The 72,089-nt window shown below is 40.1% G+C and overlaps 3 protein-coding genes across 3 annotated transcripts; 2 read left to right on the plus strand and 1 right to left on the minus strand.

Annotated features, from left to right (window-relative positions):
* The first annotated feature begins 2,748 nt into the window (after positions 1-2,748).
* Positions 2,749-5,280, plus strand: LOC108978874 (V-type proton ATPase catalytic subunit A-like). The gene is made up of 4 exons (XM_018949380.1): positions 2,749-3,080; positions 3,141-3,838; positions 3,930-4,907; positions 4,975-5,280. Exons 1-4 carry the CDS (start codon positions 2,888-2,890, stop codon positions 5,065-5,067), a joined length of 1,962 nt encoding a protein of 653 aa, XP_018804925.1. The 5' UTR covers positions 2,749-2,887; the 3' UTR covers positions 5,068-5,280.
* A 1,690-nt stretch (positions 5,281-6,970) lies between these two features.
* Positions 6,971-11,028, minus strand: LOC108978891 (V-type proton ATPase catalytic subunit A). Its single transcript, XM_018949399.1, has 5 exons — positions 10,883-11,028; positions 9,715-9,811; positions 8,949-9,646; positions 7,898-8,875; positions 6,971-7,829 (listed from the first exon to the last, which is right to left on the minus strand). The coding sequence occupies exons 2-5, from the start codon at positions 9,788-9,790 to the stop codon at positions 7,737-7,739; spliced, it is 1,845 nt and encodes a 614-aa protein (XP_018804944.1). The 5' UTR covers positions 9,791-9,811; positions 10,883-11,028; the 3' UTR covers positions 6,971-7,736.
* Positions 11,029-13,123: 2,095 nt separating this feature from the next.
* On the plus strand, positions 13,124-14,088 carry LOC108978882 (high mobility group nucleosome-binding domain-containing protein 5). Its single transcript, XM_018949388.1, has one exon. It carries the CDS (start codon positions 13,168-13,170, stop codon positions 14,086-14,088), a length of 921 nt encoding a protein of 306 aa, XP_018804933.1. The 5' UTR covers positions 13,124-13,167.
* Positions 14,089-72,089: the final 58,001 nt, after the last annotated feature.

The raw sequence follows: 72,089 nt of genomic DNA on the forward strand, positions 1-72,089 counted from the left end.
TGGCAACTTTTTTATTGATGGTTTTCAGTTTGCAAAGTAATTTTGAAAGGCGAATGTTTACATAATATTAGATAAGTGCGGTGCTGCAGTGGCGAAACTTTATCTTAGCAGTTATGCAAACTCACTCAAATATCTCGTAAAGCCAAGCACACAAACACATGTGCACACACACACACATGCGCGTACATGTGTCGAAGAGTACGCAGGAAGTTATTCAATTTTCTAATTGCATCTATGCATGCAAGTGTATGTGTGTAGGTGTGTAAGTGTGGGCGAGCATTCGAGTATTTGTCGCTACTTTATCTGTGGCGGCTTCAGTGGGTTTTTATTTAAACTTGCTCTGCTTAAGCGTCTACCTAACTTTCGGACAAAGTTTTCATCACTGCATGAGAAGTCAAATTGGAGTGCTTTATTTTAAATAAATTCACTGCAAATTGCTGATAACGCAGCTGTAAACTTTTTCGTGCAGCAATATCAAATAGTAGCTGCATAATATATGTATGTATGTGTGTGTATACAAAAGACGAGAATTGATTAAATGAGCGGTCAATTTATATTTTATTTTCATCTGTATGGAGGATACATTCATACATATGTACATAAAGTACCGTTATGTAATAACAAAACAGTTTTTTAACTGTGTTTTCAACTCAATGTGGTTTTAAATATGCCGCTACGTTCAATAAGACGCTTTCTTATTCTTCATTGTCCTAGATACCGCTCCGGAGACACCCAGGTGGCTTGATGATTTTTCTTATGCTGGAATCTAGTACTACAGATAACCATATTTTGGGCCCCAGCGAAGTCGATCAGCCTCAACCCATTTGGGTATGTATACTCATGGAGGCTAAATTTACCGACCGTAGTGCCAAAGATACCTTCTTTGCCCACCTTGAACTTCGCTTTGACGCGGATTATGACTAGACGTTCATCCACCGGGGTGAATGACAGTACTCGACGATGGAGTCTCTCTTCCACCACGAATCCCACACCAAATTTGCTCTCCTTTATATGGCCACTATAGTAAATGCCCCAAGGGCCTACTCGCCTTAGTTCTTGTCCCATCCATCGGTGATTTCTGCTTTCACTCTAACGAGAACATCAAACAGCTGAGCAGCGGCACCTTCCCAATTAAGGGATCGTATATTCCAGGTACATACCCTTAAATCGTAATCCTTAACATATTTGTGAGGGTCGTCATCAAAAGGTGGTCTCTCATCCGAGGCTTTTTTCTTCTTTTCCTTGGTAGTGTTTTTTACGAATCGCGTCCCAAACCCAGCGCACAACTCTGCGGCGGAATGGTTCGCTTTCTCACTTTAGCTTGCCTTAAAAAAAGTGTTCTTTGGTTACCATAAGGATACTTGGTCTAAGACCGGAAGTCGTGGGCTGCTTGAGCCATATGTAAAAGAATCTTTTCTGGCCACTCCCAAGTGAATGGCGCTCGGAGAACTTTCCTCACTTGCGTGAACTTCTACACATGGCTCCATCTAAATACGACTCCAAGAACATAAAATCCGTTTCTCGTCAGAAAATGTCACATCTCAGAAAATCCATTGACTGTCTGGTGTGGGTTTGAGAATTGACACACCCTTGACTAGCCACATGCAGGCATGAAATTATGCTGGTTAACGCTTATAAGGTGGAACCTGGTTTATATAAAGGCCTCAGCGTTTTCTCTATAGTCAAAATATTTCTGATCAATCAACAGTATGAGGCATCTACTTTAAATTCTCCATTTGTCTTTAATACACTTATATGCATCTCTGTATATAAAAAGAATAAAGTTGAGGTAACAAAATTGAGTTAACAATCTTTCAGCACCTCATTCTCTTATCCATCAACAAGCTTGTGGCAATGCCGCGTTCACGTCACTCAATCTTCCTTCCAGTCGTCAGCATTGTTTCTTACTCCGCATCCGCTGAACAGACACAGCAGAGAAATTAAGTAATTCTCCTGCATGCTTGCTGATCGCGGGTCAGTAACAGTAATTTTCATTTCACTGTATACCAGGCTGCCACAGTGCAAACAGTACATTGACGGCGCCGTGAATGTCCTTCAGCAGTGCAGTGAGGCAGTCAACAGCATTGACCCTTCTTATGCTGGCCAACCGACCAAGCAGCAAAGCAAACAAGCCGTGCGCACCACGTGAAAGCGAGGGCAGGGACTGATTTGCGACTCGTTGGTTCGTTGGCGGCTGGATGTGGCAACTGTTGGCTCTGCCACTTTGTGGTTGTAATAAAGAGATGTTTATGCTTTTACCAGCTGGTTATAGCCTTTCTCATTAAACTTCAGTGTTTTCTTAACCCAGCCATTGCAGTTTCGAGTTCATATTAAGTGAGGGAAAGATTATATTAAAAAGAAATCATTAAGTTTAATAATCCACAAGCGAAAACGTGTGGATAAAAATAAATAAAACTGGAAAATAATTCCCCCACGAGTATTCCATATGCCTGGCATGCTGGGTATATTCGACGTGCCTGCACCATGCTTGCATGCTCTAAATTTACGGCTGCCAAAGTAATATTTAAAAATCCGTAAATGTAAATTAAATTCCTTTTTAATCAACTCCGTTGTCAATACAAGTTTGCTCGAAGTTCCGGCGGCGCATATGATTTCATTAAGTGTGAGTGTACTGGTTTTATAGTGTCCGTCAGGCATATCTTAAGTTATATCCAATATATAGTCTGATGTCTGTAAACACTATATAATTTCTCCCCACAGTCTCATCGTATCAGATATTCATTGGTGTTGGCAAAGCTGGCAAACAATTCAAATTGGAAAAGTGACACATTGAAATTGAAATGTAATTTAAAATATAAAAGACGTGTTTGCATGAAAATTTTGTCCAAAAATTTATTGAAAATTACGATACCGAAGGTAATTCAAAATGTCGTCTGAATGGTGCACATGCTATAATACGAAACCACAAGAGAAATCATGTGGCTGTATAGACGTCGACGAAAAAGAATGCGTTTGTCTTCCGCCCTCGAAAGAGAAACTGGCTTCCTTTGTGGAAGTCACGAAGCGCAAAGAGATTGACGAAAGCAAGTACGGGCGTGTTTTTGGGGTTTCTGGTCCAGGTAAACTATAATATATCATTGCATATAACTGTTAATTTGAATTTGCTTTGCATGTCATAGTGGTCACTGCTGAAAATATGTCAGGCTCCGCTATGTATGAATTGGTGCGTGTTGGATATTTTGAACTCGTCGGCGAAATTATACGTCTGGAAGGTGAAATGGCGACAGTTCAAGTCTATGAGGAGACTTCCGGTGTTACAGTCGGTGATCCGGTTTTAAAGACCGGTAAGCCGCTCTCTGTAGAATTGGGTCCAGGTATAATGGGTGGCATTTTCGATGGAATTCAGCGTCCGCTGCGCATTATAAACGAACTCACCAGTTCTATTTATATACCGAAGGGTGTAAATGTTACAAGCTTGTCACGCGATATAAGTTGGGAATTTCGCCCTGGCAAGGTATCAATTGGTTCACATTTGACTGGCGGTGACATTTTTGGATACGTACAAGAGAACACATTGGTAAATCATAAGATTTTAATGAATCCTCGTGCAAAAGGTACTGTTAAATATATAGCGCCACCGGGTCAATACACAGTCGACGAGGTGGTACTGGAGACCGAGTTTGATAATGTTGTTACCAAACATACCATGTTGCAAGTGTGGCCAGTGCGTCAGCCGCGCCCAGTTAATGAAAAATTGCCGGGAAATCATCCATTGCTGACTGGACAACGGATATTGGATTCACTTTTTCCATGCGTTTTGGGTGGCACAACTGCAATACCAGGTGCATTCGGTTGTGGCAAGACAGTTATTTCACAGGTAATGCTTTATTGTTTTATTAAGAGAAATAATATTAGTAATCATTTGCGAGGCCGATACAGTAAAATTTTACCAACTTGTAAATTTCTAGTCTTTGTCGAAATATTCCAACTCTGATGTCATTATCTACGTCGGTTGCGGTGAACGTGGTAACGAAATGTCTGAAGTATTGCGTGATTTCCCCGAATTGTCCGTTGAAATTGACGGTGTCACCGAGTCTATCATGAAGCGCACCGCTCTGGTTGCGAACACCTCCAACATGCCGGTCGCTGCTCGTGAAGCTTCCATTTACACTGGTATCACACTCTCCGAATACTTCCGTGACATGGGCTATAACGTGTCAATGATGGCTGATTCCACCTCCCGTTGGGCCGAAGCTCTTCGTGAAATTTCAGGTCGTTTGGCAGAAATGCCTGCCGACTCTGGTTACCCCGCCTACTTGGGTGCACGTCTAGCCTCCTTCTACGAGCGTGCTGGACGCGTCAAATGTTTGGGTAATCCTGAACGTGAAGGTTCCGTCTCCATTGTCGGTGCTGTATCGCCACCTGGTGGTGATTTCTCAGACCCTGTTACCTCCGCGACACTCAGTATTGTGCAAGTATTTTGGGGATTAGATAAAAAGTTAGCGCAACGAAAGCATTTCCCATCAGTAAACTGGCTAATATCGTATTCAAAATATATGCGTGCGTTGGACGAATATTATGAAGAGCACTTTCCGGAATTCGTGCCTCTACGTTTAAAAGTTAAAGAAATTCTACAAGAAGAAGAAGACTTATCAGAAATCGTACAGCTTGTGGGTAAAGCTTCATTGGCCGAGACCGATAAAGTAACTTTGGAAGTGGCCAAGTTGATTAAAGACGATTTTCTGCAGCAGAACTCGTATTCGACATATGACCGCTATTGCCCATTCTACAAGACGGTTGGCATGCTGAATAACATAATTACGTTCTACGATCTCTCGCGTAACGCTATAGAAAGTACAATTTCGGATGAAAATCGAGTTACATGGAATGAGATACGTCAGGAAATGGGAAATATACTGTACGAATTATCATCCATGAAATTTAAGGTGAGTATGCATGTTTGACATACTTTTTGTAGATAAATTAAGACAATGCATTTAAATGGTATGTTAGGATGCACATAAAGATGGAGAACGAAGAATCATGCGTGACTACAAAAAACTTAACGACGATATGCAAGCGGCTTTTAGTCGAATGTTGGAATGAATTAATTTGGTAAAACTGTTTTGTTTGATCTCAAATAATACTAATGATACCGTTATTAATATTTTTATACTCGAATTCAACTTATTGCATAACACTAATGATACCGTTATAAATATTTTTATACCATTGCATAACACATACACCGAAATAGAAAACTTAAGCATTTTCGTTTGCTGAACTTGTAACCGAATAACGGATTTTTGTTTTCATTTTAACTCACAGTTTTAGATTTAATTTTTTATATCAATAATAAACGGTTTAAATTAAAGTTCTTAGTTTCAAATATTTTCAATCAATTACCGTTACGAAATAGCACACGCTAAGAATGAGACTGAGAATGAAGCTAATATAAAAGAAGCACGAGTGAATTAAGTCGGGGGTTTTGAAATAATGACACGCCTTTTTCGAAATTCTCTACAGATATTACATTTACTTTTGTATGCTAAACACATTTCAATGAACCGTTAAACTAAGTGTAGAATTTGAATTCGACATTCAGTTTTGCTCGCCGAAATGATATTTCTGTTGCCTCTGAAGAATTATTTTACGGTATTTCCTAACAAAGCAGTAAAATGAAGTACAAATTATTTCGTCTGGTGAAATGTGTTTACAAATTTTACATGCCAGCAAAATTGAAAAACAAACAAAAAAAAAAAAAAACGATTACCCGCAATAAACTGCTTGCAAGTTTTTAATAGCCACCTGTCTACATACATATATAAATGTCGAGTGTGTATGCACGTGAACACACAACCCTTTACCTAATTCTAGTATTGCTACAATGTTCCATTAAATTCCCCAGTGCAAACTATCTTGTCAAAAAATAAGCTTAGACTTTTCACTCTTATCCACTTATTATCCCATTAAGCGCCATGGTTACAATATGTCCTGCAGTTATTGCTTTAGTCCGCATTTCTGGCGCTGGTACTGGCGCTCAGCACCTCGTCAAGTCACTTTACGGTTTTATTTCACCCAACCGTGGCCAGAAGTGGAGCCTTCGCAAGTTTATTACGCTATCAAAATCAAGCACACAACTGGCCACATACTGTGCTTTTCGCCACACATGTGTGTGTAGATTTTCATGTTGAAATGAAATTTTCTTTGTTGACGCGCACATTTTATTTTTATTGTGGACATTTTATGCGGACGGTCGGTCGGTTTCATGTTGAAATTTGAATATGTGTGTATGTGTGCCCTTCGTGTACGTATAGCGTTGGCGACGTGTCATGTTTAGCAAAGTGGAACGCCACGAGCACTCACTTCACCTGCTGTGCTGCGCTGCGTTTATGGCGGTGGCAGTTGAGGGTACTGAAATTTATTGGTGGCCCACAAAGTGGTGAGTTTAAATGTTTTTAATATTTTAGCACTTTCGAGTCATAAATTTTGAAGTTTCCGCACTCACGTTTCGAAAGTACATGTATTTTCGTTGGCTATTAACTTTAACCTTTCACATGGTCTAATGAACGTTAGGGAAGTATAGAAAGTATGTATGGCAGAGTTTGCGAAAATGCAACAAATTTCAGCCAAATTAAGTGTTCTCTAACCTGCTAGCGGAAAGGAGAAAAAAAGTAAGATTTAAGAAAGCATGCTAACAATTCTTACACAATATGGCTAGATCTGTGATAAACTTCAGTTTTAAATTTCTCCAGCTAATCTGCTACTATCGCATTGTATGCAACAATCAATTATAATTAATTACAGTTAACTATTTAAAAATGTGTTTTGGACTCTCCACACAAACAAGTAGAAAATTATTGGAATATTTTGAGTTTGTGTATTCACCAAATGGCGCTACTTTCTCAGCTTTCCATTTATCGAGTGCCTGAGAGCACGGCATCCGTTCGTTCTGCTGAATTTTCGATTAATATTTACTAATAGACAATAAAACTAACAGCAGCAGGAGTTTGTATGTTTACAGTGAAATGTAGCTTGAGGCTGCACATTTTATTTCAGAATGCACTTTTCACAATACATTTTCAATAAGGTAATTATTTACATTACATTCAACAAATGAAGGTCAGCTGTAGCAGCGAAAACAATACATTTAGATTTTGACAAACAAGAATTTCAATTATACAATAATACTACTGGTATGCATTTTTAAATAAGTATATATGTATGTATATGTAAGCTGACGTAAAAACCGCACTTCTGACTTGTATTTTGTAGATTGAATGCGCACTTTGCGGATAGCAAATATCCGCTCTACAGTATGTATATATATAGTGTGTGTGTATGTAAACAGTAAATGCGCACGGTTGACATTCCAAAAGATACAAATGTTAACAATAATATTGGAAGTACATTTTGGGACTTTTTTTTTTTTTTTTTTTTACTTTGTTGCCTGCAATAAACATTTATTATTTTCAATAGAAACACCGAAAGGCCGGAATGTTTTCATTTTAACATTTTCACAGAAAAACAGTGTAATTAATTAAAGTAAACGGCTGATTTAAATACGTTTGTTGGAAACATTTAAGTGGAATGCATAATTTTGTCTTTTATAAAGGAATAGTTGTGTGTCCCTTTTGGTTCTGTTTCGTTACTGATTAGGATGACGCGTTTACACGATTTTCGTTTAATTAATCTACATAACAATATTAAAGGCTCCTTGTCTTTTAGAACAATTTAAAATTAAAGCAAACTTGTGTAGAACTCGCTTATAAAGCTTAATCTTCTAAGTTTCTGAAAGCCTGTTGTAGATCTTCGTGCAGTTGCTCGAAATCACCCTTGATCTTGGCTTCACCATCCTTCACGGGATCCTGTGGTGCAACAAATTAAAGAAATCAAATAAAAATTACCAGTTATATTGGCAGTTCTTTTAGCTAACCTTGAATTTCATGGACGAGAGCTGGTACATGATGTTGCCCATGGCTTCGCGGATAACATTCCATGTGATCTTGTTCTCGGATTGCGCTGTCGATTCCACGGAGTGGCGTGCCAAGTCGTAGAAGGAAATTATGTTCTTCAACATACCCACGGTCTTGTAGAAGGGGCAGAAACGATCGTACGATGAGTAGGAGTTCTGTTGCAAGAAATCGTCTTTCAACAATTTCGCCACCTCAAGTGTGATCTTGTCTGTTTCGGCCAATGAAGCTTTACCGACCAACTGTACAATTTCAGACAGATCTTCTTCTTCTTGTAGAATTTCCTTAACCTTAGTACGCAATGGCACGAATTCAGCAAAGTTCTTTTCATAGAAATCATCCAGAGCACGCATGTATTTCGAGTAGGAAATCAACCAATTGATCGAAGGGAAATGTTTACGTTGAGCCAATTTCTTATCCAAACCCCAGAACACTTGTACGATACCCAAAGTGGCGGATGTGACGGGATCTGAGAAATCGCCACCAGGTGGCGATACAGCACCGACAATGGAGACGGAGCCTTCACGTTCAGGATTACCCAAGCATTTGACGCGTCCAGCACGTTCGTAGAAGGAGGCTAGACGTGCACCCAAGTAGGCGGGGTAACCAGAGTCGGCAGGCATTTCAGCCAAACGACCTGAAATTTCACGAAGCGCTTCGGCCCAACGGGAGGTGGAATCAGCCATCATAGATACGTTGTAACCCATATCGCGGAAGTATTCGGAGAGTGTGATACCAGTGTAAATGGAAGCTTCACGAGCAGCGACAGGCATGTTAGAGGTGTTAGCAACCAGAGCGGTACGCTTCATGATAGACTCGGTGACACCGTCAATTTCAACGGACAATTCGGGGAAATCACGCAATACTTCAGACATTTCGTTACCACGTTCACCGCAACCGACGTAGATAATGACATCAGAGTTGGAGTACTTGGACAAAGCCTGCGAAGCAAGAAACCGAAAACATAACGTTAATTTTATTTTATTTTTATTTTTGTGGTCTTCTTGTAATTACCTGTGAGATGACAGTTTTGCCACAACCGAAAGCTCCGGGAATGGCGGTGGTACCCCCTTGTACACAAGGGAACAGTGAGTCCAATACACGCTGGCCAGTCAACAATGGGTGGTTGGCGGGCAATTTTTCAGTTACTGGACGGGGTTGACGTACAGGCCACACTTGCAACATAGTGTGTTTGGTGATTTCACCGTCGAACTCGGTTTCCAAAACGACATCATCAACTTTGTAGTTACCAGTAGGAGCAATGTAACGAACGGTACCCTTTGTGCGTGGATTTACAATCATCTTGTGTTTAACCAATGTGTTTTCGTGCACCAAACCGTAAAGATCACCTCCGGTGATGTGTGAACCAACTTTTACGTTGAGTGGATTGAATTCCCAAGCTTGGGTACGGGACAAACTGGGTACATTCACACCCTTGGGAATGTAAATGGATTCGGTCAACTCGTTAATGTCCTTAAGTGGACGCTGGATACCGTCAAAAATGCTACCCATAATACCTGGACCCAATTCGACGGACAGAGGTTTGCCTGTACGCAACACGGGATCACCAACAGTTACGCCAGAGGTTTCCTCGTATACCTGAATGGTGGCCATGTCACCTTCCAGACGAATGATCTCACCCACCAATTCGTAGTAACCTACACGCACCAACTCGTACATAGCAGAGCCAGACATACGCTCGGCTGTGACGACTGTGAGATTTAAAGAATATATTCAGTAGTTCATAAGAAAAATAAATTGAACTTGACCTAAAACTTACCAGGGCCAGATACGGCGAAAACGCGGCCATATTTGCTCTCGTTATCCTCATCATCGAAGCGCTTCAAATTCGACATTTTGGTTTTTTAGATGTTCAACTGGAAAATTAACAAAAACAGAAAATGTTGATTAATACTAAACTTACCTCGTTGACTTATTTTAACGAGGTTTAGCAATGCAAATAAAGAGTTTAGTCAGCTGACGGCTATTATTCAAATTAGACATTAGCAACTTTCTCTTATCAGTTCTGATTAGAATTCACATGGTCTGCCAATAATCCATCTAATTGGAATACCTTCTAACATTTCTGATATTTCCGCCAAATCTTAATTTAAAAATAATTTTTATGTGTTTTCTGTACCACTTAAAAGCCAGGATTTTTGTCGTGATGACTTAAAATACTCGCACTATTAAACAGATAAAAGCTTCGTGTTCACGTGACCTGCTGATCACCAGCGATGTATTTAGGCGAGCTTGGCGATCGTGTTCATGTGAGAATTTTATTTATTATTGCTCATCAAGAAAATATTAAATATTATATTTTAAGTGGTAAACTTCTATTAATGTTATATCTTCAGCGAACGAAATAACCTTTTAACCGAAAATAATTAATAAGTACAGTGAGTAGAATGAAGACACAACTTCGCTTTCGAAGTTCGAAACTTTGACAGTTGCATTTGACGTTGATCACAAGACTATTGTCATCTGAATGTGTCAGCTGACGACTGATTAACAACGATCGGTGAAAAAACTACGCAGGCAACCATTTTGAATGCTTAACTTTTTAACACCTAAAATTTTGGGTCTACTTGCAGTTTTAATACAGTTTGCATATTTACTAAATTCACTAGCTAACTCAGTTACAAAGCCATAACACACCTATTCAAAGTAGTTTATTAGTACTGATCACAAGACAATCGAGGTCAGCTGACAACCTCAATTAATTGGGTCTCATGTTTTCGCCGACTTTCAGTGCAACAATTTTTGTTTTTGTTTGTTTCAATAAATTCAATGCACTTTTATAACACTATATATTCAAATTATATGTTGGCAGAGTTCAATTAAATAATGACAATTTTACTATTTAGCGCTATAAACTACCCTACGCCGTTATTTATTATCTAATCAGAAAGCTGTATTGTCTGGTCTGCCATTATCGCAATAATTACCGTTCTGGTTAGAGTGTTCCACAAACAATTGCGCTAATTGGATTTTAATTCAAATAAAATTCTGTCACAGCACGGTGGTGCGGTTAACTCACTTTGTTATTTTTTGATAGAAATGAATACACGAACGTTGCGCTTCTCCAGCAGAACAAGACCAACTGTGATAATTAACGACGTCGCTAGCAAATCTGTTTCGAAATTCGAATTTCGATATCGAATTGATCGTCACATTGAGCAATCGAAAAGCTTTCGCTCAGCGCACTTCGATATTGCGCTCGCTCTTTCGCACTCGTTTGTTGTAGTGTTGCCAGCAGTGAGTATTTTTTTCGTAAACTCTTTACAGAGTTGCTTTTAAACATAAACTGCTCTTTTACTATAGAAGAATTTAGTTTCATATGAAAGAAAAAGTTTGTATAATCTAAATTATTTTGCTTCAGAACATTGATTTTTGTAAAAAAAATATAATTTTTTCATATAGATAATATAAATTGCTGAAATATATTCCTTATTATTCTATAGAGCAGAATTTCAAGCACTTATTTTGCTATATAAAAGGTACTTCTGATTTACATTACTTACAGCCAATGTGTTTTGTATTATTTGGCTAACGAAGATTCTATAATTTTAAAATTACTGAGATAGCTAAAACCATCAGCTTAAAGAGCATAATTGCTGTTTAGGGACAGAATTAATATATTTTATTCAACATCTAAAAATTTCCCATTTTAAGTAAATATATTTATTTTTGTTGTAAAACTCCCAATTACGTAATCTATAATCATGCTGTAATATCCAAACCTTCATTTCATGCGAAAGTAACTTTACTTAATATTCATAAAAGCCCGCAATGTTCGATATGCATGTGCTTTGGTGTGTGAGCCAGTTATCTCGAAAATCAAAGCTCTCGCTATACTCTCTTTCGAATTAAGTCTTATGAAATAGCGTTACCATGTTATTTAATTAAAAGTTCTATTTTTTATTAATTTTAAAATAAAGTTAAAATTTTTTTAAGTTTTAATAAAGTCATTTAGTTCGTTGATAAGATAGTAATTCTCTCATAATACATATGTACAGGGTGCCCCAAAGCTAACTCAAGATTCCTAATAACCTAAGTTTGTAGGGAAGTTTTAAGATTAGTTTACTTTTATTATCTCTTTTTTGGAGTTTTCAGAAAGAGACAAAAAGCCGTGGCCAACGCGCAAAGGGCCATAAATATTTCGCAGAACCTTTCTCTCGAAAACTCGTAACGTCGACTCATCAGATGTTGTCATCCCATGCCTCATCACCATATAGCAGAATGGGAGTAATGTAGAATTTGGTTTTAGTTCGTCGCGAGAGGACTTTACGTCCCAATTGCTCGCTTCACTTCGTCTACTTAATGGAGGAATCCGGAATGAATGAAATTCCTCCATACCTTCAAATAGCTACCACACAGCTAGATCCATGACCGCATATAGATCTGCATCCGTACAGGTATGGTACACCAGACGGTTTTATGTTCTCAATCCTTTCGTAAAGCATGGGGATTGGAAATCATTTTTCACTTATACTAGGCATAGTTCCAAAAATGGATAAAGTAGGCACAGTCAAATAAACCTTACATTCCTTTTTCATTACTTTCAGATTAAGGGTTTAGGTTTCATGCCTATAAGTTACAAGTTTCACAGTGTTTTCGAAATGTCTATGATTTTTACAAATTTGTCTAGATATGAGAATGTCCGAAAGTGCTAGGGTCATCTTTTTTACACTGGTATAAGATTTCATAACTCCGTCGCTTAGCTCCAATAACCTTTGAAAAAATTCAACAAATTTGAATGAAAGTAAAACAGAATATGTGCTCTATTGCCCCTCCCCACTGGTCGCTCATTCATTTATGTGGTAATTTCCTTGTGAAATTCGACAAAGAAATAATCGCAAGAAATCATTGAAGTGCGTCACAATTTCGGTGTCTCAAAAGCAGTGCGAGCGACCACAGCCACCGCAGTCAGTAACTTCACGGCCAATTGGGCTTTTCAATTAGCAAAGTGGCAAGTAGTCGGTGCTTGGACTTCGTAATGCCACCAGCAGTTACGATTTTCGGTCACGCATTAGAGACAAGAGTGGTCGCTGCTAAATTACTGGGCGACAGAGATAAAAAGGCCCAACACAGTGCAAAAGTGCGCACATTACGGTTTCAAAGCGTTACTGCAGTCGTTGGCGGAGACGGATTCACTTAGATATTATACGAAAAGGACCAACACAAGGCTAACCAACTGCAGGCCTGGTGTGAATGGAGAGTAGCAGCAATTATGGCCTTGCGAAGCAAAATGCATTCGCCATGGGTGTGGACTAGTGTGAGAATTGGCAGCATATTTGTGGTATTCGGCTGCCTTTTGGTGCTTGTTGAGAGTGCTTACGCGCCGACTGCATCGGGGATACAGTCGGATGATGCAGTTGCAATTACTGCTAGTTTACAGCCGAGCTATGATGATCTGTTAGTAGCTGGCTCTGAGAAGCATGAGCACGAAGATGAGAAAAAGGAAGAGGAGGAAGAAGCTGAAGAGGAAGAGGTGAAGGAGGAGTCATGGGAGGAAAAATCCGAAGAGGAGAAGCACAGCGAAAAGAAGAAGAAGAAAGGTGAAAAGGGGAAAAAGGGACATAAGGAGGAGGAACATCATGAGAAGGGTGAAAAGGGACATCACGACAAGGAAGGCAAAAAAGGCGAAAAAGAAGAAGAGCATGGGCATGAGAAGAAGCACAAAAAGGATGAAGGCCATCACAAGAAACATAAGAAGGGCAAGAAGAGCGAGAAAGGGCACGAATTCGAAGATCATGGCTCGTATAAGAAGGGACACTCGATTAAGGGCAAGCATCATGTGCACAAGTTAAATGAAGATAAAAAGGAAAAGAAATACTATGACGAACACCACGATGAAGGTGAGGAGGAGAAACACGGTGGTTTTGAGGAGGTGAAGAAGCACGAGAAGGGTGGCCATCATAAAAAAGGTGGTCACAAGAAGAGCGCATATGAAGATGAATACGGAAAGAAGGGTCACAGTAAGAAGGGTCACAAGGAAAAGGGCCACAAGGGACACAAGAAGAAGAAAGAAGAGAAAAAGAAGTGGGGCGAAGAGCAAGAGGGCGGCAAAAAGAAAGGTAGCGAGGAGAAAAAGAAGTGGAAAAATTCGAAGAAGAAGGAGAGCAGCAGCAGTGACCACGGACACGATTAGTAAACCACGATAAAAATTAGTAACAGCAAAAGTAGTATTGTAGTTAGTAATGGCGGCGGTACTGCATTAGTTTTCAATTTTTTTTGTAGCCTTTCGGTGTTGGCAAGTGAAAATATTGTATTTTGATAGCTTTCCTTATAAAAACCTAGTATTGTAATAAATAACTGTACATATATATGTATGTACATATGTATAATGAAATGAAAGATGATAAATTAAATTTCGTTTTTAATGGGAACTTGTTTGGTATGAATGACGGTCTTTGTCGAAGGGAATGACCGGATGTAAAACCTGGTCCGTTCGAGACCCAACTGCTGTTACATAGTTATTGCGTTTAACTGTTGTCTATGAAAAAAGGACAGTAAATCTCGGAGTGTGTGGGTGTGTTGTTTATAACTCAAGCTTTCCGACTGCAAAAGAGCTAATTTTGAGTGACCGCATTCCTCTCAATATCCTCTATATTAACTATTGTCTTATTGGAAGCAAAGCATTTTTATATCAAAAAGTTATTCAGGAAATAAGCTGAACGTTAGCTATCATGACGGTTTTTTTTTCATCCGACCCAAAACTCTGCACTTCTCACAATTATTTTGAATGACTCACTAGAATCGCCGGCTCTTTGCTATTCAAAATGTAGAGGGCACTACACAAATCACTGTTGTTTGCAGAATTTACGCCTTCATGACACAAGGCAATTTGCAGCATGCCAGCATGCACATACGTATGGAGACAATAGAGCCGCCTGGTGAAGGCCACCGCAAGGACAAGGTATAAGCCTCACCTTGCGGGCCCCCACACACATCAGCAGTCACCAGCAGTGGCTCAGCCAGTTGGCTCTTGCGTTAATTTGTTAAAAGTTCTCCTAAGTCATGGCAGTGGCGTCCTTTGCTGGTCAGGTGTTGCTATTGTTGTTGTAATTATTGTTTGCTAAGCTGTTAAAACAAATGAAGAATTTCCGGTGCTATGTGATTTAGCCGCTTCTGCCACTGCCGCTGCTGCGGTTGCCGGTCCGGTCAGTGCAGCAGTGCAGCATTGCGGCCCTTACATATTGGCTAAGCCATGGCCATGGTCACTCACTGCTACGGCGTTCGCCTTTGTAAAGGTGTAGAAATACCTAAATGAAATTTCCGTGTTCATTGTTCGCCCAACGGAAGTGCATAACTTATGCTTTATATACATGCCACAAGCACTGCTGCACGTAAGCGTTTGTTATTGTTGTTATTATTTAAGTAGTAGTAGTGGTAGCACTGCCGTTGTCGTTGCTATTCTAACAGAGCACTGGCCGGCAACATCAACCCACTGTCACACACACACACACACATCCAACACACATTGTTCAACGAAATCTATTGTTGCTACATGCCACAGCTTCCAAAGTTGGATCGTGCATCGGCTGCCTATACATATACCTGGCGCATTTGGGGGCTGTTATTATGGCTTCCCAGCAGGCGAAACAAGAGCCCACTAATTTGGGCGCACCCCCCACCACAACAGCCGCACCACACATCGGCTGCACGTACATTTAAATGCTTATGAGGAGGCACAATGGCGCTGGGGGGAGGGCACGAGATTGGGGTACGCGGCTTAATATGTTCTACAAGGGTATTTGTTTTCGTATATTTGGTATGCCAGTTAAGCTGCTGCTGCTTCTTCGGCATCGTTCACCGCAGGAACTATGCGATGATGTATCGCTGCTGTCCATTTCGGTCCATTGGGGCATGTGTATATGTGTGTGTGTGTCGGCTGCTTTAATGGTGGTCATAATTCTGTTACTGTTGCATCATAAGCCATGATGCTTGCAAGTGCATGAATAGTTATCTGTGCTTATGTGTACTTCATCTCGTCGGAAGCGGCCAGTTGTTGTGGCATGTAATGCAATGTGAAGGCGTAATATCCACCTACCCGCTCACATGGCCAACAGTTGGTCGGTTTAAAGGATTTTCACTGCTTCTGCAAATGGACTTCATTCTTTTGTGTATTAGTGGCAGTTATGGCCGTTGTGTTTAGTGCAAACTGCAAGTGCTTTTACTTAGTTTCAATGCTGGCCAATTCGAGTGAATTTCTCTCTTTTCTGCTGTAGATATACATACGAGGGCGGATTTGTGAGTTTGTGCTTTGAAGTTAATTTTGAGAAAATACTGGCGTTGTCAACTTCAGCCGTAATACGTGAGAGCAGAGAGCGCTCAAGCGAAAGAATCAAAGTAAGGTTCTCGAGAATTAATTTTGCGCTTTTCGGGAGAACAAATTGTAAAATATTGAGATATCTTGATGAAACTTGTTATGCGAGAGTATAAAATGTTCGGTGACACCCGAACTTAGCCCTTCCTTACTTATTTGTGATAGACGTAATCGAGTTGACAGGTAATGGAGGACCGTCATGGCTAAGTTTTTGGAACTTGTAGAACCTTACATTTAATAAAAAATAGCGAGACGAAACACCAGTGAGACACAAGTTCACGGCCTACCTTAGATAGATAGATAGATAGTTAATAATGCGTTATTGCATTGCGACCAAGGATCTGTTATGCCCTCTCTTATATCACATGTGTATGGTCACCAAGGTCCAGCATCCTGAATAGTTCCAGTAGCCTGTTAGGCACTATTGAGGTTATATAATCCCCGTCCACTTAGATGGAACCTAGAGTCTTAAGCCTGCTTCTGTAAATTGCTGGACAATCCTGAATCAAGTGTACTGAGGTTGTTTTGTTAGACAAGTGTTTCCTGAGTCTGCAGTGCCCTTTGTAAATCGCGTCTAGAAGACGGAATTTGTCACGAGGGTGGTTGATTATATTCTCTAACCTTGGTAGGTTGTACCCTCCTAGATGCTGCTTGGCATGGCGAATTCTTGCTGCGTGCTGCCAGTTCTGTTACCTCTCCGCTCTCTCCTCCGTACGTAGCAGCTCCTTAAGAGCGTGAAACTCAACTGCGATGCATGGGTCAGGTCCCATAATCGTGGACGCTGACGCAGAGCGGGATAGTTCGGCCTACCATGGTAAATACATTTTATTCAAAGGTGATACACTGGTTATAGTGATCCGCCAACTTTGCGATAGCGTCATTTACATGTCAAGCTGAATTTTCAATTGACCTCAATATTTTGACTAAAATCAATAACGCTTTGATAAAGAAGGTCACGCCGTGAAAATATAATAGCATAATACCACCAGGCAATTCCCAATTTAACCCTGCTTTCATTCGAAAAGTCACGGACTTTGCAATCCGTCCACGTACACAAGTAATCTAATGATTATTGGATTGCTCGAGCCAATGAAAACTTTAGCTGGGCTTGTGGGCGTATTGCACATAAATAATTTTCTTTTGAATTATATTCTCATTGAAAATACAGAAATGTCAGAAAATTTCTCTTTACAGCTTTTTGCGCTTAAAATTATTTATTAGTTGGAATATTATGTTTTATGTACGTGTAAGTTAGATTTGATGTAGAATTCTCACTAACGACCGTAGTTCGCCATGGATTTTCCTGTTTATCGCCTTTGCTTCCTGGTAAAAGTAAGCTCGTCTTAAACATAATATTTGTTTGTGGAATCAATACTGAGTTGCAATGAACAAATACTGGAGATAAAATTTGAAATCTCATTGAATTACGCTGGCTTTGTTTTGTGTGTCAATTAAAATTGTGCAACTCACCCAGTACATACCAAACTTAAGTAATCAGCGCTAGTATTGGGTTTCTGTAGACTTCCAGTAACTGCCGTTAAACCTTGGAGTAATGCGTTAATTACTTTAAAATCAAATATTCGACCTTAATGCGGATAATCAATGAGATCTTCTCTCTTTTGTTAGTGCTGCAATGTAGGCCAATGCAGAAAAGAGAATAAGCTTTTATTATTAATTATTTTTGTACATGAAACTTCACCATCCTTTCTGGGGAAGGAACTATGGAATTTTTGATTATTTTACAAATAGCTTTGCTTGTATCATATAAAGAGTAAATTTACTTTAATTGTTAATATTCTATTGTGTGATATTTTCCCCACCATAAGCTGGAGGTGAGTGCGTTCGGAACATGATATGTCTTAGCCAATTTTCATACACATTAGTAATCTACTAAACTACTTTACATATCTGTTTATACCTGAGCGTAATAACAGTTTGGCATTGATTGCTTATGACCGAAATGTTCCGATATGTTTATGAGCCACATAACCACAATCACGCATGCAAATTGGCCGGCTTACATGTATTGGTTGCCGAAGGCAGTGGGAGATCAACAGCCCCAGCGCATATCCTGATAAAAGCAAGCGTATAAATTTATTAAAGCTGCGTGTGGGTGTGTGTGTATGTGACCTACTTGTATCCAACAATTAATCATGCAGGAAATGCCTACTAACTACAAGCAAATACACACACACAGGCGCACACAAAGCTTGGACCGAGCTTAAGCAAGTGGTTGATCTGATCGTTTGCTTTTTGGCCGCATGTAACCAAAATTCGATTATTACACCCACAATTGAACGCCTGACCACACAATCAAGGCATATTATATTAGTTGGCTTAGTCACCTTAAGGACACTGCAAATGCTTATTAGTGTTTATTGCAGGCGAGTTTCGGCAGGCGTGTAGTGCATGAGCAGTTTGTGTTTGCTTGCAGGCAATACCTCAAGACATGGCCGTCTAAGGCCAAAGCTGTTTGCATGAACAAATAAACGGATGCGTTTATGCTAAGTAGGCAAGTGGCTCAGCGGTGTTTAGTGGCACGCAATCAAGCACGAGGGCGACTCACAAAGTATGCGAGCTGCTAACTGTAAACTCGCGGCCGGATTTAGTAACCATGCTGGGAAATGTGGATAGATAGTAACGCCGTAAGAGCGAAACTACTTGAAAAAGGCTGCTTAGATGACTTAATAGTCGTGAACCCGATGCCCCAGATTCTGTGCAATTCTGCCCCGAAAATATCAGACAAACCATGCGCTAACTTGGTTATTATTTTTGAACGCTAAATGTTACAAGCCGATAATACTGCATCTTTGTGAGGTATCTAAGTACCGTATAGACCACCAATTTTTCTACCAGCGGCAATCCCACATTTCCTTTAAGTTGCCCTTTAAGCTTTAGCTTGTAACATTGCCAAAGAGTTCCATACGCTTTTTTAAATCTCTATAATATGTGTTCTCCTGTAGTTTCTCCTATAAACATTATATTGGATAGTCGAACTTTAATGAACCAAATGTGTACCATTTTGATCGACCAATTTTCGCCATTTTTCCGCTAGAGAAATTATTCCATCTGTGTTAAACTTTTCTGGTTTCTTGGCGAAAACTGCGACAAGTAATTTCCACAGATTGCTCTTGAAGCCAATTTTACTGCATTAAGGAAGTTCTGTATTGACCGAAATAAGTGATAGTCCGATGGTGCAAGTCAGATGCATCAAAACTTCTCAACCAAGCTATCCCAAAGTTTGCCGAGTCATTAAAGATGTGTGTGGTGTAGCGTTGTCCTGACGGAAGAGAAACTCTTTCTGTTGATCAGTTTTGCCCTTTATTTTTCGATTGTTTGCTTGAATTTTATCAGTTGTTGACAGTAAAATATAGAATCAATGTTCGACCAGGCTTGACTCCTTTCTAATCCCACCAAAAACTAAGCTTTGCCATTTGTTAAGCTTCACAATTTTTGGACCATGATCTTTTTCGCACATTATTGTCTTATTTGATCCATTTTTAGTCTTCTGTTTCCATTCGCTTCAGGAATGGTTCGATTTCAATTCGTTTCAGCAAAGAATCGCAGATGTTAATTCTTTCTAATAATTTTTTCACAGACAATTCCTGTTGTACCCAAACATCCAGCTTCTTTTTGTAGCCAATTTTTTTAAATTGACGGTACTGGTTAATCATTTTCATAACTTCATCGACTTTTTCAAGGATAAGTCGACCAGAGCGAGGTGCATCTTTCACATTGAAATTTCCAGAGCGGAAGCGAGCGAACCATTGTTGTGCTACACGAACTGATACAGCAACTTCACAAATTAGATTTGTGGCTTGCATGGTATTCTTACCTTTTTTATACAAAAATTTCAAAATATAGTGATTTTCTTCATTATTTCCACTTATTTTTGAACAGCTCTAACTCCCCGAATTTATTTTTATTTATTTAAATGTAGCTTAAAACCTCACCTTTCCAACACCTTTCCAACTCTGATCTGATACAATGTGATTGGTACCACTGGCGATATACGACTGCAAAATGTATTGGAAAAATATGAAAATACTTTTTCGACGATCCAATATTTGAATAATATTAATTCCAATTCGCTTACTTTTTGATACACCTTTGTATACCTTAATATATGTATGTTATATCCAGAAAATGTATTATTTAATGTAAATTAATTCTTTTTTATTACAATTTCTTTTATTATTCTTGATACATGTTTTCACAATTCCCCTAAATACAGGCAACGCTTTACCGTCGATTAGCATTAAAAAATTGGAACTGTTGCCTACATTTTGGCGCAATTGTACAGATTTAGCAAAGTTCCACACCTGCTGTAAAAAATTTAACAAATTCAAGACTTCCATAAGATCTATCTTCTCAGATTGAATAAATAGAGTTTAAGAACAGCAAGAATGGCCCTAAATCTAAAAACTCAATTTTGCTTTAAGAGTTTGTTCAATAAGTGTTCGTTTTAAATGCGCTTGTATTGATCCAACGCTGTTGCACGTACGAACGTTAAGAGTTGAATCGAAAATGCTGCTTAATGCTCGCTTGTCGCACCGAAAATGTAATATCAACAGAAAAAGTGCTCTCCGTTTAAGTGGAAAATTGTGCAAATTTGGCAAATTAGCCTTAGGCAGCGCCACCGGGGTTGAATCCCATGTGAGAGCTCGCAATTTTTGCTCTACATGATTGAGTGCGAACCTCAACAAATTGTAAGCAATTAGCCGAACGCCATGCTCTGCCTACATGCAAGGATCATCACGCGGACGGCACTTGCACTCACGCACATTCCTATGTATATGTGTCTATATACATACCATATATGCATGTAGTGAAATGTGCAACAATATGCATTGTCATTGCCACCAGCAGTCGGCTGCACTCACATCTATGAGTACTTCCAGCTCATTAGCGGACTACAGCCATAAGTGCGTCAGCAATTTAAGCTTTAGCATCCATGTTGCTGTTGTGATCGGATGCAGCTGCTGCAGATGCCACAGCTAATTTGAATTATTCATACGCACCGACTGCCGTCCCCATCGCCGCTCTCTCCCATATATGGGTCGGTGGAGTTCGGTGCGTAAAACATTCAATATAACCTGTCGCAGGCTAATCTTATGCACAACAATAATTTTCAATTTATCCTTATGGCACATAAATTCGGTGGAATATCTGAAACTCTCTGCCTGGCCCCATTCAGCCATTGCGGCTGCTCGTATATGATGCCCGGTGCCCGGTGCGCGGTGCCTCGTGCCTGGCTAATTGAATAAGCCCATGAATATGCCGTTGGGGGCGGTAGATGTGCGCGACGAGGGCTGGGGATGTGAAACGTCGCACAACACAATGATATAATACAATGCACTAATACGCAACAATGCCAACCACAACAACAGCAACATAACAGCAATAAAAACAACCACAATGGTTCATTGTACAATGCAAAGCTGGCCTGTTAGCCGGGCACCAGCCACCAATACAATGGCAATAATAATAACAAAGAGCATGTACAATAAAAGAAACAACAACAAAAGCAACAACAAATGCTGCAGACAATGCGACGCCAATAACGCTTATGGTCGATGCGTGTGTAAGCCTGCGCGCAGTCTTGCAACAGGCTCAGCAGCGAGCAGCGGACAACGGACAGCGGACAGCGGCAGCAATGGTCCAAATTGTTGCAATTAATTAGCGAAATGACTGCCGACGCTGCCGTTGCTAATAGTGGTGCCATAAATCTATGGCATTCAGCCCGTGCATATATGTAAAGCTTCATACATATGTATATGAACATTTAAGTATAGTAATACATACAGACACATATATGCGAGGACTACTCGGCTATAGTGCGTCGATCTGACGGTCCATCAAATTGATATGCATTATTGCGCTAGTTGTTGTTATTATTATCTAAATGCCACATGTATGACTGTAATAGCGAAATTCGCAGCTCCGCGCACACGCACGCACACACACATGCCGCTCTAGTGCTTAAGTGTGCATTTCACTAGTAATCAGTTTTTGTGTGTAATTCTTTGTAATCGCTTGGCCAACTACATGGACAACATAATTTACCGATTCGACTAAAGCACACCATTTGAGCTCTCTCACTTAACCATGGTTTACTCATTCCATGCCCTCTCAGCTAGACGCTTGCTCTTTCACACGCCCTCGCACGTTTCGCAATCAGTGGGGTCCACGCACCCACTTGTCGGTAAGTGCCTGTCCGCTTGTCGAATTTCATCATTTTAATTTGCAGCATTTTGTTGCTGTGTTGGTCAGCATAGTCTGAGCACTCATTCTGTGGTCGCTCGTGCTGAATTATGTCGGAAATATCAAATAAATTTCAATGTGCGTGCACTCACGTGCTGGTGTGTGTGAGTGTGCTCTTTGTTGGAGGATAAGCGACCGTAATTATGGTGGTATCTGAGATAATGCTAAATTTATGGGAGTAGTTGAGGAATTAGTATAAGTCATCTTAAAAGCATTGACATGTTTTTCTAGAATTAATGAAAATTAAGCAAAAAAGTTCAGGGACTCGAGGCAGCTCCCCTTAAAAATGCGTCGCATATAAGTCTTGGGGATAAGAGATCAGTATCATATCTCAAAAAAAATCGATCTTTCATTTAAAATAAATCACAATGCAAGACGACAAAACGGTCACAAAAGAAAAGCCTTCATCATTAGATTGTTAGCATACATTTCTTTATATATTTCAAATCTTTGTGTAATTATACAAGCTTACATGCCGCACACCTATCTACTACATGAAAGCTTTAATGCTTTGAAGCTTTCATAGCACTGGACGAAATAATGACGGTTGGCGATAACGCCTAGACTGCTAGAGCTATTTAAAAAGTTTATCCGCATCAAAGCAGTTTTCAATATTTCATGAAAGCTTTCAAACGTTATGTTGCCATAAAGCTCTCGCTCTTAAAAAATTGCTTTAGCAATTTGAATTTAAAAACCTTTTAAACACACATGACTCTAGTGTAGGAGTAGTTGAAAACTATATTTTAAGTATGAAAGCTTCCAACTTTTCTGTTGCTATAGAGCTTTCGCAATTTAAAAATTGTTTAAGTGATTTGAACTTAAAATCCTTTCAATGACACATGACTCTAGCGTAGGAGTAGTTGAAAACTATATTTTAAGTATGAAAGCTTCCACGTGTTATGTTGATAAAGAGCTTTCGTACTTCAAAAATTGCTCAAGCGATTTGAATTTTAAATCTTTTTAATGACACTAGCTTTGAACTAGAAGCACAAATGTCAATAGGGTCGAGCTTTCACCGTTGACTCACACTTTCACCCAACCTGGTGAGCTTTCATTGAGATTATAGCCGAAATGATGGAGCCCTTTTGGTTGCTTTGCTGGCATATTAACGAATGCGCTTTGCTGGCAAACAATCTTATCCGAACTACATAAATATTTGCATAGTCAAAGGGGGAATCGTTGCTTACACCTGATGCGATGCAAAGGTTACCTTATTTACCAGATGCTGCATATTATTACTCATTCGCTGCGCTGCAATAAGTCAACGTCGCTCCCCCTGAAATGGCTTTTACGCCAGCGCTGGGCTCTCTATCTCGCCGCGCTAAGCCAATAAATCTTCAACAAAGTTTTTGTGAATGAGGAAAATAAATAGAAAAAACGCCAAAAAGAGAAATGAGTGTCGCAATTGAAATTAATTTCTCAAGGAGCGAAGGGCAGGCGAAGAATCTGCTACCAAAAACTAACTAAGCTACACAAACAAACACACTCTGCAGCGCATTTTACATAAGCAGCGATGCCTTAGCTTGGAAAAAGCTGCAGTTGAAGCGTTGGAGCGATGMMTAAAAGTTTTTACTGCTTATTCGCACCTTTAGCGCAAGTCGCAGGGTGTGGCTTCCTTTTACTTACCAGCGCCGGTGCTGCCAAGTGTTCTCGGAACTTTTCGCTCACACGATGCAAGCATTTATGCATTTTAYGAACTTACGGCGAACAGATTTCCCAACGATTTTTCTTCATTTTGTTTACACCTCACAAAAAGTGACGATTTATTTTACTTTTACCTGCRTTGAGCGGCTGTGCTGGGTTCCCTTTGCCCCTTACCCCACCACACGCCATTCGATTTCTTCTGGCTCAACTAGAATCGCATTTCGAATGCAAAATGACATTTTCACTATCAAAACGTACAAATCCAATCGATTTCACTAACACGTTGCAATGCGCCAGCAATGTCGTTGTTGCCGCTTGTGTAATGCACAACTATGCCACAAAATTGAAAAGAAATTGATTTTGATTTCAGCTGCGAAGCCGCAACTGAAGACCAAGGCGTGAGGTGGGGCATGGGGTGAGGTGGCTTCGAGAAACGCTCATAAATTATCACAATGCGTTGAGGTTAAGTATACGCGTGTCTTGCGCGGCAGCAGGCTGCAATTGTTGGTGGACGTTTGCAGTGCGGCAGTCAGCGAATGCAAGCGAGAGTGCTGAGATTTTCCTTTTTCTATTGTTTGTGGTGCTGAGGTGACTTTTGATGGCGAAAATTGATATTTTCGTAGGCAATGGATATATCGAAGGCGTTTACACACAAGCAACGGTAAAGTAAAGTTGCATTTGTTTTCATTCCATTTCCATTTTAATTTGCACAATTCTCAACTCACAATAAAAGAAAATTTCTCTCAACTTTTCCAATGGAAATTGCATTGAAATGTAGAAGTTTTAGTTGAATTATTTCACCTTTGTAGTTTCTTGCAAGTAAGTCCTTTTATGGAGAAATCATTTAGTTTGGTCTTCTGCAACCAACCATAAAATTAACAGTTATTGCTTGCATGCTCAGRATCATACTGAGAGGACGTCTTCGTCACGGACTCTTCGCTCCACGAAGTTTTGACGCACGGATATTCTTACAGTTATTTGGAAAAAGGCATGGTGAAAGTTTCTCTACAATTGAAGTCTCTTGAATATTWTACCTTCGGTAAACTGGCTGCAATCGATTTGTGAACTCAAGGAGCTTAGTACCTTTATCTGTATCTAGGAGGTTTGGCATCACAACAGTTACTTTTCTGACGGAAAATCTTCTATAATCCACATGAATAGAATTGTGGAGTTGRGAGTAGTTCGTCGCTGCCCGCAGTGAACCATCTGTTGTCCATGCTTTTGTTTGCCCAAGAATCTCCCTTTTTGGGCAGCTCGACTTCCCCTGTGAATCTSCTTCCGGTTTAAGGTCGATCGCAGTCTGGGTTAGAGCGGGTGGAAGGGTAATTTTTACAACTTGGGGATTAGGTGGGGGAGTTGTTGCTTAAGGGAAAAGTGTCGGCGGATCGTTGCTGCTTGATCTGATTGTCTCCAGYGTGCTGTTGCATTTAGGTTAAGAAGAGTTTTGGGTGTGTCATTGCTGCGGGTGTGTCACATTAGTGAGTGCATTCGGGAGGTCTGTTGAGAGCAACCCAGACTGCAGCATCTGTCTCAGTTCGGGTTTTCTGCATACCAGGCATGGTCCTCTAAATTCATTTTTGAATCAAAGGCACCCATCTGTTAGGCCGGGGTTTTTGTGTGGGGCGCRGTTTGAGGATTGGGTTCATGTGATCGATGTTTTCTGGTTTCAGATCCCTAATGTCTGTCGAGAGTATGGGGATTAAATTTACYGTAGGAAGATTAGACATTAGCAGCGTGGTCTCTACTAGTCGCAATGCTGWATAGCTAGGGTCGTTTTTYATGTTTCCGCCTGAGTTCTTTATTCGGCGAATGTGATTAACTGGGAATTAAGAATGGTCTGTGCGTCTGGGGTCCAACCCCTGTTCACCAGTTCAGAGCAGTACAGAACCTCAACTGGCAGTATTTKCGCCTACGACGTCTGMCCGTTGTCTTATTTCTGGTACCACTTGGAGCAGGAGCTCTTGGCGTTCGTTCCMACTAGCTCATGCGYCRCGGCGCTTCGGGARGTATCGKGGTGGTTGMGGTTTAACATACGAATCCGGGAAGAASTAACTTTAAGTCGGTATAATGTGGAGTTGCATTTGCAACCAGGTGTCGGACCTAAAGTACGGCATGTGTTTTAGATGGGCCAGACATTTCTAGAGCGCTGATTAACGCATTGATTTGATCCGCTGTGCTTTTGAGCGCCGTGGGGAAAGGTGTGTCATCAGCAGGTACTCAAGTCTAATTTGCGCGCTGGAGATTAGTTTCGAAGTTCTAAAATTTTCTTTTTGAATCTGAATGTTATTCGCCTTTAAGGAACTGTGATGACTTAGCAGGATTCTTATAGGCACTCTGCATCTTCGGATTACTACTGGAAGCGTAAACATTTTAGTTGATAAAAAAGTTAAATAAAAGGGAATAAAATCGGCTGAATGTATGTGCGCATTTCCATTGCTGGGGAAATGCAGTGAACTGGTAAGCAATGGAACTAAGGGGAGTGGTGTGGTAGAGAGTGGAGCAGTGGTCGTAAGCTGCAAAAGTAAAGCGAAGCCTATGTTTTTGTCAGCAATTATAATTGAAAATACTTTATTAAATGCCACAAAATCCAGTTGTTCATGAGTGTATTATTATTCTTATTGTATGTATGTATGCGTGCGCGTGTGTTCGTCTGTCCTGCAAGCACACAAGTCCTTTGTGTCTCAATCACACGCATTCGGCAAATGTTGCTGTTCAGTATTATGCCTCCATACTCCAAAGTGTTGGTCTCTGCCGAAAAATCCATAATACGTTGCATGGTGTAACCATAAGCATACAGTGTATAAGTGTAGTAGTGTAAGTAGTAAAGGAGCATTTTGTGGCATTCGATTGCCTGAGCAATTGTGTAATCGAAAATGGCACAAGAAATAAAATGAAATGTTTATACTTTTTCAATAATAATGGCTGAAAAATAAATGGCAGAGGCTTGCGCTTGTTGCAACAGAAGAGTGCAGTACAGGCAACAACACACATACACTTGCACAGTGCTGTGCATTGCGCCAAAAAAGTTGTAGGCAAGTTATGCGCCAAATGCACGTTGCCTTTGTGGCATGTAACTTTAACAACAGGCGACATATTGTGGTGGTATTTTTGTGTTATTGCTGCCTCCGCCGCCGCTCGTAGCGACGTCGCTGTTAGTGGCTGTGTTGCTGCAGCTGTTGTTGTGGCTAAGCATGTTAAAATGAGCCGCAACATTTTGTGGCATGAAAACACACACGAAACCATCTAATATTGCCGTTACTTGCAGTTGCATGTGTGCGGCGGTGTAAACTACAAAAGATAGGGAAAAGTGCAAAAATATTGCGGTTCACAGACACACACAAACACAAGTCGATTGGGAACATGCATTCCCTGCATGCGCCACTGCATTGATATGCAGCGGTAAATGTGGTTTCGGCACAACTATTTGCACCGCAATAAAGCCAAGAAAGCGCTGCAAAGTATGCAATGGAAAATTCGTCCTCCATTGTTCTTCGCCTTCGATTTTTGTGTGGCTCTGGTATTTTGCGTTCGCACAACGTTTGACTCAACGAATGTTTGACGGTGTGTGTATTGCCTAAATTTCTATCTTTGGCCGTTTGCTATTTGTGCGGTGCAACAGAGGCCATAGCAATAAAAATGCCAGAGAGCAGCTTAAAAATAGCGGAAAATGATAATAAGATTTGCTTGCCGCAAATATTTATTTCGATATTACTACATAAATATATATGTATGTAGGCAGCTGCATATTCCCATAACTATAACTATTTCGGCGATTTTGCTTGTGGCATGCAGCCGTATGCAGAGCGGCAGGCGCACATAAATAAGCGTCAGTCGATGCAATGAGGCAGACAAAATTCGATTACGCGGGTGTTCAGAACGGCAAGTATGCCTTTGCCTCTATGTCTGCAGCTCCTCGTCGCTGCGTTGAATTATTATGCAGCCTAAATGTGCAGCGGCATTACTATTCTCTATTTGCGCATGCATTATCGGCGGGCCACATGCCGCATGCCGCATGCCGCACATATGCTTTCGTGTCACTGCGTCATGCATTTGCATTTGCTTGCGGTTGCCGCTGCACAAAATTCTTGAAATATTCGCTTTGCCTGCTGCGATTTGCGGTTCGTGCCCGCCAACCCCCTCCCACCGCTCACTTCTGCCTCTGCCACGCCGGCGCTGTGCTTAGTTTTAGCGCCACGGCTTTTTGCCTGTGATTTGTATTCGCGCTTATTTCTCACTTTGTCCCCATTCGTTCCGCATTTGCCAAATATCAAAGGATTCCGACGTTGAAAGCCGAGTGTGGCCGCTAAAGCAATATGTTCCGCTTTTAATGCCGTCTGTGGCAGGCAGTACTTGAACTCCACGGCATGTAAGCGCGCCCATTCGGAGTTCGAAGTCAGCGTGAGTGTGAGGTGTGGCGCTGCACATAACCGCAGAGACACATTGTCCGGTGGCAGTAGCAGCAGCATGTGTTGTACCGTTAATTTTGGCAACTCATAAAAGTCTCGATGAAGTTGATGATGCCACGCCATGCACACACGCACACATATGTCTAGCAACTAAGGTGGATGTTATGGCATTTTATCGCTTTGTGCCCTTGTCCGTCACTCAAAGGGTGACTGGTGGCTGTTGACTGCTGTGAATGCTTGTTAATTTTTATATTCGCTTCACGCCTGCACGTTGTGTGGCTGCAACTACAACTCTAATGATTTCGTTGACGCCGTGTTTCTGGCTTGTCTCTGTCAACGTTTGCGCGTCTGGTTTTGCTGTCGACAGCAGCAATGAAGTTGTTCTCTCTGAGTTTGGCGGAGTGGTGCCTGCGCTGACCGCATCATTAGTTAAACAAATGCGAATGAGGCTGGCGCATGGAAGTGTTGTTGTAAAGTTGGTGTGGGCTTAACACTGCAAAGTTAACATTGATTTAGTAAATAATGCCATGAAATGTTTGCCAGCGAAATTCTCGAAAGCTTTTTATTTGAGGTAGTATATAGCTGGACAATATACTACAAACAGCGGGTGCTTTTATTATGTAAACAATGCAGCATTTTGAAATTCGCTTACTAACTGAGTTGGTAAGAGAGATTTTGGAAGCTCGAAGTTCAATATAATTCTAACCAGAAGAAGCACTATGCTGTAGTGATTCGATCTGAAACCATTTGCTCCGAGATAGTAGCTTTGCTTTGTATAGTAATCTATGCCAAAAACCGTAAAGATATTTTGTGAGGTAAAACATATTTCTTAACTTTCTGATAAATAAGCAACTTCTTGGGTGAAGAATGTTCCGCTTTTAATTTCTCTCGTTCTTTTTAGTTCCGGGAACAAAAAGTAGTAATTTTTTGCCAAGTCAGGACTGTATGGTTGATTACCCCTCATATCGATGTTTTGAGTGTTCATAAAAATAGTTGTCTCAGTCAATATGTAAGTGCTATGAGTTGTCAAATTGTAACACTAGCCATTGCCAAACCAACCAAGGAAATGAACAACGTTTACAAATCGTAAAACTTTATTACGAAAATTCACGTTCTGTAAAGAATGTATTTTGCGCACTTCGCTCAATGGTTAACATAATCGGCCTTCTGAGTGTACTATTCGCAAAACTCATGGGACCTAGCATTCATTATTGGATAATATTCGACCTAATAAACCACGTATAGCAGTCGTAGCTGAGAAAGTGTACACGAAGACCGTGGAGAGTCGATACGGCGTTGTTTGCAGCAACTCGGACTGACGTATGGAATGACTTGGCATATTTTACGCCGAGATCTCAAAATGAAACTGAAGTCGCTCGATCTTCCCAAGCGACTTCGCTTCGCTCTATGAGCTTTTGACGTTTTGACCCGACGTTTTCGAACCAAATTTTGTTCGTTGATGAGGCTAATTTCTAGCTCAATGGGTATGTAAACACCCAAAATTGCAGCGGTTGGAACGAAGAGCAACCTAAAGATATTCAAGAGCTGCCATTTAGTCCACGAAAAACCAAAGTCTGGTATAGTTTGGGGGCTGGTGGCATGCTTCATAATAACCGACCATTTGATGATTGAAATTAAAGCTCTCGACCTCCGTGAAATTTGGTTTCAACAAGACGACACCACATAATAAAAATGAAACATTGGAACTGATCCTGAACTAGTTCTTGATATTGTGATATTCCGTACAATTTAAGAACTAATTCTCTCAAATAAATTCCCATCTACTCCGAAATGTTAGTGCATGACAAACATCTTGCCGTCGATTGGCTACATTTTCAAATTTCGCCGCTGCCATCATTGCGGTCATTAATAAAAGATGAATATTTTTCAATTTCTCAACGCCAAGTTTTCGCGCAAACTACAGCGATAAGCTCCCCAGCCAAGCTGCTTGCTGCAGCTTCCAAAGAGCCGTTCTCAAATGACGCTGTCGCACATTGAATTATGAAGTGTTTTCAGTTTCGCATTTTTTATTACGCTTCTTAAGTATCTCGTATTGGCTGGCAACACTCTGCAATCGTAAATAGTCAATATTATTAGCGAATTGCGGCTGAAATGCTACAGCTAGCGCTAAGCTGTGCGCTCGCTGTTTACGAAGCGGCAGCGCATAAATTTGGCTACTAAGCAGCTTATGAGCGCAAACTTGCCGCTCAAATATTCTATTAAAATGTGTTATTTATTTCACTTTATTATTAATATACAACTTTAGCTTTAATATCTTTATTTTTATTTTCGAGCGTTTTGCCCGCCATCGCCGCTTAACTAGCGTGTTTGTGCATGAAAGTGGCGAAAGACCAAAGTTAAGGCGATAGGGGGTGGGGAGCTCAAATAAGATATTGTGTTTTTAATATAATTTGTTTGCTAGGAAACTAAGGGAGAGTGTCAGAATGATGTGGTAAATATTTTATAAGACGTTATCATGTTTGTTGATATTTTTGAGAAATAAGAAGTTAAATTGAGGAATTCATCTAGTTGATCGATGCCGCTGTAAGTACAAAGTTAAAGTTTGTCAAAAAAAGACTTATTTTAGTAACTGGAGAAGCGAATCCACATGACTGTCCAGAACTAAGGGCGATTGGGAGATACTACAATTTAGTAAAAAGGGAAATGAAGGCAATAAAAAAGACACTTAAAACCTTCTAGACTTTGAAAGAAAGTGGTCTTCAGACAATTTTTTTCGAATCAGTGCTTAACTGGAAGCAAGAAAAACACCTACTTCCCGCCGCATCAATATGGTCACCTGGTTGCAATGAAAGCAGACGAGGAAGCTTCAGACCTGTCAGTATACTGCACTCCGGACTACGACAGGATGCCTCTTGATGTCATCTATTGAACACCTGCCTAGTGAGGCCCACAGAAATCATTCCTGCAGTCACCTGCTTGGAGCGGAACCGCTTCCTAAGAACATCAAGCGGTCATTCCTCAATTACGCTGACGACATTAGACATTACGCCGACCAGACTTTGGACGCAACCAACTTCCGACAAGCATTGACCGCCATTCGCAGTGGAGTCATCATCACTCCTTTGCAGTGAATGGAGTACTCGGAGTCAAACCACCACGCATTGCAGACGAAGAGCTCGAGTTGCCGCGAGAGTGATCCTTGTGCAGCTTCGTTCTGGATTCTGTAGCAGGTTAAACTCCTACCCATCTAGAATAGACCCCGACATATACATATATGTCCTGCGTTCAAAGAGTCTCCGCATGACACTGGCTATCTACCAACTCTACTCATCTGACACCCCTCTCACTTTGGTCCGATCGCATCGAAACAGCACGTTTCTTGGGCCTGAGACTACGTACCCGCTAAAACAACAACAACAGCCTACTTCGGCAGCACCGAAACTGTAGTATATATATATGTATATAGGGTTTGTTAGATATATTGTATTAGTTTTTAAGGTAGTAATTTTGGTCACAGTCGGTTGTAAAAAGCATAAAATAGCGCAAGGATTTCGTTCTCCCTCTTTTAACTAAATTTTGTCGAAATTCCTCTTCCCACACTGTAATCGGTTGATATATTTATGGTCGCAGTGAGCATACCATTCGTTTAGTGTCTCATCAAACTTGTCAATTTCGTCAGGCACCTCATCAAAAAGTATTATAACAACGTTTATTACATACTTGAGGGCGCTTTTAAGCAAGAAATTTTAACTTTATTGAATTGCCACACCATCCTCTACACCTCCCAACTTCCACACAGACGCAATCAAAATGACACAAACAACTAATTTAAATATTTTGCCTTCTCCACTTTCGTAAATAAATATTATATTAAAGCGTCAGTATAATTTCCGTCAGCTCAAATTGATTGTGTTAGCGTTCGCAAATAGCAAAATAGCAAAATAGCGAAAATGGCATGGAAATTGCTTTATTAGTGCGTGGGCGCAGCTGATGTTTTCTAGCAAGCCATCGACTTTGTTGCTGCGCAAACATAAATACCGCTATAATTACATTTAAGTGGACGGAAGTATGTGAAAGCGTTGCCTCGTTGTTGGAAGCCGGTTTGCGGCTTTTCAATTTGACTCAATTTGTTGTTGATTTCGCTTTGAAAAAATTTGCAGGTTTGTCTTCGTGGGCCTCTCTCACAACTGGTGGCATATTTTGAGTAAATTTTTCAGATTTGCTGGAAAATGTTCATTGTATTGAAGCTTGAAATCTCACCTTTCTAACACTATATGGTATGAAACAATGTGATTGGCTGCACTGGAGATATACATCTTTGGCAAAATACGAACAAACTTTTTCGACTACCCAACACTTTCAAAAATGTAAAAAATTTTAGATTCTGGAAAAAATTTTAATTTTCGTTATTTTGATGTTTTCTTCATTTTTGATGTACTTTTTCTCACGATATTGTGTGTTTTCATTTTTTATGCTCCTAATTTTCGCAGCTGCACGCCCAAATTGACTTGGAAGATCCTACTCAACTTGAAATCCACCAGTAATGCATGTCTTTTGCTTTATTATTATTATTATTGTTGTTGTTTTTGTATATGTTTTGCATGACATTTGCGCCTTTTTGTTGTTATTCTTAGTGCTGTTATTGTTTGGTATTTCTAATGCTATAAAATAAATGCTCAGTCATGTTTGGTAATTAAATTTCAATTAAATATTCATTGCTGTCGTCGTTGTCTCAATTACAAAAGAAACTTGTTGTGCAGACAAGATTTGCTTGTTCTTGTTGTTGTACACACGCTTATCAATTACAGAGCCCGAGCACAGAGCGCTGGCATGTGGCAGGCATAGTGTGTACCGTGTGGCAGATGTTGGAAGCGAACAAGCAATTTTGTTGCGACATAAATACATACACACACACACACACTCAAGCATACATATACACAAATACATACTTAGACATGCAATTAATTTTGTTTACAAGTATATTTTTGAATCAGAGGAAGCGATCTGGACTTTGCCTAAATTAAATCGTAATTGAAACGAACTTTATCACTGCTGCTTGTGGGCGTGTATGTGCTTCGCAAGTGTGCGTTATGCAACATGGGTGGACTTAGAACGCCTTACATATACAGTATTACATAAATTTATTATATAATATTCATTGCATTTGGTTTGGTCTCTGAAAACGTCACAAGCCAAGCTTCGTACTAGGCGATTGTGAAACGAAACTGCAAAGTTAGTCAAAAAGCCCAAGCCCGTTAGGTGTTTTTAACTCAATTATAGTGAATAGGAAGTTAGTATTTTCTCTCTCTTACGAAATTTTTTCATACCATCACGATATTTGTTTGAGTGAAACATCCAAAATCGGTCTACTAATGGAGCTTTCGTTTTCGATAAGGTTCTTGATTCTAAATTTACCTACCCATTTGCTAATGGCGTATTCATTTTGTCAAATTCATTTTGTCACATAACTATTGTCGGTACTTTGTGCTTGCTTGCCTTACTTCTTTGCTTTTGTTCTGATTTCAGCGTTCCATACTCTTTGAGGAAAGAAACAGACATAATTTTTTCATCTGTAAGGTTTCATGAAGATCGAGAAATCTTGCCAACCGCCAAAAAGTATATGTCACTGGTCTACGAAAAGGGAGCTAACGTGCGAAAACTAGAAAACAGCTGTTAAAAATCTCATCTTCCATCCGAATCAACTAAAAAGTGAAAAGTGATTTTTTGGATTTTTTGACACCTAAGCCCCCTTTCCGTAGACCAGGTCACATTTACATATAATGAGTGATTCACGTGGAAGTACTTTTTTCAATCGCCTTTTTTGACAGATCAGTTGTCATGACAGTGAAAAAAAACAATGTAGTAGCTGTTGCTGAGAGTGCACACGAAGGCCGTGCTGTACTCTTAAATTGAAGAGTACAAAATGCAGCTTGTGCAAAGAGTGAAGCCGCTTGACCTTGCCAAACGACATCGCTTTGCTCTATGTGTTTTTGAGAAGTTCGAAGGAAATCCGACATTTTCCAGCCAAAATTTGTTCAGCGATGAGGTCCATTACTAGCTCAAAGGGTATGAAAACAGAAAAAATAGCCGCATTTGGACCCAAGAGCAACCTGAAGAGGTTTGAGAGCTGCCATTTCGTCCGAAAATAACCATCCATATTTTTTCAGAAATGATGCCGGCGGGAATGTAACCGTCAATGGCGACCATTATTACGCCATGATAACGGCCTGCCTAAAATTGAAGCTCGTGATCTCGGCGAAATTTAGTATCAACAACACGGCGCCACTTCCCACACATCGCAACTACAAATGGATTGCACGTTTCAGGTCGTTTGATAGGACACGACGATCATGTGATATCACATCGTTAGACTCTTTCCTGTAGAGATATGTGAAGTTTAAAGTCTATCTGGACTATCCCGCTTCAATTCATGGCTTGGAGCAAAACCAAACACGTGTCATGCGCCAGTTACCAGTCAAATGCGAAAATTGGACGTAACGGAAGAACCATCTTAGACGTAGCCGCAGCCAAATTTTTTTATCTATCAACAAAAAACAGAAATTATTTTAAAATACTTATTAAAGGTGTTGCCAGCTGTTATAATTTTTGCATTTGTGGGAAATTAAAACTAAATGATATTCGATAATATAGACATTAAATGAAAAGGTTTAAAAGGTGTTCACAGTAATGTCTGATGGTATTAGCGATTGTGTGGCATCATTGTGATACGATTTAAGGACACGAAACTTTTCAAATTTCGAGCAATTTATTCGCAGAGGATGGGTAAAGCATTTCAATTCTCAAAACGCATTTAATGTTTAATGCACGCTGCTATGTTTTTGTCGCTGCCGCAACAATACGACAAATTTTCTTTGAATATTCATTACTACAGAGTATTTTATGCAAATGTGTGCAAACGCATGAAGCTTAAATATTTAATAAATTTCGCTGTGTTTGTCTTTCAAAAAGCCGCCAACAAAGCATTTAAGAAAAAAAGGCGGCTTATGCGTTTGTATGTGTGTATATTCAACGAAAGAGTTGTTGTTTACCGCCTGAATTAAATGGCATGGGAGTTTGATGATGCCCGTTAGTTGTTGTTGCGCTGAATAAATACTCAGCCACACACATACATACATGTGTATATGAGCATCACTGTTTATATTTCGCCGCTGCAACAAAGTGAGCTATAAATTAATGAATGATTGAGTGAGTATGTATGTGTGTGTGTGTGTGTGAGTGCCTCGGGCTGTGCGTAAGTGCCGAGCGTGCGATGGAATACATCATCAGAAATGCATTACACAAATAAACACAAGCGCTTACAAATCACATTTGTGCATGTATGTGTGTGCGATACATGTGCGCTTGCATAAATAAAAGCGAATTTAGACAATCACAACGCATTTGCACGCACATGCAACAGTAATGCGCTTGTCGGTCTGAAATGTGTATGTGTGGGGTTTCAACGTGCTCGCGCCTAAATGTATGCAATGCTTAATTTACGACGCTTTTAAGGTGTGTGGAGTTGTTGCCACTTTGCCACCGGCAGGCTTGTGTTGTCTGCTCAGCACTTTCCGCTCGACAATTGTTGCTTTCAGCGTTTGTTGTTTTTATTGTTGTTTGTTGTTTATTGTTGCGCGTTTGTTGTTTATACATATGGCAGATTTGAATTTTTAATTGCGCCCACTCAACGTAGCAGCTGAGTGAAATGATTACAGTTATGCCTTGTTTGCCGCTTTGTGGTTGCCTCGCATTTCATTTCTCCTTTTTTTTACCGTTGCTATATTGTGCTAGATTTTACTGTTGCGCACTATATTCTTGATATGCTGTTGTTGATGAGTTGTTGCTTTTGCTGTCTTCTTTTCCTTCTTTTTTGAACTTTCTACTCCGCTGTGCCGTTATGATTGCGTGGGTTTGCGCGCTCCCATTAACTCCTTTGGGCACTCTGAGCTCAAGTCCTTTTCCACATTTGTATTTATGTAAACTTTTTTTTGCACATTATTGTTGGGCTGGGCTGTAGTCTTATCTGTTTGTATCCCCACCAGACCCGGCAGTGTGGCTGCGCGCCAAGCGTTTCTTGCGCCGTCGCATGTGCGGGCGCTGTTGTTGTTGTTGCCTTTTGCATTTGTTGTTGTTGCTTTTTTCCATTTGTTGTCGTTGTTGTTTTTCTTGTTTGTTGTTGTTTTTGTTTTCTGGCATCGTAATTGTTCTTGTGCTCTATTTTTAAACACACATGCCGTCGATTGTTTGTTGTTGGCAGCCGCTGGAGTACTTAAATTTGCCGAGTACTCTGCAGTTGACAAAGAATTTATTGTCTTAAAAATGCAATTAAATTCGGCTTGGTCTTTTTGCAGGCAGGATTTTTTGGCCTTTGTTCTTGCGACCGTTTGGGATGGTGCCAAGCAGCACTTTAAGCATTTTGTTTGACAAATTCATCTGCGTTTGCTTCGCATTTGCTTGCCTCCGCCACCGACTACTTTCCTCCTCGTAAACGAATGTGTGTATGCGCGTATACGTGTGTGTATGAGTGTATTTGTGTTTGTATGTTTTTACTTTATTGCGCCAAATTAAGTCGCCTTATTTATTTCATTTTGCTCTCTATTTGCGTTTTTGTTCGTGTTCGTGGTTTTGTTCGTTGCGTTCGCTTTACGCACTCTTTTGCTGCTCGGCCATTGTTCGCCTTTATTTATCCTCGTTATTTGTATTTGCGCAAACAGTCGTAAAATGAAGTGAAAAGTCAAACAAAGCGACATTTGCATGTGGAAGTTGTAAACATGAAAATTATTTAGCTAAAACGAATGCGAATTTTATTGCGCCGTGCGGCCGGTAGTGGGTGGGGGAGGTAACAATGTTGTAATTATGTTTATGAAGAAAAGTAATTAACGTTAAGGAGATGTAAAAATTATCATATCTAAATAAAAAAGTTGTTGGCGATGAATCAAAGTGGATTTAAGTGCCGAAGTTGCTTTGCTAAGTTCGTTAAGAGAATTTCTAATGGCTAAAATGACCGTGACGGAGATTTAATGGACTGACTGCGAGCCAGCAAGAAACGCGATGTAGACAAAAGTGATCACTCTTCTCTACATTCGCACTACAACCGTCTGTCGGAACACACATACGCCAGTTGTCGCTATCTCAAATGTAGACAAGCCGCTAAGTACTTGACCCTTCATTGGATGCGTGGGAGCTCTTCGCTGGAACATCATCTTCCATGCGAACGACATGGCCTAACCAGCGCATTGAATTTTTATGCGCTTATGTCGCTGTACAGCTCACACTTGGTTCCGTCTTCTTCGATATATATCGCTCACGTGGACGGCTCCAAAGATCTAGAGAGGAACAGTTCTCTCGTATGTTCTTTCCCATTTTGGTTTCTCATCGTAGTCCTGTTAGAATTTATTTATAACGCCGTTAAGGTTCTTAAACAAACAGCACCAATAGTGACGTAGTTCCCAAGACGCGATGAATCTTTGCGTGGAGCCTCCGGATACATTGTCTTGACCACCTTCACCACAAGGCCAACCTCTTTCGGTTCGTTTTCTAGACTTGAACTGGACATGAGACCGAGTTCCTTGCGCTTATGTCATCCTGCTATTTCTTGAAAACGGTATTTTCCCAATAATTTCCCTTCTTCAGTTATAACTGTGGCACTAAACAGCTAATTCAATATTTACTCTCAACACTTTCTTTCACACGTCAATGTTAACGGTATACCGCGGGAATATTTATATACGAGTAAATCAAATTTCCTAAACTCGAACCCGAAGCTTCGCAGAAAGCTAAGAGTGCAACACGGAACCGCAACAAACCGTTGTATTAAACTGCCTCAGTAGCGTACAGCACAAAACATACAAACAACCACATGCGAAGAGTGCCACAAAATCCATTTTCACTTCAACTCTTCGCAGAACTAATCTGAAATTTGCTGTTCGCTTGCTGTTGATTTTGCGGTTTTTGCCGTCATTGTTGCAAGTCGCTAGCTACAAGTCTCTTATGCAGTCTGCCTGCAGCGGTAAATTCAAAATCAGTGCGCAACAAAATGCAAAATGCTTGGATTTGCGTGGTAATATCTGGTGTGTGCTTATTGATTGTTGTATGTTTGTGTGAAGGGAGCTCGTGCATGAAATGCGTAACTTCACCGATGTTGAGCGCCTGATTATTGCATAAATAGAACATGCATTTGCCGTGCCACAAACCGCATTTTGTAGTCACTGGTGGAGCATGTGAGCAGCTGCTCCCATAGCTTCACAACCCACATCATTAAATTTCACCATTATGACATGGCTGCCTTCATCAACTGAGAGCTCAGCTATCACGTGACTCTTAGCCCAATGAAGTCCATCATCCAACCTCTTTTCGGCTCTTCTTAGTGTGTCAGTTGAAGCAAGAAAATCAATGTCTAAAGGAGCTCGTGAAGACTATTCTGGGATTGCTGTTGGAAGTTTTTTTTAACTCCAAATACGTCAAATCCGTGAGAAGAGACATTTATGCAGGAACCACAACTATAGTGTAACAGAATTAGATAATGAGAATTAGTAAAAAAAAAAAAAAAAAAAAAAAAAAAAAAAAAAAAAAAAAAAAAAAAAAAAAAAAAAAAAAAAAAAAAAAAAAAAAAAAAAAAAAATACACCAAAAAACAAAAATGTTTCTGTTAAATTTTAAAGACACCTTTTAATCTTTTCAAAAATCTGTCACACGTATTTTTCAATTGAGTTTATTACAGTGTTCCTCTTTACGTTTTAATCCTTTTAAGCGTTGCCAACCGTTCGTGCGGCGCTAACTTTGGCTGCTCGGCACAGCCATCATGGCATATGCTCTATGACAGCGACGATTACAAGTCCCAGCACAACTTTTGCCTACTGCAGGTAAATCGGTGTATTTTGTTGTTGCGTTTCGTAACGAACTGAAGCCTTTGGCGCCGCCACTAACACGAACTTTATCGTTTGCCAGTGCGCAACTTAGAACTTAGACCTTTACAAGTTTAACGTCAAACTAAATAGCGGCAGGCGTGTATTTGTTTAGGAAGCTTGCGTTTATGTGTGTGTGTGTGCTTGTGCGGATGTGTGACAAATTGAAATTCAATAAAATCTTTTGTTTTAGTTGCGTCGGTGCTTTAGGGTACCAAAAATTGTTGTCACGGTGGCGGCAATTGCTGAGCATTTGCCACAACACGTCAGCAACCTTGGCAAACTGCTGCACCTGAAGCCTGTTTTGCTCGTCCAATGCATACACACAGGGACAAGTTGTGCCTTCGCCGTGCTGTGTTTTGACTGTTTCGCCATCAAAGTGTTTCTCAATCGAATTTGAAACTTCGCGGCAGGTTCAAGCGTGTTAACTTTCGCAGGTCCACGGGGACGTTATGAGTTGTGTGCACAAAGTTCAAATGCGTAACCCTTTTTGTACTTTCGTAGTTCTATTGCTTTGCAGATAAAGTGAGCAGAGCTCTTATTGAATTTATGCTTTAAGTATCAACAGAACAGCAGCCATTCATTTCTGTATCTTAATATTTTAAGAGCCATGAATGACGTCTTTACCCTTGGGTGTTCTAATAAAAGGGACCGCTTCGGTAGTATACACATAGCCGTCAAGGTGAAGGTCTTCAGATTCCTTTTCGCAACTTCTACTCGAAAACAGCTGTTTATGGAAGGTGAAACTACCTTGTTGAAGTCGGAGGTCCTTATTAAATTTCTTTGAATCTGATATTAATCTATTGACAATTATACCGAAATGTGAATGCTTTTTCTATGTCTAAATTTATGTTTCCTTTTTCTTCAGTTTACTCCTTGCAAATTACAACAAGCTTTCCTTTGAAATACTATAGTAGCTTTATCAATAAGATACCGCCCCGAAATGTAGGCAACATTTTGATTATCTCAGCTGATACTAGTTCGATCGGCGGAATAGCATACTTTTTGGCTGTCAAAAACTGAAGTGACAACTTCGCTGGCCAATTCAAGCCTAGTTTCAAATAACTTGAATTTATGTGCTTAGCCTTTTTAATATACCCAGCTAATCATAAAATAATCTTTCACGTATTTAATACTGTATTGTCTCGAAATTCATTAACCTAATCACATTTAATAGAAGAGAATCCGCTCTAGCATGATATCCATGTCGAAAAATCCAGCGCTATAATATAGCTAACAACTATACTCTAAACACCCATGACCTTAATTCTTGACGCATATCCTTGCTTTCACATTTCCATCATTTACACTCGTTGGTAGAGTACACTTTGGAGGTGGCGGAGAAGGCAAATGCCAGGGTTGCGCCAAGCCAGCTTTCCTACCCGTAATGTGGGTGGGTGGGTGGCAAGGGTGCGTGTTGTTGCAGCTTAGTTGGACACACGCAAGAATTGCAACGCTGTTGCATGCAATCTGTCTAACCGTAGGTAGGTGTTGCAAACTGCCGCACTGACAGCAATAACAGCGTTGACAATGCCACACATTGTTGCATTTTTCGTTTGTTTGCCCGTGGCGAAGTGAGTGCAATGGCTGAACGTGCAGCACGTAACAACTATAGCAGAGTGTTGCATGCATCAAGCTAAGGCGAAGGCACCTTTATACTTGTACATATTCAAGATGCAAAAAAGTAATGCATTTGATAGCTAGCAAGATAGCTGAAGCTCAGCGTATTGGAGCATCTTACTATGCTCTAATTTTACAATGAGCTGTTGTGTGTGAGAGTTTTTGTTGGGATGTCAATAGTAAAATTTACCATCCATTTTCGGACACATCATAAGCACAAAGTGTTGTATGCTTTGTTGCACCCTAAGAAGCAGCGTGTTGAGATCGACAGAGATTTAGCGAACATCAGCGGAAAAGCGAAAATTTTTGTAACAGTGTATGTAGTACGGACGTGTGTTGCAAGTTATCGAGAACTTGATGGTCAGTTTGTACGGCAGCTATATGGTAAAGTGATCCGATCTGAAAAATTTCTTCGAAGATTGCGCCAGTGCTTCAGAGTTTAATCTATGCCAAATTTCGCGAAGATATCTCGTAAAATGAAAAGGCTTTTCTAACAAGACTTTTATGTCTTGCAGCTGTATACTATGGGGGTCTGATTCAGTTTCTTGAAGAAGAAAGAACGTGCTAAACATTTTAGATTGAGATCTCAAAACCTGAGGGGCTAGTTCGCGTCTATACAGGCACTGACAGATGGACAAATGTATAGACAGCCGGACATGGCTAAATAGACTCATTATGACTAACTGTCGCATATATGTATCAATTTATAGAGTCTTCGACGTTTCCTTCTGGGAGCTACAAACTTTGTGGCCAACTTAATATAACCTGTTTAGGGTATGAAAAGTTCTTTACACTGAGAAACTTTATAAGGGGAGCCGAGCTCGTCTGTCGCTTTTTCTTTCCTCTGCCTTCTAGTTCTGTTTTCCGTTTTTTTTTTTTAAGAATAACTTTACCATTTTCGTCACTTTCACCTTTGGTAGCCGAGCTTTATTGACCTAACAAAACCCTTAATGGTGATTCCGAGAATACTCTTTAGGGTTAGGTCAGGCTTGAAGTACATCTTACGGAGTACAACTACATGAGACTATTTCAGAAGCGAGAGAAACCGAATTAAGTGAATTAGAGAGACAGAGAAAGTCGCCATTTTCTTCGCTAAAACTTCCTTTCAAGTAGGTTTTTATAGCGTTCTTCTTCGGTGTGGTGCGTCACTTCAAAGATAGTGGTGTAGAAATTAGATGATGTTTGCACCACGACCTACCGTGCGATTGTAGTATTTTTATCTCAGTTTTTGCGAAAATATGACTCATTATCTTGGGCAAATGGAGGTCTGCTCTGCTGGCGAACATCATATTGTGTGGTTACTTTATAGGTTACCTCTATACTTGAGACTCTAAAGAGAGTGAACGCAATAGTTCCACTTGTGCAACAATTAACAAGCAACAATTTTAGCAAGACGAAAACACTGCTTTGAAAAAAATTTCAAAAAACAAAAAAAAAAAAAAAAAAAAAACAGAACGTCGAGAACTCGCAGCCTCACTTTGAATTGAAAATTCAAATTTATGCGCCGGATTTTGTGCGAACATATACACGTACACGCACTAAGTGTCCATATATTTGAAGCGTTTGCAATGGCGTGAATAAATATACATGATGCTTCGCAGTTTTAGTTGCGGATGGCGCGCTTGCTGCTTGCTGCAACACGGTGCAACGAAAAATACTTAAAATTTTCCAAAGCACCTGAGGGATTTACTGCTAGTTCTTGCGGTGTCTTCCAGCAACGATGCCATCACGTCAGTGACATGCTTGTTGTTGTTGTTGTGCGTCCTCATTTCTTTCGCTTCTGTTCCCATGAACTTAAAACAGCTGTTGTGGCATTCTACGCGTGCGCACTGCCGCTTATTTGATTTGGGCCAAGTTTTGTGGCATGCAACGCATATGGTATACTGCCACACATACATGCATACATATGTGTATATGTGTATGAAATGCAACTGTTTATGCCGCACAAGTAATCTATCTGGATTGCGACATATTTTCCTAGACTCTCGCAGTTCTATCGCTGTTTGCGGCGCATATGCACGTGTGGCACAAACCGTGCGCCAGCAAATTCGTTGCGAGAAATTTAAGAACGAGAATTTTTGCGGATTTCATAAAACTTTTTCCATTAAGTGACAACGAGAGCCAAAGCTCAAAGCAGATTGCTAACAATATCTCTTCCACAGCGCCGGAACAAAGCAGCGACAACGTGATGCGCGCGCGTGTGTGTGTGGGGCCGCATGCTTATGCCCGACATGTGTTTGCTGTGACACCTGCATTTGTTTTGTTGTTTATATGCATTTTGTATTCGCCATCCTTTCGGCAATTGCAATACAAATGTGAGGCATGTTGAAAGTTCCAGGGTTAGCGCTGATATGCAACACAAAACTTGTCGCTTGCCACTTGCCACTGCCGCTTGTGCAAGCTCGCAGCTTCGAGCAGCCAGAAACTAAAAGAAGAAGGCAAGAAACAATAGTGCCAACTTGGTGATTCTTCAACTTTCAATTCCCCACACTCCAGCGAAAAGCACAACGTGTGTGCATGTGTGTGTGTTGTGTGTGTATCAAGGTACATTGGATCCTATAACTTTAGCGATTCTGGTAAAAATCGGCTGCAGCACATTTATAACGGTTGGCTGACGCGCACGGCACCTGTCCTGCTGGTCCGCAATTGTGACGCTTGCTGCGCCATTTTGTATATCTTAAGGCGCAAATCATTTGAGACCAAAGACAAACAACCGGCGAAGACTTTGTGATTACAAAGGAAATTTGAACAGCGACAAACGGCGTACAACAGGATTGGATTGAGTGTGAATAAGTGTGATGTGAGCAGGGACAATGAGAGTTAGAAGTTGAAGGTAGTAGTGACTAACTGCATACATACATATGTATGTCTATATATTACAACAGATATGACATATGTTTGTACGTATTTTGTCTCTGCTTCTTTGTTTGCTAGAAATATAAAAAAAGAGTCAAGTTATTAAAGTCTGTCGTTAGGTTTCTATATAACAGGAATGCTTCTAACAATAATACGACATCTATAAATAAAATAATATTGGGTAGTCGAGAAAGTTTTTTCTACTTCTAATCAAACTTCAACTTATGTTTTTTTAATTTCTAATGAACTCTAATGAACCGAATATGTACTATTTTGGTCGACCACAGTGTACTATTTTTCCGCTAGAGACATTATTCCATCAGAGTAAAACTTTTCTGGCTTCTCAACGCAAAACTGCGACAAGTAATTCTCACAGGCTTCTCTTGAAGCCAACTTAACTCCATTAAGGGAGTTCTGCATTGAACGAAACAAATGGTAGTCCGATGTTGCAAGATCGGGGCTATATGGTGGATGCATCAAAACTTCACAAAGTTTGACGAGTCATGTGTGGTCTTGCATTGGCCTGATGGAAGACGAAGCCCTCTCCGTTGATCAGTTATGGTCATTTTTCGATTGCTTGCTTCAATCTCATCAGTTGTTGACAGCAAAATGTAGAACCAATCGTTCGACCAGGTTGAAGCAGCTCATAGTGGATGACTCATTTCCAATTCCACCAAACACTCAGCACAACCTTTCGAGGCGTCAATCCTTGCTTTGTGGCCATTTGTTGTGAAGCTCATGCTTGGAAAATTATCTTTTTCACACACTGTTGTCGTGTTTTATCCACTTTCTGTCTCCTGTTACCATTTGCTTCGGAAGTGCGGTTTCATTTCATTTAAGCAAAGAATCGCAGATGTTAATTCGGTGCATTAAATTTTTCACAAACAATTCTTGTGGTACCCAAACATCAGGCTCCTTTTTGTATTCAGCCTTTTTTAAATGGTTCAAATCCGTTTCATGATGAATCTTAAGTTCCTTAGCGATGTCATTGCTGCTTATGTGACGGTTTCTGCCAAACTTTTCTATAAATTCATCGAACTTTTCAACGATAGGACGACCAGAGCGAGGTCCATCTTTCACAAATAGCAGTTTAATCACGTTTGACGGTAATGCATTTTTTATTTCTCAAGCGTTGGAAAAGTTAAAATACAATATATTTTAAGCGATTATGATTACTTTTAATTTCAAAACATTCTTATTACCGCTAAATCTCGCTGAATGCAAGCCCTAACATTAACAACATAGTTATTGCCCTTGAAGCCCAGTTGAGCAAAACTGATTGCTTCGTTGGTACAAGTCGCGCTGTCATCGGTCCATTTCCACGTTCTAAAAATATAAAAATTTAAAAAAGAAATCTAAAAAGTAAAAATGGAAAAACAACTTTACTCACTTTTCTTGCTGACAAAATGGGAAAAGTTTAAATGACGTTGCAGCATGAGTGTTGCGCTGCGCTGCTGCAACTCATACGTTAACACCGTTTCATTATATGACGCGCGAACAGCCAGGCGAAAGTTGGAGAAAGAATGTGCGGTGGTCGGTTGGAGTTTCAGATCAAGACGTTGTGGATAAACACAGCTGGAAGTCGGCAAGCCCAATCGTAAGGTAGCCGTTGAGTTGGTGAGGCGGGCGAGGTCAAAAGTGAGCATTACTTAAAAATTATAAAAATGCATTTATGTCTCTTTGTATGTGTGCACACGCGTTTATTTATTTAGAAAGTTTGACTTGGAGCACTTGTGGTGTTGCATTAGCTTCAAGCAGGATGTGTGCATATGCATTTGTTTAAGCGGGCGAAAGTCTCAATACAAACATACCAAACTGAATTTTGGAGTTGCATGGTGTGTGGCTTTGACTAAATTTGTCTCCGCATCGTAAGGACCGTACAGACCTCTCCGAGCCGTTCGAGACCAAACGAGGTTTCGTATTCGGCGACTGAGTCTCTCCCCGTTCACGAATCTCACACCAAATTTGCGTTCCTTTATATGGCCACTGTAGTAAATGAAATAGCGACCAACCAGCCTCCTTGGACGGCGGAGAACATCAACCAGCAGAGCAGCGGCACCTTCCCAATTACATAACCGGACTTTCTGGTTGCATGCCCTTAAATTGTAATCCTTAACATGTTTGCAAAGTCGGCAATAAAAGGGGGCTCCGTTCTTTTCATTGCTGGTGTGTTTTACATTTCGGGTCCCAAATTCAGCGCACAACCCTGTGGCGGATATGTTTTGCCTTCTCATTTTAGCTCGCCTTCAAACGGACTTTGGTCGCTCTGGCATTCCATAATCTCCTTGATTCCGCGCCATTTCATACATATATACGAATATTTATGTCGCATTTCACCTTGATCCTGGAGTAGTCTAACCGAAGCATGGTAACGATAGTACGCTTATTACCGTTGCTCTCTGAAAATCTTTGAGTAATGTCCCACAAATGTTTTTTGTGTCGTATATTCTTTTTTCATAGACTCGTAGACTCTTTAAAGTGCCCCAAATGCGGAGTAAAGTGTAAAGCGGAACCTACACATATATAAAAGTAATTTCCAAGCACTTGCAAGTGGCACAGTTGTTTCGTTAGTTGTGCATTGTTGCGTCTGTGTATGTTTTTGTCAGCAAAACTTTTCATATTTGCAGCTCGTTTCACGCGACGTTGGCACTTGTGCAATGTTGTACGTGTCAAAAAAAATACGAAAAACATAAAATTTGACTACAAAATTATATTGAAAAAATACAGCGAGAAGCGAAAACAAATAAGCGAAAAAAGCTGTGTAAAAGTTTTGCTTGCATTACCTTGCCACTCGTAAGTGCAAATGTGACAGGAAAAATAAGCAGCCAAGAGAAGCTTGTCAATATTTAAGAACAAATATTTTTTGTTGTAGATAAAATAGTTGTTTTTTAGCTACTCAGTATAGTTTTTCTAATGTGAATGTATGCACACACATATATGCATATATATTCATTATTTTAGTGCAACGCATTTGAAAAGCAAAATTTTTTAAATTCGGGAAGTACCAAAAGTTTCTTAAATTAAAAATTAGATAGCAAATGCTTTATTATTATTTTGCTAAAAATTTGTTTATTCAGAACTCCATATACTATGTACTATGATCCTTTATTGTTTTAACACTGCTGTAACTGGAAGAAAACATTTTCATTCAGATCGCGACAAGTAGTTCGGGAAACGTGGGGTAGTTGCTGCTGGGAATTTTTCCATAGGAATATGCTCTCTTTGAGCTATATGAATGTATGAACCAATAAGCTCTCCTTCTGACAAATACCACCTAATATTAACCTTAGGGAATGCGGTAAACTGTTTGAAATTGATTTGGTGTGGCTGAATTATTTGAATTGTAAAGCCCAGAATTTATAATTAATTTCAAGACTATCGTGAACACTGCTTTTAAAAAGATAGGTAGGGTTGATCACGAATCCAAACTACGTTCCTCGGAAAATGAAGTGAGAGCACAGTCGGCTCGGGGTTGACTCATTGCTTGATCTGTAATTTTAATTTTTCCCCTGCTACTGATTCCGATCTATGTTACGTCCTAACAGGAATTTCACTTTGACAGCTTAGAACGCTGGTCTGTTGTGTTATTTACACATACTATATATAGATGATAAGGCCTTACAAATTGATAAAGCGCTTTGAATCTGCCACAAATTTGTTGAAAGGGCTAATGCAAATTTCGGATATGTCTTCTAGTTTCTGACAAAGGCTGGACAATGGAAAAGAAAGTGCAACTTTGACAACGAGCCTTCACAAGATTTTTAGCCTTGCCGCAAGAACTCTTATTGGACCGTACACATAACGCAAGATGAACTTTGCTGAGGGAAAGTAGTTCCGTAAAAAAGTTATAATGTAGAACAAGTTCTTTTGGTCTCCTACGGATACTGATGTAGGCAAATAAAATATGCTTTGAAAGCGTAATCATATTATACTTGTATCCTATCAAAAACGACTACACCATCGGTGTCATATTCTTTTAAATATTATATACGCATATATAAATATACGCAACTGGACTTACTTATCTGCGCTTTTGAGACAACGCTTGACCTTTCGCACTTCAGCTGTTCTGCATAATTTGATTCCAATGCCGTGGCCACCGCAGCAGCTGTTACGGTTGGCTGCTAACTTAAGATTCGTCCATTTCAATTTTGGCCAATTCTTCTTGTTCAGTTGCTCGTATATACAAAATCCCTTAGCCTCGAAGCTTTTGTCCTCCGGGGCCAAGTGCGTATACTCTGCTGAGTTTGTGTTTTTGTAGATGTGTGTGCGTTTGTGTAGGTATTTTCTGGTTGACCCGGTGGAGCATTGTTCGTTTTTACAAAAATATTTTTCAAAATAAATAGGCTATATTTCAAATATGGTTCAACTGCCTGTCGCGATCTCCATAGCGAGCTTTTAAGCTATTTTTGTCCTTTAGTAAAGAAAACAACTTTAAAGACCAATGCACAACGCTATTATTGGCATGCAATTTTGACGCTTTAAAAAAAACTTAGATGAGGTGATAGCATATTAAAGTCTGCAATAAAATCATGCATTTAATTAAGCTTTCTGCAAACTGATGTTCCACTTCTTATATCTGACCTAAGGATTAGAAACCTACTTCTGTTGTTGGATTCGAACAGTTTTTGAACCTCAAACTTTTCGTCGTGCGCTCGGGATTCGCCTTTTCGGCACAGTCTTAGCAATAATTTTATGTCCTAGAGGGATGGAGCGCTATATTCATTGTAAACTGCGTCGCTGTATTAGTGCGGAGAGAAATGTTCTACGGCTCATTCTGAACAACTTTGCCTAAGAGACTAACTGAATAATCGGTTACCTAGCTGACCTAGCTGATTCCGACAAATGATCACTAGAACATCAAAACACATCTAACCTATATGTTAAATTTTATTCGGATGCCATAAAATCAGGTGAACAATTTTTATAATCCCTAAAGGTTAAAGTTCGCCTTAAAAATCGCTGGCGTGAAACCGTCCATATTTCCTTAGACAAAATTGTTCAAAATTAGCCATAGAGTATTTTACACATACGCGCTTTTTCCGATTTTTTCTTGCCTCGTGTAAGTCAATCCGCTCTAATGTATCAGTACATGCCCTCGCACTGATTGCATTGCGGCGCCGAAGGGCAGGCAGCACCCGGAGCAAGCGAAAACTTTTAGTGTTTCTTCACCAAAAAAAAAAAAAAACAGAAATATACCAAAACAAAAACAACAAAAAATGCGATCTTTTCAATACTTTCATTTCATTATTTGCACGAATTCGTAGATTTGGCACCGAGGTGATTGTTTAGTTGCCTCAAGTGTTTTGCTTTGCTCAAGTGTTTGAGTGGCCGTGTACGCCCCGCTGCCGCCGACAGCGCGTGGCTGTACGCCTGAAGCTGCTCATTACAGCAAAGTTCGGCTGCCAGTTTGTTTGCATTGCTGGGCGTCGAGCGGCGCCTAAAACTTTACCGGCGCGCATAGATTTAACGGTCAATTGATGCTCTGCAGCATTTGCGGCGGTTGCGTTAGCTTCGCCATGGCAATTGTGTGTGGGTTATTGCGCATACATTTCGGCGGCCCCCCTCACCCTCCTTCCGTTGGCATGCATGTGTACGCAATCGACAATTCGGCTGTGTGATTTCCTTGTGTGCTCCCTGGCTGCGAGGTAGCAAAAGTTTTTAATTTTATTTATTGAAAAGTTTGCGGCAAGGCAAATCAAGTAGAAGCGACTGCTCGCGCTGCAAAACTTCACGCTCCAATATCGGCTTCCCACGGCGCCCTGACGACCCGCTTGCCTCATTCAACCACATTCAACTACTATGGCCGTGGCACAAGTGCACGGTTCATTCCGCTGGGTAATTTGGTGGCTGCTGCGCCTTCGCAGCCGCTTTGTTAACGCTATCGCCGATCGTCGCCGTCGCACTGCGTGTGCTCCATCAACAGCCTGTGCGGTGCGTGTTATTATTGTTGCTTGTGCACTTTTTCATTTCTTTGCCCAAATAAATATTGTAAATTAAGTTTTATTCTTTGCTTTCAAATGCGTCGCATACGAATGCTGAAAAGTTTTTATTTCATTTGGCAGCAATTGTTGCTGCCCCAAATTGCATTTATGTTTTATTTATTTTAATTTGTTATTCGCAATTTGCATTGAGTTTAGGCGACGCACGACGCGAGTGCGTGTTTATTAAATTATGTGTACATGTTTTTCTTTAATTAAAAGCAACACTGGTTGGCTGGCAACTGCAAGAAGTGTGAGAGCGGGAGAGGAAAGCTAGCGGGTGTGGCTGCGTTGGCGCGTATAAGCGCGCCTTGTCTGCGTGTCCTTGAGGAAGAAACTTTGCTTTAAAGCGTAATTAAAATACCATTTGCCAACGTCCTGTTATATTTCCCGTTGTTGCCACAACACTGCTTGCGGCTCCGCGTGATACATACTCAACCTCTACTACATTCACTATACTCTACACTCCCTAATTGAATTATTACGTGGTAGTCGTCATATTCTTTTTCACTATTTCACCTTCAAAGCTGCGCCGTTCACCGTTGGTTTCGTCACTTTGGTGGCTCTGTCAACATGCAGCTTGGTTGGCGTAAGGTTTGAGCTACGTTTCGTGATTAATTTACACCTTCGAGTAGCAGTATTGGTAAATAAATTTAAAAATGAACTACAGTAGACACTCCTTTATTAGAGGTTTTCTAAATTTACTGAAATATTAATGCTCAGTGGTTCATATCATAGCTTTCAGTTCGTTTTTGAAAGATGAAAGAGTTCTATCTAAAAGTCTGACTTATTTTGTCCGCCACTCAAACCTAAAAAGTATTCTATTCACTGGGTCAATTTTCATTTCTGAGTTGCGTACTCTGAGTACACTTTTTAGCGCTCTTCGCAGATCAATTTCTAAAAACCACGCCTACTTTGTGATACCGCAGACCCTACTTGCGGGACACATAAAGAGAGGAAAGAAGAGAGAGAGAGAGAGAGAGAGAGAGAAAGAGATCCGATTAGGAAGTTTTATGATAATACAGACACTACTTCGCGTGATACAGAAAGAGAGAGCGAGCGAAAGAGAGTCGATTAAGAAACTTTTGGATATTTCGCTTACTTTTGTGTCTTTTGCTCATCAATTTTGTCATGAAGGTTTCCGGAATGCCATTTGTTTTTGTAATGTAACACAAGTACAAATGTCTTGGCAAAAGAAAATAGCCAATAGCTTTATGTTTCTTCAATAACCTATACTGGTCACAGAGGTGTACTATACTTTTATGGAATACTGTTTAAAGACTCTTCCAAAATTAGTCTCTCTTAAAAATCGAAAATTTCAAAATTTTAATCAAAATAATTTTCCAAGTTGTTCTTTATATAGCAGGGCGACTCCACCTAGACCATACTGTGGCGTTTCTTGCAAAACTCTGCCGGCAAAAACAATTTATCATTTTCCTGTCCACTAGTCAAGAGTTGTTGTTGCTTGTGCATGTATTTGTTTGTGCGCATTTATTTGCCGGTAATTACAATTAAATTAATCATGCAATAGCTGCGCACATAAATACTCGTATATAAATACTTAGACATAACTGTAAGTCTAAAGCAAATATTGCGCTGTTCACACTTACTAGGCTTGTTTGCTTAGCTGTGTATGTGTGTGTGTGCAGTGTATATCAAGTAACGGAATTATCTGTTAATGAACTTGACGCCGCTGCTGCGTTCTAATGTATTTTGGCTGCGTATTAGAGACTGTCGCAAACAGCTGCTTCAAACTTCACCGCAAATAGCAACGGCAACGGAAGATTGTTGACAGAGTCTAACAAAGCAGCGTGTCTAAAATTGCTTGTCTGTAAATAGAATGGTTGCTCTTCACGCTGTTGTTGAGATATTAATGCACAACGGGTATAAATACACAAGTTTAAAGTGTTTATTTTTGGTAAGACTTGAGAAAGTGCTTAAAGATTTCATGAAAGATAACTGCAGAGTCAGCTTGAATGAAATTCTTTTCAAATTCTAGACAATTTATATACGGTCGTCGATTGATATTATCCAAAAATTAAAAGTAGTTACTAGTTTAAAGCCGGCCCAGAATACTACTGAGAGAAGCTTTTAAAAAGCTTCGTGAGTTTGGAGTTTTTCACTTTTCTTCTAACAGAACAGAGCTGAAACTGTTTAGTGGCTTAAATTTCTAGAACGGCTACTGGGAGAAGCTTTTAAAAAGCTTCGTGACCTCGGAGCTTTTACCTGCTCTTCTTTACAGCACAGAGTGTAAATTGTTTCGTGGCTTAAGTTTTTAGATCGGCCATTGGGGGAAGCTTTTAAAAAGCTTCAAGAGCTCGGAGCTTTTAACTTTTTTTCTTACAAGGTGCACTTAAAGCTATTTCGTGGCTTTTTAGAACGGCTACTAGGACAAACTTTTTAAAAGCTTTTTAAAGGAAGTTAGCTGGAAAAAGCTTTTTCAGATTTTTTTTTAACACTGCGCCGATTATACTATAATCCAAGCTTACGAATTCGAAATTGCAAGAGTAAAATCAGGCTTTTATAGTAAGAATGGCTTTGTCAGAAATTTCTAGGATAACAATTGAAGTCAAAACAACTGACGTAATCTCTTGAGCTTTGCAGAGCTTTTTCATCAGAGCTCTCTTCAGAATTGACTACTCCAATTGACTACTCCAAGAAGCAGAATAAAATCTTTTAAACTTAAAAAGTATATGTCGAAAATAAAAACTGCAACACATTGCAGTACTTGGAACCCCACAGGCCATCAATACTATTATGCTAAAAAAGCTTCAATGAAAAAATACTCTTTTAATTGCAAAGAAGCTACAAAGTGAAATTTGCTGTCGCACAACCATTTTACCCTTCTAAACTCACTGCGGCACTTTTTAATTTCCTTACTCAACTCAACAAGAATGCCGCAGCCAACTTTACGCATTAAACTCCTAAGGGTATGCTATTATTTTCGCGCACCAAGGAACTTACGCCATCAAATACGCAATTTTCATCATTGTGACATTAAATAGTTGCGGTGGCTAAACGACAGCACACACACACAAACAAACGTCCGTTCACACATACACACACGCATACATATGCACACGCTCATAATTGAGTGTAGGTCTTAAGTTTATTTTCGTAGAGAGCGTAGCAGGCTAAGCAAGGGGGCCAGCTGGCTGCTACTTCGTGCTTGCTTCTTCGACTTTGGTCGACCGGCAGCAGGCAGCAGGCAGCAGGCAACTGACTAATCTAACTAAATTTTGCTCGGCTTCAGCTTTAGAGCTCCAATCATTTGCCTTTGATGTTTTGTGACACTGCCACTGGAGCTGCCGCTGCGCAACTTGCTTTGTACTTGCCTCTGCGACATCGCTTTAATGGCCACTTTATGCCGCTTAGTAGCTGCAGTGATGACGCTCCTTGCTTTAGCTTTACGGGCACAGTCTCCTCCCATAGCAGTGCGTTAATTCTTGCTCTTCGGTGCTCCTTTGTTCGCAGTCGCTTTGTCTTTGCGGCAAGTCGATTTTGCGGCATTGCATGCTCCAAACTACAGTTTTGGCATTGTTGCAATTGCTTCTTGGCGCCGCTTTTTGCCCTTAAATGTGCTTGGCTCATGCTGCTCTAGCGTTGTTTCTTGTGTTTTTGTGCTGTGCCTGCAGTTGTTTCCTATCGGTTGCTTCCTTAATGTTTGCGACATGTTCTCCGGAGTGCCTTTGCTGTTTGTGCCACATACTCGCGCAACGGAGACTGCGGCACTGCCACGGCTTAAGTGTTATTTTGTTGGGGCTTCATGTATAATTTATTGCACTCAAGAGAATAATCAAACAGCTTGTTGTTGTTAATGTTGTTTCGGCTAGTCGCAGCGCTGTTGCTGCTGCCTTGGCAATTTCTTTCCCAGATTCTTTCGCACTTTTCTTGGTTGCGGCTGCGCGAAGGTTTTCGATTTTGCAAGTTCTTCAGCGGCGTGTTTTCTTTCGGTTTGCAGTGATGGATTAATGGATGGCTTTGATATGATGCAAAAAAGTAATGATACAGAGTTGTTATTGCAGGAAAGTGCATAAGTACGGGTATGTCTGTGTGATCTGCGCTTTCACCACAAACGTTTGCTTGCGAAGCTCAATCTGGGAGAGTTATCGGCAGCTAATGCGCTGTGAAATGAAGTTTACGCTAAATGTGCGAGTGAAAGTTCGGCTTCTCCGGAACCAAAATTAATCTAAATGGAAAAAGTAAGCGTACTCACGCTCCTGCCTGCGTTTAACCACAAACTGTTCGCATTAGCGTAACTTTTAAGTACCTGCATGTACGTAAGTGCTTAGCAAGTTTATTGCTTATTGACTAGCACCAAGTACACGCTGCTACTTTAAGCCAAAAGTAAAATTTTCATTTTTTGTTGTGTTGCCACACATTTTATGGGGAAACGCATTGGTAGTTCTTCTTAAATTTGTTTCTTGTTTTATCTATTTTTATTCATTGGTTGGTTTTTAGTTTTACTTGGATTCGAGGGTTGATTTCTGAGTTGAGCTTTAGGAGACTAGAGGCTACGCTTGCCAGGCATTCAATTGTTTCCATTAAACAATTTTCGACTTGATCGGTTTTTATTTTCCTTTACAATGTAATTTAATTTTGAAATTCTTCATGCGATTAGTTTTTACTACTTTAGATGTAGATCAACGGAAGGAACTGCAATAATGAACTGGTTAGAGTCATTCTAAGCTGAGCAGGGAGGATTTTTAACAAGAAGGGAAAGTGTACTAGTGTATTGGGTTTCTCTTGTGGTTACTATTTACTCTTGGTGCCTGCACTCAGAAAAAATCGATGCAGTGAGCGAAATGAGTAATTCTGTTACCAAAAAGATCAATAGAAAAGTCTCCAAGGCTATTTTTTTTTATTCTTTATACAAAGGTGTTCCAAAGTAAACAGGACTTTTTGAATCTATTGCATTTTGGCCGAATATTTGGGCTTACGAAAGGTGTGTGCCTGGTTTGTTCCGCACAACTTGAGTGACGACCAAAAAATTGCTCAGAATCCAACATTGGAAGGACATCATTAAAGAGGACAAAAAGAACAAAAATCACATTATTAGCCCGTATGGCACGGCGCGAGTTCTTCCTTTTCGGAAAATGCATTTACCCACGAAAGGAAAGCGTTATGCAGACGTAGAGGCCATTCAAAAGGCTTGCACCGGCATACTGGCGGCCATACCGGCCAAAGAGTTTTTTTAAAGCCCGGTTTACTTGTAGTTTATAGATTTTTGCCATCGTTTTCGCTCTTGTAGAAATTGAACTATAGTTTTCTTGAAATGCTGCCGTTTTTCGGTTATTTGCTCTTTAAATGGAATGAATGAGCGTGTGCAGTTCACTCGAATGACTCTCGATGCGACTTCGGAGTGCAATAATAGAGTCATGTTTCATTCATTATCAAATATCGACGCAAAAACTCAAGTTTATTACGCTTGAACATCTCCAAACACTGCTTCGAATCATCATCTGGTCGTTGCTTTTAGTCAAAAGTGACTTCGTCCGGCACCTATTTTGCACCAAGTTTTCTCATACCCAAATATTCATATCATCATAATGATATGTTGTACATCGGTTCATATCTTTAGAGGGCCTGCTATCGCGAGCAACGTCACTTTACAGTCATCCGAAGTTATTTTGTGGACATTTTTGATGTTTGAGTCGGTAGCAAACTCTTTTGGGGGTCCATTTCACAACTTCTAAACTTACCATACCAATACTTATTGGTTGATTTCTGTGTTCGGGAACGAGTTATACAGCCAAGTTTTTGCTTCCACTTTGTTTTCTCCTTATAAAAATCATTATCTTGCCAACACGCGAAATTCCGATTTAAGCATATTTCACTATAACAAAAGTGGCTTCACTCAAATTGGTATAATTCATAAATTATTAATGGCTAGGGCTAACAAAAAGTAATTTGAATTTAATACTAGTAGCATCTTTTATGCGTCAGTTGACCAGTTATATACTCGAATATTAACTTTAAAGGAGTTTCCGTAATGAATTCCCTGTAGTGTTGTCGAGAAATTTTCTTGCTGATACAGAGTGACACAGAGAATTTGAAAATCAACAAGAAATTACTTTTATAAAAAAAACAAATGAAATCTTGATCCCAGCGCTTCCTATTTGATGCTATTTCTAATAGAACGATATTTACCGTTAGTGTTGAAATTCGTCCGAAAATGCTTCAACTCTTTCAATAAATACGTTATTTCACGTAATTCGACTCCAACGCCATCTAGTGAGTTATACTAAAAACTATGTCCAAAATAAGTTCTAATGATATACATTGCATATGTCCATCAACTGGTCGATTATGCAAGTTTTTGTATGTGCACCCATACTGTGCAACCCAGCTGTGGAAGAATGCATGACATTGAGAAAGTAAGAAGATGATTTCCTTGGAATGCCAACAAACTTTTAATATGATTTCTGCAGTCCACAACTTCAATTCCATACTCATAGCATGTGTGCGTATGTGGGTGTGCGGACGAGAGCTTGCATAAAGCGTGCACATTTGCGAGTTCTTCTAACTGCTTGCTCCTCTTTTAGCAGCAATTTGTCGCTCTTCAGATTGAGTTTAGCTGCTACAATTTAGCAGCAATTAAAGTTAGTTAAATGTCGTAAAAACCATGGCAATTAAGTAGAATTGCCGCAAGTGACGGAGAAGAAAGGCTTCAAGCGCTGCAATGAATGCACGCGGCGCTAGCGACAGCACGAGCCGGAGAAGTTCTGAAACAACTGACAGGCGAAACATTTACATTTACATCATGACAGTTTATATGTGTGTGTGTGTGTGTGTGTGTGCGTATTTCACCAAAATGACATAAAATAAAATAAGAAAGTGCTCGATAAGATGTTTGATGCGCAAAAAATGCATGAAATGGCAAGAAGCAGCACTTGCATAGCCTTAGAACAAATTGTCGCCAAAAGCAAAGCGGAGCAGAGAATGCCTTGTTGCATTTCTTAACGACATACGCAGAGGCGTATATTCAGCTGAAGACCACAAAATTGCTCTCATTAAAAGTTGTGTGAAGACGTAAAAGTAAGCACTCAACCAAGTATATGCTGCAACGTCAGTTGGCAACTCGTTACGCAATTCGAGTTTTTATTTCTTGTATCATTTCATTTTAGCTCGTTTCGGCTTGAATATTAGCAAAAGCTGGAAGGTGTTATGTACTAGTCGCCTACAAAGATGTTACTTGGACACTTTTGCTTTATCATTTTATTGTTTTTATTTAGAGAGGTTATAGCAATATGGAATGGAATATTTGTTATTTTTTCGCCCTCTCGGCACACCCTGTATCTTAATTGAGCGCATTTGATTCATTTAACATTTGCTCTTCGGACTTCAATGGCCGTCACACTCGCTCATGTGGATTGATTTGCCTTCGACGGTGATGTCGCTGAAGAATGATTACCTAATTACCAATAATTATTAAAAAATAACGCTGGGAGAGATAATTAGCCAATTCTGCTTCACAAGTGAAAGGGAAAAGTTGCGGAGAATATGAAAGTGAAAGGGCGAAAAAAATTGTATAAACTACTTGTAATGTCGATATAAAAAGCGAACAAGAAAAAAAGTTAACTTTGATTGCACCGAAGCATATACCCTGCACAAATCGAAAAGATTCCTTGTGAAAACTTGATTTCGATAGTTCAGTTTGTATGGCAGCTATATGCTACAGTGATCTGATCTGAAGACCTTTTTTCAGAGATTGCATTTTTATTTCAAGTATTTATCCGTGCAAAAGTTCGTGAAGTTATCTCGTCAAATGAAAAATCGACTCAGCGTATCACGTTTATTATTTGAGTATATATTTTGTAGGATCTCCGACTTTTTCTTCAGGATGTTACTAACATCGTGGCAAACCTAGTGTGCCCCGTTCAGGGTATAATTATGATAAATGGAGAGCAAAAGGTAAATGATTACTAAAAAAAAAAAAAAATAGTGGGAGAGAGCGAGGCAATGAGACAAATAAAATACCATGAAGGGTGAGGGGGTCAGCATTGTTAAATTCTCCTTTTTGCCCCTCTGCAATAACTGTGAGTTTAATTTGAAAACTTTACAACAACATTAGGGGGAGTTATGCTGCCTGCTTTTACTTAACACTGCGAAAAGTAGGGCAATCAATATCGCTGTGTTCGTGCATGTGTGCGTGGACTCGCTGTCTCGCATAATGCTGGGGTAGATAGTGTAATAATCAATATTAATTTGCGCAAATGTACATATATGTTGCAGAGTTACAGACACAAGCGTGTGTGCGATCCATTAGCAGATACTCAACTCTTCCTATTTTGAAATCAACAAGAGCGGATGCACTTTGGCAAGTGAATCGTGAAATAACTAATGAGAGGAAGTGCAAGTGCACGCACACACACGTCGGGTACACATGTTTGAGTACAAACACAAATATCGTCGTTGCTTTGAATTCTAAAGGCTTTTGCTTTCATATTTGGCAAGGCGGCAGGGCGTATGAGTAACTTGCTGAGGTTGCTTAGGCGGAGTTACTTTTGTTTGTGGAAAGAACTGAAATCGCTAATTAAATCATGCATTGTCATAATTAACATAAGCGTTGCTTTATAAGGAAGAGTACTGGCTCTTTAATTGAAATTGAAATCTCTCATAGAAAAAAAATAAAATAAAAAAATTCGGTTATTGATGGTTTGTAGGCAGAACGGAGTTGAAATTTGTAAATGCAGATATTTCAGAATTGCAATTTAGTAACGGATATTGATAACACATTAAGAAATTTTTGTGAATTCGGAATTTGTATAATTTGGTTTGCAGAGACATTGGGTAGTCGAAAAAGTCTTTTCGTATTTTGTCAATAGATATTGTTGCAGTCGTGTAACTCCACATTGTGTCATACCATAAAATGTTGGAGTGGTGAAATTTTAAGCTTTATTTAAATAAAAATAAATACATTTTTGTACATTAAATATTGATGAGCGGCCAGGGCGTATGAGAAATATGTAAATTAGAAAAGGGTGAGTTTACACACCGAACACAAGGGAGTTATACAGAACTACTAATCTGTTTATAAGCTTATTTTCATAACTAACTCTTTTACTTACGTATATGCGACGCCAAGCTTTCAAATGAGCGTCAGTTTTGTAATAACGGATTTTTAATCAACCTACTACCAGTCGAGTTGGGTATTGCGCAATTTGCAGAACCTTCAAACAAGCTTATTTCATCATTATACACTTACGTTCAATTTATATCAAATTGCGCTGAGGAGGTCCTTATAAAACTTACGGCCGCCACTAACAAAAGCCAACAGCTAACGGCACTTTATTATGTAACTGCCATAAGCTCAATCCTACCAATGTCAGCACCACCAACCATCCACTTGGCAGAGCGTACAGTCCAAATCAACAGCGACACACTTAAGTAGTTTTAGCACACACACACACACACACAATAGCTACAGCCACGTGATGGGATCTAAAACTCACTAGTCGTTATTTTTTCGTTGAAAAAAAATGTATAAAAGTAGAATCGACATTGTCTGTGACCTTTAAAACGCTGTTAGCGAAAACTTACAATTGTACGCGTATGTGTGTGTGTGTATTTGTGTTGGCTTACTATACGGGTTTATGGGTGTATGGGTGTGTGTTGGCTTACTGCATGTGTGTGTATGTGCGCATAAGCTGACTTAAGTGGTACCCTTTCATGCAGCTTTCTATTATACGCTTTTTCCACATATCAAACCCATATTTTTTTGCTTTCGCTTCAGCGCGGTTCTCACTAAATTCCCACAACAACAGCAGCGCCATTAAAATGAAGTTAATTTTTTTACGTAGCAATGTCACTTTTTATTACATACAAACACACCGCTGATGTGATTGCCTTTTTTCTGCGCACTCGCCGGCCGCACCTTCGTGTTGCGGCGACTTATGCGGCTTCGCTGAACCTGGAAATTGTAAAAAGATTGACTTTGAAGAAAGGATAAAGCATAATGATTTTCCCATTTACGTCGGCTCAATAAGCGGCATTTTCCACAGCTACAAAGCATAATGTGTATTAAATGATAGCCGGCTATGCTTAAGCAGGTTGTTAGTTTCACACACAAAGAAGAGGCGGGCCATAATCCTTCCATATAACAGGCAACGCATTAAACTTGTTCAAAATTATGTAATTCACATGACATATTTACGTTTCAGCGTTGTCAGCGTAGTTTTTAACAATTTGAAACTGAATTTTTTAAATCGGAGCTGACGTATCCAAAGTCGCAGTACAGTAAAACTCAAGGCTTTTGGACGCTATATTGAATGCTATATATCATTTATTTACTATGTATTTTCTGTTATATTTATCTTAAAGGCGATATAATCGCGGCCATTAAACCAGTCGACGGCCCCAATGAGCTCCTATGAACGAAAATATCAAATATATCCTTAGAGTGATTTTGAATGAGTGTGAAATGAAGTTGCTCGTCGATAGGTGATACTTCAATCAAAATTACGAAATATTTGGACATATCCTTTAAGAAAATGCGAGTGTTTAAGAGCTTTTTGCAAAGTCCGACTGGTAAGCTTGTGACTAATCCTACTGGTCCATAGTAATGTCAGATGGAGATTCGGTTTAATTTGAGCTGAAGTATTCGTCGTAGAAGACATTTTTGAACTTCAAGAGCGACTTGATATCTAACGTTCATACTTCATCTAGTCCCTTGAACTGCGGGGCTCTTAGATGCTGGACGTAGAAGGAGGAGCATAGGAGGTTTTCAAACGTCTCTTTGACGCCTGATTCCCGGCACTTTATGTAGATCTCGTCTAGACTTATGGCCATCCGGCTGGCACGTGTTGTCAGCAGGTTGTGACTTGTCACAAGGCCAACAACGTCCTGCAGTGCTTTCGAGACTGTATGCATAAAAACTACGCGTGATGTTTTTGGGCTCTTGCACGTGATCTTGGCGATTCGAAAATTTTCCGATATGTCATTTTAACTTACTTCCGTATTTTCTGAACTGGTTTATTAGCCAGAAGGAAGGTACTTATAGAAACTTCATCAGCTTTTTTGGTTTCCCGGAATTTCTTCGGACCTGGAACCCATATATGCAGCAACTTTTCGTTAGGCAGAGAATCTGTCATCTGGCAGAGAACAGCGAGTTGCTGTAGTCTCTCCAACAGTCTCCTGTATAAGATTTTGCTGACAGCGGTTCATCACACCAAATCACCGTTGGCTTCATTACCGATATATGTACATATTATATATACCGTTCATATCGAAAAAATAACAGTTCGTTGTATCGCAATCAGAAACATCGTTGATTCTTAATTTTGCTTTTTTTGCGCAGAGACCTGAGTATACTCACATTTTTTCGAAACTTACTCACTGTCTTCGAAAGAAGTTCTAGTATCACAGAGCGCCTAGTCGTTTATCATAATTCCAGGCAACTTGAGTTCTTTGAGGACACAATATAGTTTATGTATATTTATATATTTCCTCATTGCTGCACTTATCACGACTCTATTACCTAATTAAATCTGCTTTCAATGAAAAGTTACAAAAACTTTTACGAGGGAATTATAAACATGTTAGCACATACAAACGCGTATATATATGTCTATTAGTATATATGTAAGTATATAGAAGAGTATTTACTGAAAAACTTTACGTGAAAGAGAGCGAGTTTGCCTCGAATTGCCTTCGAAGAAGATGCAACATGGCAAAGCTCAGGCAAACGCAGGGTTTCCAGAAGTATTAAAATTACCAGAACAAAAGTGGAAATGTGCGTGGGTGTGTGGATGTTATAAAAAGCGTCTATGCGAGAAAAACGACTGAATCTTGGCAAAAAGTTTAATGTTTTGTTGTTAAGCGAGAATTGCATTTAATTATTCTGCGTCGCGTACATGGCGATAGCGCCACATTAAACTCTACGTGTTGTTGTTGTGGTGTCGGGAAARCGGCGCCGCTGTGCAGGCGTATATACTATATATGCTTGAAACTGTGCGTTGATATATCAGCTGACGCATAAATAAAGATATGCTCTTGATAAGCAGTGAGCATTCCCCATGTACGTGGCAAGGACAAATGCATCATCGCACGACTGCTGAAACTTAAATAAATAATTTTTGTGTTTACAAATGTAAGTGCTGATGTATGGGTTAGTGTCTCATGCGGATGTGCATGGCACGATTATGCTAAAGTACACTTTATTCCCTTTTGGGGATCATGCTTAAGGAATGTGGCGAAATTGTTTATGTGAGCTGTTACGAAATATCCGGTGAACAATGGTCGTAAATGAAAAAATTTAGATGTCTGAAATTTACTCAGTAGTGAACACGAAATTTATTGGGTAGTCGAAAAAGACTTTTCGTATTTCCAATCAAACTTCTTTATATTTATAATGAACTTTAATGAACCAAATATGTACCACTTCGACAACTTTTTGTCATTTTTCCGCTAGCATTATTACTTAATCTTGTCTGGCTTTTCAAGAGCTTCTCTTGAAGCCAACTTAACTCCATTAAGGGAGTTCTGTATTGAACGAAACAAATGGTAGTCCGATGGTGGAAGGTCAGAGCTATATGGTGGATGCATCAAAACTTCCTAGCCAATCTCCCCCACTTTTTACCAAGTCATCAGAAATGTGTGTGGTCTAGCGTTGTTCTGATGGAAGACGAAGCGCTTCCTGTTGATCAGTTCTTGCCGTTTTTTTCGATTGCTTGCTTCAATCTCATCAGTTGTTGACAGTAAAATGTAGAACCAATTGTTTGACCAGTCTGGAGCAGCTGATAATGAATGATTCCTTTCCAATTCCACCAAACATTCAGCATAACCTTTTGAGGCGTCAATCCTTGCTTTGTGGCCATTTGTTGAGTTTCACCACGCTTGGGCCATGATCTTTTTCGAACATTATTGTCGTTTTCTATCCACTTTTCGTCTCCTGTTACTATTCGCTCCAGAAATGGTTCGATTTCATTTCGTTTCAGCAAAGAATCGCAGATGTTAATTCAGCCCATTAAATTTTTCACAGACAATTCATGTGATACCCAAGCATAGAGCTTCTTTTTGTAGCCAGTCTATTTTAAATGGTTCAAAACCGTTTGATGATGAATGTTAAGTTTCTTAAAGATATCATGGCTGCTTATGTGATGGTCATGGTCAATATTTTCCATAATTTCACCGACTTTTCAACAATAAATCGATCATTGCAAGGCGCTTCTTTTATATCGAAATTTCCAGAACGGAAGCGAGCGAACCATTGTTGTGCTTGATACAGCATCGTCTTCGTAATCTTCACAAATTTCATTGGTGGCTTGCGTGGTATACTTCCCTTTTTTATACAAAAATTTCAAAATATATCGATATTCTCCATTATTTTCATTCATTTTTGAACAGCAGTAACTTTTTTCCAATTTCCCCGAATTTAACTCGTTTTTGGTTAAATGAAGCCGAAAATCTCACCTTTCCAACACCATGTGGGATGAAACGATTTCATTCGTAGCTCTGGACATATACGACTGCATCGACATCTATCGACAAAATACTCAAAGACTTGTTCGACAACCTTATTCTAAATGAATATGAGTATTATTCAGTAATTATTCAACTTTAGGTGTTCCAATATGCTTGCCATGTGTGACAAAGGAACTCGTATAAAAAAGTTGGAATTCTGCTTACTTTAAGGACTTCCCTCTCATCCAGTAATGAAATGAGCCGACTTTTTCTGATTTTGTAAGTTCATTCGATTCACATTACTCACTACAAATTATTGTGAACTTTAACGGTTTTCTACCCATTTCCATTTACTTCACTTCAGTTCACTTCACTTTGCGCTACTTGCAACTTTATTAAAACATCTGCCCTATCAATTGGTCATTCATCAGCCGTCCAAACAATGTGCAAATTCATTCTTCGCCAGCGCGCTGAGTGAAGAAGCTGAGAGGATAAATAATAAAATATGAACATAACAAAACACCATTGAAAGTGCATTTACAAGTTTCGCTGGAAAAACAACTTTGACAACTCATTCGAAACTGATTAAAGCGACGCGCTGTCTTAGATTACACACAGTAGTTTTCCAACAGATAAAATTGGTTTAGAAAGCCAGTGATAGTACACTTTCCGCTTGTAAGATATAGCAAGTGGTGCTTGTGCGCCTTCCCCTTGTCTTCGTGGGGGCTGAAGTGCCATTACCATCTGCATTTGATTTGGTCTACTCAGGGGGGCACGTCACCCCGGCTACACCTCCTCTGCGCACACACAGCCATGACAATTGTTTTCGCAAAGCTGCTGCTTAGCTGAAGCAATTTCGATGAGTGGAGGGTAGTGCTGTGTGCGGCCGGGCGTTGTTTCGCTGAGCGTAAATTACGCGAAACTTTCCCACTTTCCGATCAAAGTTAGTGGGGAAACTTTGTTCGCGCTTCACAACTTCAAAATGATGAATTTATTTATACGCGCCGAGCGCTGAATCGCCCAAACCAAACGAACCGAGTGGTATAATATCACAAGTGCCGCTATTTATTCCCATCCAGCTAATCTGTGCTATCTCCGCTCGGCGCTGCAATGCGATACACAAGTAGGTCGGTCGGGCCTGGCAAAAAATGTCCTCCATAACAAATGGAGGGGCTGTGAAATATATGTGTCTATAAAATAAATAGATAAGCAAGCACTGAATGAACTCAGTCGCAGTCATCAGCAAGCAATGACACCGACTTCGACTTCGACTCCGACTCCGACACCAACGCCCATATCCGTCGGCACTGCCAGCGCTGCAATAGTGTTGGTGGCAACAGTGTTTGCGTGACGGGACGCAGAGACCCGGCAAGGCGACAGACTTTAAGTTTAAATACAAAAATGTATACGTACCAGGCCGCTGAGGAGATGTCTTGTGTATGTATGTATGTGCGGTTATATTACATGGGAGTGTCGGGTGAAAAGCGGCGTAAACGCAATTGGCGTTGGTTACTTGAGGAATTGGATTGGAAATGGTTAAAGTTAAAAATGTGCTGCGCAATGCGATGATGATAAAATGTAATCAAAGTATGGGCGTAGGCACGATGGCAAACAGACTCAAACGGCAGCTGCTCGAGTAGCCCAGCAAGCCATAACAGCCGGCGTCAGTAAAACAATATTTCTGAGGACTTCTAGATAATTACTACTACCATTCTTTTAATATCGGAATTTTCTGACATCCATCCTGGGCAGGCATATATAATATATATATAATAATGAAGTGAATGAAAGGATCAAGTCAATTCAAAAGTCCCCGCATTTCCGTAGTAAAATAAATTTTTTTGTGGCAAAATTTTTTTTTTTTATTTATCATAGTGACCCTAATTTGTAGAAGGATTTGTTCTTTGCTTGAAAATGCAGGATTTGTCCTGAAAGTAAAAGGACGGAGTCGATTCAAAATAGGCTCCTTCTGCGTCGATGCAACGATTTCTAAGCAGTGAAGGCGTCACGGAAGACATTCTTCGAAATAGCCTTGAGAGCCAACCTGTTTGGATCCCCTCTGTCGTCTCAAACTGCTTGCCTTTCATTGGCCTTTTCAGGCAAGGAAACAAAAAAGAGTCCGGGGTAGGCCACACCTGGGCTGTAGGGCGGCTGCAGTAGCTTTGTGGTGCCGGCCTTTGTTAGGTAGCTGTTCACAAGAAATGTGGTGTGAGCCGTTGCGTTATCGTGCAACTTTTAATCGTTTGAGTCTCTTGCGCACTGGCGTTAACGGTTTGTGCAGGAGGAACAAATTCTTGCCGGACGATGCCTTTGATATCAAAAAAGATAATGAGCATAGTTTTCACTTTGAATTTACTCATTCTTCCGGTCTGCATCAGCGACCTCTTCTCGGCCCTCCAAAAAGACCTGGGGCCACCGAAACACTAAAGCAGCCTCCGGGTAAGCTTGCTTGATCATATCAGACGTTTCTGTCGCAGATTTACCGAGTTTCACAACGAATTTAATCGCGTACCTCTGTCAGTCGCAGCCGAAGAAAATCAATCCAATTATTATCCGGAAAAACTCTGCAGGTCGCAGTTACAGCGGCCACCTCGTTATTCATCGAAATCTGAGAACAGAAATACCCGACTATAGCGTTCTTCCACTCTTTGGAGCGGAGCGGGTTCAACGTGTGCATTCCACTCGGCTGACTGTCGAATGAGCTTCGGAGTGAAATGATGGAGCCACGCTTCACTCATTGTGTCATATCGATGCAAAACCTCAGGCTTCGATTCGAATGAACATCTCCAAACCATCTTCCGAATCATCAACTCGTCGTCCATCTCCGTTGAGGTCTTTAGAGGGACTGCTATCTCGAGCAACTTCACTTTATGGACATCCAAATTTTGTTGTGCACTTTCTTGATATTTTCGGCAGTGAGTACCTCTATTTTCTCTATTAAAACATTTCCAACTTATTCTAAATATTCTCGACATATGGGAAATTTCCACAAGTTTCCGCTGCCTAATACGGGTATCAAATTCCTGATTATGCAAAGCCGGCCGAGTGACTGGCGCTTTAGTTTGGCGCTGAGCGCTGTCGCTCGTTGGCTGTTTACAACGTCTGGAGATATACACACGCACACGCACACAACTTTCGAATGTGAAGTCAAAAAGTGGAAAAGTAACTGCGAATTATGGTGTCGAGGACTGGGAGAACAGCCAAAATAAAGCTCAATATAAGGACTCTCAAAGCGAAGTTCGTAGGCATGCTTGTATGCGAGTGTGAGCGTGTGCACGCATACTTTAGCCAACAGTGTTATCTTATCCATCGAAACTGTCAAACCGAGCAACACTCTGTGACACCAAATAAAGCTGCGGCAGTAAGCCGCTTGAAATGGACTAGCACTTCAATCGATTGAGAATCTGTGTCAAGGAGATGCCAGCCAAGCCAACAACTAAACACGACTATGCCTTACATATAGTAGCAAGAAGCCAAAGAAACGCCGGGCAAGTGGGTGGCCATTAGCTCAAAATAAATTTGGAAAAAAAAAATGTCAAAAAAGCAACCTGGAGCACATGCTAAATTTAGCGGTTTTGTTATGGATTTTTCTGTGCAACTCTGGTGGCAACATCACTGCTGCCGCAACACTTTTGCAGCGCACGAACCGACAGGAAAGAGATAAAGCGTAAAATCACAAGGTTTTTGGGAACAGCGCGCGGAGTTGACGGTTAGCGAAAACGCCAAGGTCACAACGAGGGTTGCAATGGGTTCTCCGCACCGAGCTAGTGGGTGGTCCACCGAGTACGAGTTGAGTGACTATCAGCTGTTGACTTAATTTTTAGGTGTGACCGCTGGAAAGAGGGCGGTCGGTATGTGCAGTTGTGATGCAAATTGAGCATGCAAAATAACAGTAACAGTAGAAATGAAATACGTTAGAGCGAAAATTGCAGTAATGTATAATTCACAGTTATTTTAGTTAAATATGCATTTCAAAGTTATGTTAATTATAACTTTGTGCAAATATTAATATTTAATGAGTCGTAACGTTTCGTGTTTGTTCCGTAAACTGAACAGTAATTTGTGGGCGCTCACACACACATACACAGGTATAAATATAGCGGTATAGAGGCTGTAAGTTGCCAATGTGTTTTGCCCACGAAAGCCGCAGAGCACATTATTGTACTAACTGCATTCTTTTTGTTTTTGGTTGTGTTTATTTCTGCACAGCGTTCTAGCAACTAAATCGTATAAGGGACATTTAATGTCCCTTTTATTATGCGCAGTCAAACAATATGCTGAACAAATGTGCGCATAAAATTTCAAGGTGAACGACGTTGAGGTTATGTGAACACGCAGCTTAAATTATCCGATGCAAATATCTCAAATGAATGTGCGTGTGGACAACTTCGCGGCTGACAGGCCACAAAGTTGTGATAAATGAGTATTTAGTTTTCAATGGTGTCCAGTTGTAAGCGATTTGTTTGCTTATTGTTGAAACCGCTAACTGAGCTGTTACATATAATAAGTTACACATTTCTTGGTGGAGTGAGTTTTCTAACGGTCGCTAGTTTGAGTTTTTAGAACACTGACCTGGAAGAATATCTCGGAATGGATGAAAACAATTCAGTTCTGAAAGTATTCAACGCAGTACCCGCCGGGAGAAGCAGAGGAAGGTGAAGGCATCCACTCCGGTGGAAAGACAAGGCGGAGAAGTACTTGGATTCGCTCGGAATCTTCAATTGGCGCCGCCTTGTAGAAAGAAGAAAGGACTAGCCCGCTGTTGTGTTCTCGGCTATCCGCAAAAGCAATTTCTACGCCAGTAAAGAAGAAGAAGACCTGGAAAAAGATGTTTCTGACCTGGACCACTGATCTCCAACGGCTGCAAATCATCTTCCAGACCTGTCTAGCTTTAATTGATTCTTATCCAGCATTTTCCAAAAATTACACTACTTAAGGTTAGGTTAGGTTAGATGGCTTATCGTGTTCGCGATTTGACTGGTCGTTTGTGAAATAAGAACTCCAATATAAATTTGCATAGCCGCTTTATGTCGGTGGTATATGTTTAAGTCTTGACCTCCCTAACAGCCAAGAAGGAAGTTTTTAGTTATTTTCCCTCATGTTCTTCCAAATAGCTTTTTCAAACGACATCTTGTCAGATCGTCAACCTTACAGTATGGACGCTAATAGAACAATGACCTGTTAAAAGCACCACAACTAGGGAACTACTGGCCTTTCTGAGGATAATTAGATTACTAGGCTTTTGCGGCGGCCAAGCTTCCGCGAAGCTCAGCTATCTAGTAGTAGAACACAAGAGGATACAGGCGCATCGACCTTTCATTTTACCGATACTATTCTAGCGTGCCTTTCCTTGCTAACTCATCAGCTTAATCAGCTTTCCGCTTGCACTGTAAATGAGTTCAAGGCTAGTATCGCCATTCTGTTTTCTGAGTGAATGGTCACTTCTTTAAAGATTGCCGCACTCCAGAGCCGCAGATCTACTGCTGCATTAATAGCTGCAACCGCGGTTTGAAAGTTACTGCAGTAGTCAGGAAGTCTGAAACTGAAGTTGATAAATAGCTGCTGACAGTAAACCTTTCCACCAAGCTTCCCCACAAGCTTTGATCTATTCGCAAAGAAGCTCAGTGCCTCTCTCCTCCAACGGTTTCTTCCCACCCATAGCTCCATCGTCAGCATATGGGTAGAGATAGAGCCAACCAGAGTTCGGTTTGACGATTCCATGATCTTCATGAACTGGTATGAAGTCAAAGAGTGTGAGGATATCCGAGAGTTCAGATAATACTTAACCATTCTCAGAGAAAAATTTGAAACCGATTGATCCTTAGAGGTGCGGGTAACTTGTCCACTTGTCCTGATTACGAATTTGGGCTGAAAAATTTTCCATTGGTTCAACAGTCAACCAGCTCGAAACACGGGGGATTGATGTGCAATAAAACTATTCGGCCTACCTTTTCTCTCCCGCTGGAGGTGAGAGTTATCGAGAACTTGAAATTAAGGTTATTTATTCCTCAAAGAGTAACTAAAGTCTACTGCATTTGGCACAAGAGTTTACGTCGCTGCAAAGCTTCCTGCGCCCTCGCACACGTGGCACGTGGCAGAAGAAACAACAAAAAAAAAAAACCGTAAAAAGTTACCAATGCATAAAAAGTCAGCGACAAGCTAACGAGCAAGGGTAGAAGAAACATCTCAAAAGGATAACAACAAGCGGCTTAAAGTTTTATACCGTCAATGTGGTCCTCACACACAGCCAACCATTGACTACTGCAAGTGGCCAAGTCAAAAGTTACGCGCCACAAAAGCGCCAGCAGCAGAAAATCACATTTAAGAAGCTTAAGTGTGAGAAAGCGGATTTCCAGCGTCGCAAAAGCAACGTGAGCATTATTTAACATATGCAAACTGAGCGAACGACAAAGCCATTTACATAACATTTTATTGGCAATATGCAGCAACTTGCTGGCCGTGCGCTTCGCTGTGTCTACACGCGGCAACATGCGGCGGCACGCACGGCGTTGACCGGCAACAGATTTGAAAGAGGCGCTTCCGCCGCAGCGCAGTGATGTGAAATGCCGTTTCCGCCGCCAATGGCCGAGCAGTAGCTGCGCGAAACATGGAAAACAAACACAACAGCTCAGGTGTGAACTGCGCAAACGTGCCGCGTTGCATAATCCATAGAGCACTTGCCAATAATATTTAAATAAAATCGGCGTGCATGTTTGCTCGCACAAGCGTGAATACAAATTGAAATAAACGCTTTTATTTTTTTAAATTTTTTTGATTTATTTGCAAACACACACACACGAGCATTTCCTTTCCCGCAGCGCCGCAAATTGGCACGCATGCGCGCCTTTGTTTCTGCAATTGCTCCCATGCCGCGGCCAGCTGCGCGCTGTTTGGTCGAGTTTTTAATTTCGCAAATTTGTTTGCTAATTACTTTCGCATAATAAACACGACAACACAACAACACGACTGTGTGTGTGACTTGCATTTATTATTTGCTTTGTTTCGGTGGCATTGTTGGCGTTTCAGCGCCGCTTTTGTTTGCGTACACGCGTGCGTGTGCGTGTAATTGTGGGTATTATGTTGCATAATATGAAATAATTACAAATTAATAAAATATGCTGCTCATGTTTATGATTAATTTGGTTTCTAGTGGCTTTTGAACCGCATTGTGATTTCGAATTCGCTGCCGAATATTTTTATTGGCTTTGCGCTGATCTGAAATTACCAACGAATTTTTGTTTTGATAACCCGTTCGAGCTGTATGTGTGTGTATGTTTTCAAAAACCGAATTGTGCAAATTTCAAACTTAATTTAGAGAAAACTCCGCTGAGAATATTTCTAATGCCAAGCGGAATGTTCGACGGGCTTACAAAGCCTTCGAGCCTGTCAATTAAATCGAAAATTTAAAATATTGGCTGTGCTCAGCAAATATAAACTATTTTGGTTTTAAATAACTAATTGAAATTGATTTAGTTTCAGGTTTCCACAGCATTGTGTTGTGTGGACAAAGGGAGAGAATGTTGGTGGCGCTGCGCTCACACACTTTGGGTGCCGCCCAAGTATTTTGACAACTTGTTGTGGGCGTTTGAAGTACACAATTATACAGTGTGAAGGTATATCGTGCAGCCATATGGAAGTGAAGTATGGGGTAAGTGAATTTTGAATTCTCACTAGAAACCTCACAAGTACACTGGTAGTCCCAAAGTTAAACTTTAAGACAGTGATGGCGTGCTATGCAAAGACAAATATTCTTGATTTCGTTGATTCAAACCCAGGAATGTCATATATTGCATAGAATTCTCAAAAATAAGCAAACACGATTCAACGACAACAATGTGTATGTAAACAATGCAGTGCAATATAAATTATGAGAAAAAAGTACCCGGAAATTGTAAATAAGACGTAAAATATTTAATTATTCATCAATACTTATTTTGTCATCTTCAAAGTAATCTCCACCAGGGGTAATACACTTATGTCAACAATTTTTTCAGTCCTCGAAATCTTAAGCTCCTTCAGTAGATTTTGTTTTAACTCTTCGATTGAGTGAAAACGGGTTCCACTCCGCTGTTTATTGACTTCTTTGCATGTCAAACTCATAAACCCAAGTTACCATAAACCCTCTGCAGTTGTAATGCTCGCCATGAATGTGAAATCGGGATTCGCTCGATTAAGCATGTTTATGGTACTCTTTTTAAAGAAAAAAAGTTGCTTTATCGGTACTAGTCGAGCAAGAACAATTTTATATCAGAGATGGTACGAAAGAGCTGTTTAGGAGGCCGTGTTATATTTGAAAAATTGTCCAGATCCGACCAAAACACTTCAAGACCCCAAATACAGAATGTATGCATTCTTACTCCTTTCGCAAACTATTTTTATCGAAAATATCGGGCAGTCTCTTTGATATATTTAAGAAATTAGGTGGAAGACCCTTTCTGATAATAGTAGTCTATATGTCAAAAATGTGTTGAATCGGTTGGATAATTATTTTAGCGTCCATATATCTAAGAGAAAAGTTTCCGAATTTCCGGTTGAATTTGTACCGAATATATCGGCTTAATAAATTTGTAAGAGCGTGCTTAAACTGGATAAGATCAGGTGAAAACCTGCTCTAGAGACCTTATAAGTAACAATACTTAAGCACCTGAAGGTACTTCCTGGCTCTAATTTTGGCCAGTTGCAAGAGTATGAAATGTTCGGTTACATCCGAACTTAGCCCTAATATGTTCTAGTTTTGGCTCTTCTGACATTTTTTTCCCTCCAAATTGGTATTTTTTCTGTGTA

The sequence above is a fragment of the Bactrocera latifrons genome, unplaced genomic scaffold (assembly GCF_001853355.1).
Source record: "Bactrocera latifrons isolate USDA-ARS-PBARC rearing strain unplaced genomic scaffold, ASM185335v1 scaffold_129, whole genome shotgun sequence".
NCBI classification, from domain to species: Eukaryota; Metazoa; Arthropoda; class Insecta; order Diptera; family Tephritidae; genus Bactrocera; species Bactrocera latifrons.

Bases quoted from the DNA above. Each gene is read 5' to 3' on its own strand.
- LOC108978891 (XM_018949399.1), bottom strand. From the start codon at position 9,790: ATGTCGAATTTGAAGCGCTTCGATGATGAGGATAACGAGAGCAAATAT. The intron at 9,647-9,714 runs GTAAGTTTTAGG...TAAATCTCACAG, and splicing joins TTTCGCCGTATCTGGCCCTG to TCGTCACAGCCGAGCGTATG. The intron at 7,830-7,897 runs GTTAGCTAAAAG...GTTGCACCACAG, and splicing joins TCTCGTCCATGAAATTCAAG to GATCCCGTGAAGGATGGTGA.
- LOC108978874 (XM_018949380.1), top strand. From the start codon at position 2,888: ATGTCGTCTGAATGGTGCACATGCTATAATACGAAACCACAAGAGAAA. The intron at 3,081-3,140 runs GTAAACTATAAT...TGCATGTCATAG, and splicing joins TTTTGGGGTTTCTGGTCCAG to TGGTCACTGCTGAAAATATG. The intron at 3,839-3,929 runs GTAATGCTTTAT...GTAAATTTCTAG, and splicing joins GCAAGACAGTTATTTCACAG to TCTTTGTCGAAATATTCCAA.
- LOC108978882 (XM_018949388.1), top strand. From the start codon at position 13,168: ATGGCCTTGCGAAGCAAAATGCATTCGCCATGGGTGTGGACTAGTGTG.